This window comes from Cydia pomonella, chromosome 11 (assembly GCF_033807575.1).
Source record: "Cydia pomonella isolate Wapato2018A chromosome 11, ilCydPomo1, whole genome shotgun sequence".
Lineage (NCBI taxonomy): Eukaryota > Metazoa > Arthropoda > Insecta > Lepidoptera > Tortricidae > Cydia > Cydia pomonella.
In genome coordinates this window covers 7776850-7848938 of record NC_084713.1, presented here as the reverse complement: position 1 = coordinate 7848938, position 72089 = coordinate 7776850, and the positions used below count along the sequence as shown (strand labels likewise).

Below are 72089 nucleotides of genomic sequence, written 5' to 3'. Positions count from 1 at the left end.
AATTTCCTATTTTCTGCACTTGTATCGTAAATAACTATTTTACTCAATGTCTAATTTTATTGTAAGGTATCCAAACATTCGGCATGTGTAGGCGTTATTAATGTCGACAATGGCTAATAGATTGTATTGTAACAAACGTTCTAAGTCGGGAACTAAACGAGGTTAAAAGCTAGCGAGGAGCGATGTTTTGTGAGCAAATCTATCATTGTGTCAATCACGCCACGGAGCTACGATAAAAAGAGTTTGCTGCATTGGATATAAATACCTCCTATTTACAAGTAAAATAAAATTTTAAAAATCAAAACTACTGGCGATAAAATACCAAGTTACCTAACTTATAACATGTTCAATGACCACTACAATCTTTTAGCAGGCTTTTTTTGTTGGATGCGGTCTAAGTAAATAGGTAATTAAAGTGGGAGGTAAAACATGGAGATATTGACACTGAACATTTCTTTGTTTGTATTATTTCAAATAGCTAGTAATTATACTAATTATAGATCGTGTCATTCACGACGACGCGTGCCTTGACTCGTAATGTCATGTTATTAAAGGTTAGATTTGACAAATCTGGGCGTCATCGTGGATGACACGATCTATACTTCCAGGGTGCTGAGTGTAAGTCTTAAAAGGGAGCGTAAAGCCAGGAAATTAGAAGGAAACATAAGATGTGGCCCGCCGCGCTAAACTTGCGATGGAAGATCTGGGCACCACGCCGCTTTTTACAAGCTCTTATTTATCTTGCCCTGTCAGTATGAAAGTTTGTTAGTTAGTTTAGATTCTAAGATTTGACCTACCTACTTCCCGATTTCCGATTGAGCTGAAAATTGTCATACGCATGTAAGTCGGGTGACAATGCAATATTATGGTACCATGGAGCTGATCTGATGATCGAGACAGGAGGTGGCCATAGGAACTCTTTGATGAAACAACGCCACCTAGATTAGTATCAGTTGCTTGTGGTAAGAAAGTGTCAGCTATAAAACCTTGTACCAAAAATGAAATTTATGCCAAAAACATATTACCTTTTATCTCAATTACTCTGAAAGTCTGAAAATATACTTTTGTTTTAAATTTTGCTTGTCAGATCTCTCAGCCATAACACTAGCAATTTTATTCTAAAATTATAGGTTCTGCTATGGTATACAGGGTAACGACGTACAATTGAGAATAAATGAAAATTAGACATGTTTTTGTTATTTTTTTACTATCAAGCCGACTTTAACCGTTTCAGGTTTTAGTTATGGTAGACACCCTTGCAAATACAAGGTGTAACAAAAATAGTGGGGATCCGTTTTGTTTCCGTGTGAATTATTTAATGGTATTTGCCCTTGGTTAAAATGTGTAGAAAATCAATATAAAAACTACAATTTTCAATTTACTCGCTAAAGTATTTTTTAAATGCAATTCAAAAATCTGTAAATCTATTTCTAGCTCCATGGAAAATTTTCACTGTAATTTAACGTTCGTTTCTACGTCAGTTGCCTGGAAAGATTTAACGAGAAACGTTACGTGAACTTTTAAAATTTATGTTGTTTGAAGTAAATTCGTAATCAAATATCTTCAAAAGTAACCTACATTCTGGATCGGGGTTTAAAAACCAAGGTCGTTATGTTATAACGCGTAAGACACATGTATTTATTACTCGTTGTTAATGTCTCCTATAAAACAGATCTACGTTTCTACTATATTACACGCCCGAGAAAGACTGAAATATTTTACATTTATTTAATCATACCAAAGCTCTGACCCTTTATTACCTACATCGCAGCATTAATTCGATATATACGTCACAGCTAGGTATCCACTACTTTTGCTTGTCCGGCAGAAATAAATGGGCCTGTATACGCGACCCCGGCCTACTCAAGCTGCTGTCGTTGTTTGCGCCTTTCCTCTCCATGACGACAGTATCCTTAATCTCTTTTCTCCCCTCCACCTGTCCTATTTCCCTATCTTCGCTTGGTGGGCTTCCCAGCTTCGGCCCTTAAAATATCACCTAGAAGAAGGCAAACTTCGAACATAAAACCGTAACGACATCTCCGTAGATGTCTGCATCCGAGCCTCTCTCTGATCCTAGTGGTTTCCCGTTCCACCAGAGACTTCCATTAGAGGGGCAAGGATGAGAGAGTGCATTTGTGGAAGCGCGAAAATTTATGCACCTTAATATGTCCTGCGCAATCTGACTCTGCTTTCTTATAAAGAACTCCGATTTACCAATTACGTCGGAGGGGTGCTAAGATTAGCAACGTCAGTCACCTGAGAGCACTCCAGCTACACTCTGAGCGGTAGGAACCAGTCGCTGTGGCCGATAACGGCTAGGAGACGATGAACCATCTTATAGCGAAATTCTGAAATTCAATACTCAATATTTTATTGCAAATTCACAAAGTGGTTGTACAGGTGGTAAACTTATAAGCTAGGTATTTGTGAACCCTGTTAGGCACTGCAATATTATTATTTACAATTCCAAGGAGAGGAGAATTTGTGATTAATTGTCGTATAAACAATAATTATTGGCAAATATAAAATTAAAAATTAAATTTATGTCAATAAAACGAATAATCTATAGATATTATTGAATTATAATCAGTCATTTAAAAAATCGCTTAGAGTATAATATGTCTTATCTAACAACATCTGTTTAAATTTATATATATATATTTATATATATATATATATATATATATATATGTATATATGTAAGGGTAAGAGAGATGTGAAATTTAAAATTAAAATAATATATTCTTTTCAATTTAAATTTCAAAGGGCATGTAAGGGTAAAGTCGATTATTAGGTCGAACCATAGTAGTCTCATTCGATATTTAATAACACCGTTAGAGTAACAAGAATAGAGATATCTATAAACAGTAAGGTAAGAGTGAGACAGCGCTTTACAAATAAAAGACACTTCCAATACTCTATAAAAGAAGAAGAATATTATAATTTTCTTCTTCTTTTATAGAGTCCGGGAGTTTATTATATATTTTAATGCACATTACTAGAATAAGAAGAATAGCTTTGCGATCCTAACCTAATAACGGTACTTTTTTTATTGAATTCCATTTCGGGAGAAAACGGTTTCCACTAACTTACTCGTAATCTTAACAAATCACTTTGATGTTGATATCTATCGCTTCAGCATAATATATTCTGGATTTATAGGTTTCGCTTTTTGAAGAAAAAAAAATGTTTGGAAAATTTGAAAAGAACGAAAACCTGGTTTTGCATTGGAGTACTAACATCCTAAAAATCATGGAGAATGGAAAATATTTAAAAGTAGAGAGTTACTCTTTTTATATGGATTACTTCCCTTTTAAATAAAGAATTAGTATCAGATTGGAAACTTATTAGTTCGAGAGCGTCGGATGGATTTACTGCTTTGAAAAACCACTACACGATAAAACGCTGCAACACTGAAAAACCTGCATATCCTTTCAGGGACATCAGTTCCTTTACAGCAGTGGCGATGTTGTGGTGAGAGCTTATTAGCCTTAAAAACATTTTTTGAAATAAGTAATAGGTACTCGCTAACTCAAGAAATAAGAAAACCTAACCTAACCTAACCAGATCACTGCGCTACCTTGCGTCATCAAGGAAACCAAAACTTAAAAAGCTTACTCAATGTATAGTAACAGTAAATCGAATGATCCGATAACTGTTAAGTCGATATGGCGTCAAAATCAATGGTTTTACCCTATCACGTAGGGACCATTACACTTTCGTCATGAGCAGAGGGCGAGGCATTTTGAAGTTCGCCGGATAAACACGGCGTCGTGAGCGAATGTGGCTGTTAACACGTAACGAGGTGTGGAATATAAGCCCACCAGTCATGATCATGTCTTAGCGAGTTATTCCTCGACCACTGACCCCGCGGCGAAAGCAAAAAGCCTCTATACACCATCTCACCTTTCTTACTTTATAATCTATCGCTCTCACAATAAGGTTGATTTTGAAAAACGTGCGAATTAAAATTTGGTATTTCTGATTTAAAACACCCAGACGGCGGTGCAAGCGATAATTTGTACGTCTCATTGTAGTAGGTATTATTTGTACGTGAGTAACGTACAAGTGTAAAAGTAGGTATGAAAAAGGAAATAAATGATTTTGAATTACAAAATTGAGAATGGAAGGAATCAAATGTCAGTAATTTGTAAGTTTTAAAGTAACGTAGTACCGGAAAAAAATACTGATTACCAGGTACATTGTTAGTAATTCTCACACGACGTACTATCCTCGTAAGGCCTAAGGTCCTACCTATAGGACTTATTCAGTTCGATGAAATTTAAATCATATTCAATTAGGACAGAGTTGCATTTGTTTTGTTTCGTGCAATTATCAAACAAAATAAAATCTACTGTATTCCGTGCACTATAGGTTCAAATTCCAGTGGCAAATTTTGGATTTTTCATTTCTATGGCTGGGCCTTAAGAGGCTATTAACAGCTCATACTTGTTTTTATGAAGTTATAACAAATATAATAAGAAGCAAGTTTTTAAAAATAAACTCGATTGTGAAATATTTAAGAAAATAAAATTGAGACAAAAAGCTATACAAGCTATCGCGTACGTTACTTTGTTTACCTAAATATAACCGCTGCTGTAATATGTCATTGTGATAGATAGTGGATTAGTTTACATAGGCCAGCGGTGTACATATTGTCTGAGAAAGGTACCATGTGACGCCGTGACGTTACTTCTGGGCGTCTATTCAGTGTAGTTTGTTATTGTTTTGATAAAGCTATATAAGCTTTTGTCTTTACATACGGAGAAGAATTTTTTTTTTATGGCCGCGATTATTTTTACAAGCTTTTTAATTATTATTATTATATTATATTATATTTAACTTGCCCTTTTAGTATGTATGGGACAAATCTTGCAAGTTAAATTTGACCCACTTCCCGGTTTCCGATGAAGCTGAAAATTTGCATGCATATGTAAGTCGGGTGACAATGCAATATTATGGTACCATCAAGCTGATCTGATGATGGAGACAGGAGCTAGCCATAGGAACTCTGCGATAAAACAACGCAACCTGATTGAGTTTCCGGTTTTTAGAATTATACCAAAAATGAAATTTTTGCCAAAAACATATTTTCAAATAATTTCCTCGTCCTCGGATCCGCGTTCCGGATACGAGCGCTTAAAAGGGAAATATCGTCCATACAAAAAGAGAAAAAGTTTTTCCACCTCTAAATATTTTACATTCTCCATTGTTTTTTAGTATGTTATTGACACAATTAAAACTAGGTTTAAAGGTTTTCCTTTTTTTTCAATATTTGCAACACTTTTTTTTTTTAAGCGAAACATTTAAACGTAGAATATATTATGATGAAGCAATCTACGTGAAAATCAACGTGATTTGTTAAGATTTAGTTAGTGGAAAACATTTTCTCCCAAAATGGAATTTCATAGAAATACCTGCCGTTATATTCTGTCCTCTTAAAAGGAATTTACATTCGGTACCTACAATTTGTAAATTTTATATTATTGTTGTCCTCTGTATAAAGCTTCGCTTAACACTACCTTTTAATGGTTAAAAAAAAGACTATTTTTGTTCTATTTACAAAAAGTTTATAGTACAAAAACAGTTCTTAAAATAAAATTATATATGACGACTAACATCTCGGCAAAGGCCTTTAAAAACTAATTTCAGGTATCCGAAATATTGAAGCGGTTAGCAGGCGAGTGATTTTCAGGCGGTGCTTAAACAGTCTTAAAGTATCTACAGCCAGAGGCTTAACTATTTTCTTAGGCAAAATATAAACAGCTGCAAAAGCCAGTAAGAACATTTAAAATGAACATAGTAATTCAAAAGCTTCTAAAACAAGTCCATTGCAAACACGGTGTAAAGTCGACAAAGCGTATTCTAACGCTCGGCGTATCCTCTAACATAGCCTTTGTCGAGAAGCTCCGAGTGTTGATAGAACATTTCGCCGTTGGCTGGGGACTTAAGTAACAACAGCTGGACCATTGTCTGATTTAGCTGTACATAATCAAAATCAATTATTAAGAACTTAAAGTAAATTTAGCTTGATTTTTTACTGGAAAACTTCGACGTGAGCAAAGCTTTAATGAAACTTAATCGTTTTAAAGACCCGAGTTTATTTATTTAGGCTATCGAAATGTATTTCCACAATATAAAGCCACGGATTTTTTGATACTACGTGGGTGGCAAACAAGCACACGGCCCGCCTGATGGTAAGCAGTCTCCTCAGCCTATGTATGCCGGCAACTCCAGAGGAGTTACATGCGCGTTGCCGACCCTAAACCCTCCCCTCCCCCTCGTTGAGCTCTGGCAACCTTACTCACCGGCAGGAACACAACATTATGAGTAGGGTCTAGTGTTATTTGGCTGCTGTTTTCTGTAAGGTGGAAGTACTTCCTCGGTTGGGCTCTGCTCTAGATCTGGAATGACATCCACTGGCTGTGCCCTACCACACAAAGCGAGATGACAATCACAATACCCATACCTCTCTTGTGGACGTAGTTTAAGGACGTACCCGGGTCCAAAGCCACGGATAGACTAAGGACAATTTTCTCACGACACGTGTCGCCAGTGACGTCAGGTATGAAGTGCTGCGACGTTGCCGGACTTCAACACGTGTCGTGGAACAGTTGTCCCTAGTCTAGCCGTGGCTTAAGGATGATTTTGCTTCTCAGGCACCCGCACGTCTTGTGATGGCACAGGGTAGACAGATTTACCTAAGTCGTGCAATTCCTGTGAACTTATCTATTTCATTATCAATCGACAAGCGATCCGACGTGTTCATAAATCAGTTATTTTAACTGTTGCATAAGACTAAGGTTAAATCCCAATTAGAGGTAAACAAGAAATGTCATTATTTTTAATAAGAAATGCTGCTGTTGTTTGTGTCCGTGATCCACGAGCATATGTAGGTCGTCATCCCAATGTAACCTTTATTTTGTAAACAACAATTATGATAACGCCGTCGCTTGTGAATTTACCCGCATCTTGTCGGTTTACATAACATAAGGCCGCTTGTGTCCTTTCATAGTGGAGTGATGCTTTTCATAAAACGACTTAATTTAAATCTGTACGAATTATGCAACAGGGTTATCATTACTATGGCCTTATACCTAGATTTCATGGTCTTCTGCTTCTCTAGAAGAACACAGTCATCTAATTCATTAAATATCCAATTTCATCTTCAAATCAAAAAACGTCTATTGCTGATTCTGGAACCTTCAATGTTTGCGACAATTTAAAACGGACCGTCCCCACCCTTACGAGATTTTCAGTTACCCTTGTAGGAGACTTAGCATGCGGTCCAGAAGCTTTTAATTATTTTGCATTAGTAAGGAAGCTTTTATTCCATCCATCTTTAGACAGTGATAAACCTTTTCTTCGTTCCTTCGCTCCAGAGGGCCTACCGAGACAACCGAAATTCGTAAATAGCGGAGATCTTTCTCTTTTACTCCATTGAATTCGTAATAAGAGTTACAGAGGAAGATGATCGCAATTTGCGAACTTGGATTTTCGTGGTTCTAGCCCCGATAACAAGCCACATACGCTCTTCTCACCGACCGAGCCAGCGGAGTCGTGTGGCTTTAATCTCGCCAATTATATTGGGCATCGCAACCAACTTCTCTAGCTCCCTATTATTCCTACTAAGGCTCCAAGTTCCATCTTTATCTCTGATAGGTCCCAGAATCTTCCTCCAGGTTTTCCTCTCCGCCACTAAAAGCTTGTTCTCTTCTTTCTGAGTCAGAGTCTAAGCTTCACATCCATACATCAAAATTGGCCTAGTTACAGTCTTGTAGACACGAATCTTGGTTGTCTATGTTACTTTGGTAAAAACTAGCCAAGTCAAATCCTTTAAATTTCAGGATTTTCTACAAGGCACAGAACTTGGTACCCATATATATCTATTTTATTTGGCGAGTCAACAACGACACATATTCTTAATATTGTACTTGGCTCTCAGTTCACATTTATGTTTTGTCGAGATATAACTATATATATATATATATATATATATAGTGTATCCGAATGATTCCATTATCTACTACTACTACTATCTAGGTAATTAAATTTAAATAGCATGGCTAATTAACTTTTTAAGTCACGGTTATAATGCTTGCTTTTTCTTCTTCTTCTTCCAGTGCCATCTCCTACCGGAGGCCGGCTATCATGAGGGCTATACGGACTTTAGACACAGCCGCGCGGAATAATGAACGTGTGCTCTGTTTAAACCATGTTCGAAGATTTTTGAGCCATGAGTTACGTCTTCGTCCGGATGATCTTTTCCCTTGGATCTTTCCTTGGATAATTAGTTGAAGGAGTTCATACTTTTCGTTTCGCATGATATGACCAAGGTACTGTAGCTTGCATTGATTTTTCTGAAAACTTTTTATTTATTTTACTAATTATTTATTCCCTACACAACTTCCACAGTCATTTGCAGCCTTTCATTATGTCGTAATCATAGTTTGCTATTTCGCTCGTACTTAACATTTATTACTGAATGCACAGGTAAAGCAGTTAATTTTTACGATAATCTTCTCATGCAGAAGGAGGCAAGAACAAACCAACTTACACAGCTACTTTAAGCTTTAGTATAGTAGCAGTATCGCAATCAGTCCCTCGACTCCAGTATAACAGCCAGTTCAAAAATAACTACCAGGGAAAAGATTACAGTTACTGTATGGAGTATCACTGGTTTTATCCACAACCTTCACAATAAGACATTAGCATCGAATTTGCTTCGTGTATTTTGACATTTTACACAATTCGTCCGTCTATATTATGAATATTTAAATAAACAATTTAGTCACAATATTCGCTATTGGATTAAATTTAAACTGTGCCTTCAGTTAGTTTTGAAAAGGTTGTGGAACAATAAATACCCTTAATATCTAAACGTACAACTTACATTTGTTTTCTTAAAGAAAGAAAAGATTTTTTCACGTCAGCAGCTCGAACAAGGGTAATTTGCTGCTTAAAAACAGTAAGCAAAATCGCATTTTGCTCACCGAGTGAGACAAAATAACATTCAAGTGACCTTTAGATTCGAATGTCATTTCAACGTGCGGAGCCTAATACAAGTTCGAAATATTTGGATTCTATTGTCTTTATCCCTTTCACGTCATTAGCAAAAAGAAAGAGACAAAAAAGTGCATACTTAATTCAACGGTATATTGACGGTTTATAATAGACCCCCGAAATAAGTCAGACCGCATCGTTCCAAAACACCCTACGAGTCTTCATTCGTAATAATTAATTAATGAAATAAAAGTTTAAAATTTAATAAAAACACCATATTTTACGTATTTTATTATACAATAAAAACAATGACCTTATACAAATTTACGCAATTGTTACGCAGTAAATAATTCGACTTAACTACTTTTAACGATCTCTACTATAGTTGACAAATAGTAGTATCCGCAATTCGGACCGTATTTTACAAAGTTCTTTTTTTACAAAAAAAAAGTTGTCGATTGAACTGTCAATTGATGTTCGTTAATTCATTATTTTCGTATTATTTTATTGAAATTTCTTTTATTTTGTTTTATTGCGGTAATTAAAGTTAATTGTTAGAATACCTTCAGAAAACATGAGTGAAATAGTGATCCGTCCGTCTGGAATACATTTTTTCAGGTTGTATTTTTTGATGGATGACTGACGTGAAAAATTTTGTGTACTACACGAGATCAAAGTTATTTACATCTCGTGCGCTTTTGAGTCCCTTACTACGCTAAAGATTCTAAATTAGATTCTATATTATAGAATCTTTCGCTTGCACGGGACTCAAAACAAGCACTCGAAGAAATATCAAACTTTGCTCTCTTGTTGTACAAATAACTATTGGACAATCCAGCGGGAACCATAGGTCAGGAGTCTTACTCATTTTTGTGTTGACCTAATGGTTAATCCCATGAGTTGAGAAATACATTTCCCACACACATTCTTTAGCGATTTTTTCAGTAACGAATTCTTACCTACATAGCTTTTAAGTATTTAATATATTGACAGTCATTATTCTGTATTGTTATTTTTTCTGCGCTTCTGTTCTAAGCTTGTAATATTCCGCACTATAATGAAATCGCCTGTTAGCACGCGGCCGGCCTGCTTGTGAATATGAAGGCTCAGATTAAGGCTCTGATAACACCGTAAACAAGGCTCAGTTGTGATTTATGTTGCTCACTGAACAGGTTTACTGTACTATGTATTTAGTTTTAAAGTGAAAATAATGTTGTTATGCATTTTTTACATTTCATTAGTTAAAAGGGGGCTAACGCGAAATTAGAGTTTTAACCATAAAAAACCACACGGTAACTAAACTATATTTACAAGGCAGATTTCAACCAAAACGTTAAAAGGTTAATGTTGACTCGATAGAAAAAAAAAACACGAAAACATGTAATGATTTGTATATCGTTACCCTGCATACGATAACAGTAAATTTAAGTAATAAACAATTAGTGATATAGCCGAGGGATCTGACGAGCAAAATTTTATACAGTAGTAAATATTCAGAGTAATTAAGATAAAAGGCGCGATGTCTAAATCTTACGTCGCAGGTTTTTTTTGTTTCCTTCTAATTTCCTGGCTTAAGTACTTACAATAGAAAACCGCCTAGGTGGTTAGTCTGTTACCTACTAACAAAGTTGTGAATTCGGTACTTGTACCTTGTTGGTTGTGAGAAGAGACGCTGTCCAGACAGATTTTCGTACATTGGTGCCTGTTGCTATCTCTATTGCACGCGCATGATTATATTGCTGTCATACTCGCATAGTGACATTGACAACCGGCATCATGGCGCGTGCAATAGATATAGCAACAGGCGGGTCAATGTACGAAAATCTATCAGAAAGCGTCTTTGCTAGTATGTAAGTACTATAATAATATTAATAATTTAGAATGGGCTAGCTAAATGGAAAAAATACAATACCCAATTGATAATAAGTGCGGGTAATCCGATAAACTCGCGCCAGAAGATGTTTGTCTACTTTATTCTAGTCTTTCTCCGGTATCACTGCACAGGCGCAATGTTGTGCTCGAGACATTGGAGAGAAACTTAATTTTCAAGTTTATTTTACTTGTGAGAAGTCCTGTTTTAGTTTAGAAACCAGTACAAATTCTTCGAAGATCTTGAATCATAGAGATTCTTTTAACTAACCAGACGATAATGATATGTGAATTTTAAGAGTTATTTGAACACTAGATTTAAGGTAACGTAAGGTAATAAAAATATTACCTTACGTTACTTATTATCTTATTAAGTTATTACCTTAATTATATAACTATATAATCGTGGTATAACAGAGAGCTTTCAGTCCAGTAACGTGTTTTGGTTACGAACCTTGCTGAGTGGCCTAAATAGGTACGGTATTGAAAAACTTGAATGAGGTAAGTATCTCACTACTTAAAATAAAAGGATAAGTACAAAAGACATCAACGCAACTGTTTATGCTGTAAACAGCAGCGCGTTGATGTATTTTCCTCTTGGCCGCGGCGACAAGTGACCTTTCGAATTCATTACAATTGACTAAAGCGTTTTGTAAGAAGTCATTAAAGTGGAGTCGGGAGCACATAGTGAAAAGTGTGCGATTTCAGCTTGCTATTATACGAAGTCTTAATTCAACTATTAAAGCCGACGCGACGTGTAGAAAAGATGTACAGAGAATATGTATGTGTCGTAAAATGTGAAAGTTGGCAATCAGAACTGTACACATTATAACGCAATGCTATTACCCACTAATGCCTATTTTCGGAACTGCAAATGATTATGCAAAACAAAATCAATCAATTCGGTTAACCTTTTCATTAATTAATCCGTAACGCATGCAGCTGATGCGAGCGTCAATCGAATGGCAGCAGATGTTTGGCACGGATTCCAGCGATGCAGCAAAACGTTGTTTTACTCGTATACGAAATTTAGTATTAATTTCATTTCATTTATTCAGCAGATATAAGCATTACAGTGTTATACCAAAGCGCTTACATACTAGTCACATTATATACCTACAACATTAAAAATTCAGAATTCAATAAATATTATAAAAATTATAAATAACACACAAAAATAATTAATTCAATAGCAATTCCATAATAAATTCAATAATAATGTCTAATCATAAATATACAAATTATAATCTAACATTAAATAATATAATTTGCAATAATATTCAAAACCATTAACAATATCTATTAATAAATTTCTGATTAGGTACTTAAGTACTTGTAAGTACCTAGTAAGTACTAAAAGAATTTGTAGGAGTATGTATGTTATTAAAAGAGGAAACTAGATTATCTTAGTAAATTTTAAAGACGCGGCTAGACTGATATCTTTATGGACTAAGTAGTAGACGGGTATCTTTATAGACTTTTAATATACACTGTGGGCCCGACAGATTTTAACCACGCATTTCTGGGGTCATAAGGAGCAAAAAGATTTATATGACTTTTGGTCAAATTCAACAAAACTAAATATTATTTGTGTATGTGTGTGTGTGTGTGTGTGTGTGTGTGTGTGTGTGATTTCTGCACACGACATGTTATGTTTTTTTACATCTTGGCGAAGAAAAAACATTCCAACGCTTAAGTAAAGTTAAATAAGATTATTTACAGAGAATTTTTGCGGGTTTCCTTTAAAACTTTTATATATGTCAGTAGGTATGTCTAAAGCAAGTCGCATAGTGGCAGTATCGCAGCCAAAATGGCGATTTTCACTGAGTTACAGAAACAAGTTTTAACAAGAATAGTGATTATCTCTAAAACAAGACCGATTTCAGAAAACTTTGTATGACATTTAAGTTTCTAAACGCAGTCAAGAATATACTTTTAAAATCTATCGGACTATATGGGCCCATGGTGTATACATTTATGCATCCCTTGTAGATGCTAACCTATATAGGCGATAAACGAGGGAAATTAGCTTTAAGGCCCGTTTCACAATGTCCTAGTAAAGTAGTACTGGATAGCTAATTGACAAATAAATTAACTGCCAGATAAAACTTCCTGCAAAACTTAGCACTTTATTTACCTGGCCGCGTAGCCAACGTTACAATCGTTCACGCTCCGTAGCGTATCGTAGCTATCTCTCTCTATCACTCTTCCATATTAGTGTGACTGTGACAGTTGCCTTTCGTTCGCCACGGAGCGTGAACGATATGCACGTTGGCTACGGGGCCGTTAAGCTTATTTGAAGATTGTGAAACGCCAACGATGACTTTATTCGTCAGATTTGTGGCAAGTAGCTTATTATGGACTTTACTTGGGCATTGTGTGCAGGCCCTTAGTATTCTATTATTATTATTAAGCATACGCAAATCCGACTCTCTGTTTGTTTACACCAGGAATTACGTATAAAGTTTTCGTTCATGGAAATCTATCAGAACTGAAACTTGCAGTAATACAATTGTTTTAGTCTATTAAATTGAATTGATAACACTTCATTAAATAGTTACCTACATAATTACGGCTAAATTGGAGGCAAAGTGGTAATTCGCAACGTGATTTCGGTAAACCATGATTGCTTTGTGGCAAACTTCATAGAGTGGATTTTAATTCATTTTTGTCTGCGGCACAATTGGTGGGTGAACGTGAGGTAACGCTAACGTACATGAAGTTAGAAATTGAGGGAAATTACTGTACAATTTAATATAGGTACTTAGATACATATACATTATTGACTAATAAAATGCGTTAATAACAACTGTCTGGAATAAATGAGTACAAATTATAGTAAGTTTTACTCGTATTTTGTTGAGTCGTAGGAATGAATATGTCACAGCCATCTGGTTAAATTGGCCAGATAATTTATCGCATAGGCTATGTATTAAACGCCGGCATCCAATTTGATACCTAGGCTGATAGTTAATTGAACTAGAATCACTCAACGTTTAACAACTTACACAACAAGCGTATTGAAAGTCAGCCCTTTGAACACGACTGGTTCACTCAGCCAAGTGAATTGAATAAATTAAATAACAAAATAAAATATAAATAATAATATTATAGGACATTATTACACAAATTGACTAAGTCCCACAGTAAGCTCAATAAGGCTTGTGTTAAGGGTACTTAGACAACGATATATATAATATATAAATATAAATAAATACTTAAATACATAGAAAACACCTATGACTCAGGAACAAATATCCATGCTCATCACACGAACAAATGCCCTTACCAGGATTTGAACCCAGGACCATCAGCTTCGTAGGCAGAGTCACTATCCACTAGGCCAAACCTGTCGTCAAAATAAATATTTAATATATAAATATTAAATAAATTTACAATAAAATAAAACCCATCATCAACTTAATTCGTTGTGCAAACATTTCATTAGATGTGGCGTTTAATGAACGGGCTAGGAAATTCATTCACTGGCTAATTTATTCAGCTGGCTGCGACAAATGTATTTCGATGTAATGGAATTTTTTGTTTTACTTATTGCTTGTTGCATTGCACCTAACTATTCAAGGTTTTGTTTACTCCGTGCATTGTACCTAATCATTGACTACCAACAACGTCCCTTGTACGCACTTACAATAATACACAATCAGGACATTTCCGATGTATACAGGATGTAACAAATATACTGGGGATCCGTTTAACCTTTTGAACACCTAAAGTCGTCGTTACTTGTCGTGCCCACAACGCAAAGAGCGCTGACAAAGTAACCTTCACACTGTCGAGTAAGGTTTACATTAGCTCCTTTGCGCGCGGGATCTTGGCGTTTGAGTGATGTTTGTGTTTATGACATAAAGCGTTCAAAGGGTGTTTTTTCTACTTTTTCTTAATCAGAACACGATACCGAATATGCCCTTAAACGGATCCCCACTATTTTTGTTACACCTTGTATTTGTATTATTTGTAACTATCTACAGAAAAGCCGATACACACACGTAGTCGTATATATTACTAATTCAAGCATTTCCCGGAGCTACTGTGACGTCACAGGCACACAAGTATTAAGCATACACTTGAGATAATAGACAATGTATATTGTTCAAGCAGTACGCCACAAATGATTCAATTACAACCTATCACTAATTACATTGTATATATGTAACTAGGGTAGGTATACGTATACAGTCATTAACTGATTGGCAATTCTGTCCGGTTAGCGTGCAGGCCATGTATTCCTACTAACTACCTACATACAGACCGAGCCAGATGAGCGTGAGGCGAACCAGCGTGTATCGGCCCTATTAGAACTTTAAGATACGTCAAAATAGGTGTATGTCACTGTCAAAAGTGACGTTTTTGTTTGAAGAAACGTAATATTTGACGTAACTGAAAATTCGAATAGGGCCGTATGTGAGTCACACGAACCTGGCGCAAAAAAAGTCGCTCCCATTTGTCCCGACTTATTGCCACGTCTCTTGGGAGCCTGGGGTCACTATATTATTTTACGATTTATTATACTAATGTATAAATTACTAGTGTATTACAATTTTTAGCAATAAAAATTAGTACCAGATATACGAATATATGTAACTTGAATATTCATGTAAATCTTCATGTTCTTTCAAAATGTCGTTTTAAAGTAAGAGCGTAATGTCGATTGTATGTCGAAGGGGATAACCGCGGTTTTCATCGATTTTGACAAGTTTTGACTCGTTACTCCTACATTTGCACTACAAATAAAATTTAAAGCCAAACGGCTAACGGTTCTTTAATCTTTTATCTCCATTCTGGTCTGCCAGGTTTTGAAAGAAATGAATACTTATTTTTATATGATTTATTTAAACATTGTCTAAAAAAAAACACTTTTTTCGTAACTCGATTGCTGTGAAGGATTTTACATATACGAAATGTACTTTTTTAGGTTAGTCTTTGAAGTCTCTAAAAACTGACCAGAGATTTTATATTTTAACTAATTAACACTAAAGTTATGGCCAGAAAACCAGGTTTTTGGCCTAAAATTACTCAACGTTGATGCCAAATATCTCAAGATAATGAATTTTGAAGTAAATACGGAATAAATAGTACACTGCTTAAAACAGTTGCTGTTAATTTGATAAGCTACAAAAAACATTAGAAAACCTAATCCTAAGTCCTACATGACTTTACCCATTTAGAAACTGATTATGAGTGAAATGCACTATTAAAAAAACCGGACAAGTGCGAGTCGGACTCGCCTACCGAGGAACCTTCGGTACTTTTTAATAAGTATTTGTTGTTATAGCGGCAACAGAAATACATCATCTGTGAAAATTTCAACTGGACGGACGGACAGCAGAGTCTTACTAATTGGGTCCCGTTTTACCCTTTGGGTACGGAACCCTAAAAATTACACTCATTATAGAGATTTATAGGTAATTTCGAATGCGGTACCTCGTTTTTCCGCACTACGCATATTATAGGCCTATTATAATCATAAGGGGCCCATGTATGAGATTATTAAAATAGGTGAAAGCGAGATTCACTATACTGCAAACCGACCGGGGTGGTAAAACTTCTCATTCACGCTTACGTGTTCATGACATCGGTCCTCGGTGTGTTTTGCGGATAGTATAGTGTTGGATATCTTTACAAGTGCAGTCTACTTGTAATTATACGTTTTACTAACACACCTAATCTAAGTGGTAGCACTAACATAATATGAATGTATTTTTGTCCGAAATAAATGCTTTCATTCATTCATACTTTGTCCGAGCGTTCAGCTCTCTTGCATTCATTCAGTGATTGGAATAGTACGCTTTGGGACATTTTCTATGGGAGAGTAATTTTTTTTTCACAATTTCGGGGTTGGTTCCATAGTAAAAGTTGCTCAGTATGACGTATAGATTCAGCACGTAAATTATTGCAGCATCATCTCACACAGATGAAAAGGCCTATTATATTGTAACTAGATTTAGCATAATTGTTACTAGGTATACACAAGCTCACAGTCACAATGGCTCTCATGAGGCAAGTACGCCTCCACAATGAGAGTATTGATACCACTGTTAATTGCATGGGTCCAATCTAAGACAATTAGTAAGGCAGTCTGTGATCATCGGTCTAACAAACCAATTGAAACGGTCATTTTGGAAGTACCTTAAAATAATGCTGAATTAATACAGACTTCACGTGTCAGATGCCAGCGTTTCAATTGGTGGAGAGTCTGGTTTGTCATAGAACAATTTTATCTCGTCAGAAACAACTATCACCGCGTAAGAAGGGGCCATGGACACAACAACACATATTATAATGTACTACCAGTGCAAGTTTTCAATTTAATTGTTCGTGTGTTAATATGTCGCTGGCACAATATTACAGGGTTCTATGTTACATTTTCAAGATAGTTAAAATTCGAGTCAATATCACTATGACAATGTTCAAATTTCAGTTTGATAAAAGTGAAAATATAGAGCCCTGTAATATTGGGCCAGCGATATGATATTTTCGTTACTTATCTGTAACATACAGGGCGACTGGTAAATCGACCTATTCCTTGAAAGGGGTTATTCTAGAGCTCATTTACAATATTTTTGGCCCATCAACTAGGGGTCCAAAATTAATGGTTTTCGAGTTATACGAGTTTTAAGTTTTTTCCGGAAAAACGCCACCTTGCGACCTAAAAATGCCAATTTAAAAAAAAGTACATTCGTTAGGATGATTACTTTTTATTTATCTTGTAGCCAGTGAACACAGCAATACTTTTAATTAAAAAAACTGACAAAAAATTTAGTCAGTCTTGAAAAATAAAAGGTTAGAAATTAAATGTTTAAGATTTTTTAATGGTTCTTTTCACATCAAGGACGATTCCTCAAAAAAATGTTTATGACAGTTCACGTAAAAATTACAAAAATAAATTTCGTAACTCATAAGCTTTCTGAAAAGGTAAAAATGTTGGCATGTTTTAATAAATTATTAAAAATAATAACCTTAATAACAGAGCAGGTAGCTGGCGTGCTGGGAGCGTATGACCCGAAATCGGTTTGTTTGTGCAAAGTCAAACTTTAATCCTTTGTTATCTTTTGAGTTTCAAGGTCAGGATTGTTCGTATATTATGATGCAATTAATAAATGAAAGTAATAATAATAAAGGAAAGTATTCGGAAGTGTTCGCGATTAACCGAGGCTTCATTATCAGTATCCATTTAGTAATCTGTCAGTAACTTTCAACTATCCTTCCAATTCGGACCTTTTGTTTGTTTCTTTATCAAATGGCGGCTTACCAGTTGAAGAGGAATAAATACTGGAGTTGTTCCGGGCCGACGGGACTACATCAACCAGAGTTGTGGCTAACCAGCTTGGTATGTCACAGTGGAGGGTTTGGTTCACGCTGCACTCAGCACGGCTGTATCCGTACCATTACACTCCGGTACACGCCATCCAGGAGGGAGATCCTGCTAGGAGGATGGATTTCTGCAGATTTTTACTTAATACTGACATTGACGATTCGGAGTACCTGAAGAATATCCTGTGGACAGACGTATCCAACTTCGACCGCGATGGTATCACAAACTACCACAACCTACATTTTTGGGCCCCTAAAGGTGAAAACCCAAGAAAATCGAAGGAAGGAGCTCACCAACAGAGATTTTCTTTAAATGTGTGGATGGGCATTGTGCACGACATGTTGATCGGGCCATTCTTTCTGCCGGCACGCTTAACCGGCATCGCCTACGAACATTTTTTAAATGAAGAATTACCCATACTGCTGGAGGATGTGCCGCTTGGAACGAGGATGGCCATGATCTACCAACACGATGGCTGCCCAGCTCACTACTACCGGGGTGTGCGACAGTGGTTAGACGTTAACTATCCAGAGAAATGGATTGGGCGAGGTGGCCCGATCCCTTGGCCAGCTCGGAGTCCAGATTTGACTCCATGTGACTTTCACATTTGGGGTCACATGGAGGCATTAGTGTACGACAGACCAATACGAAATGTAGAACATTTGAGAGAAAAAATTGTAGAGGCTGCCGAAACCATGAGACAAAACATGTCGAGGCGAGTAACAGTCACTGAAGTTCGCAAAAGGCTTTATGCTTGTATTCGCAACCAGGGCAAGCAGTTCGAACAAGATTTGTAAATTTTATTTAGTTATTATTATTTATTTTATGGTTAATTTCGTACTTGTAATTGCTTAAATTATGTTCCTGTTGAAAGCAACACTAAAAGCATAAAAGTAGTAAGATAAATTTAAGTAAGTATCTGTTATTAATGTTATTATTAAGATTACAATTTGTTATTTTTAAGGATAAATTTGACTCTAAAACGGTTGTTTTATTTTTTCAATGTTTATTGCCAACATCAAATCCATTTCTTGACATAAAAACGCACAAACAAACCAAGTTTTGGTTAGGCATTCTTAATTATTATTACTTTCATTAATTAATTACATGTCCGAACTTGTCCGAATACCTACCGAAGTGAACCTGTCCTGACCTTAAACCTCAACAGATAACAAAGGATTAAGATAAGATAAGTCACAAGTAGCACAAACAAACCGTTTTCGGATCATACGCTCCCAGCACGCCAGCTACCTGCTCTGTTATTAAGGTTATTATTTTTAATAATTTATTAAAACATGCCAACATTTTTACCTTTTCAGAAAGCTTATGAGTTACCAAATTCATTTTTGTAATTTTTACGTGAACTGTCATAAACATTTTTTTGAGGAATCGTCCTTGATGTGAAAAGAACCATTAAAAAATCTTAAACTTTTAATTTCTAACCTTTTATTTTTCAAGACTGACTTAATTGTTAGTCAGTTTTTTTAATTCAAAGTATTGCTGTGTTCACTGGCTACAAGATAAATAAAAAGTAATCATCCTAACGCATGTACTTTTTTTTTAATTGGCATTTTTAGGTCGCAAGGTGGAGTTTTTCCGGAAAAAACTTAAAACTCGTATAACTCGAAAACCATTAATTTTGGACCCCTAGTTGATAGGGCTAAAAACATTGTAAATGAGCTCTAGAATAACCCCTTTCAAGGAATAGGTCGATTTACCAGTCGCCCTGTATATCGTATAATTATCTATGATAGCTTCGTAATTTCAGTTAATTCATTCATAATTATATCTATTCCGCTCGTAGTCTGATATATAAGACATACAATATCCAGCTCATTTCGCTGCAGTTTGATAAATAAGACAAAACTTCGTATAACTTCGTACCGGCGGCGACACGAGCACGGTTGATAAAAAAATTCTAACCCCCTTATTCATATACGCACATAGGTCGAAAATGACGATTTAGGCGGCCAAAAATATTTTATTACATTTTTGCATTTTAAACACGATTTTGATGTAAGAAAATGTAGTTTTATATAATTAATATTATTATTATTTATATTATGGCCATTTTTCAGTTATTTCAGTTTTTTTCACATTGCAGGGTTCCTCTTAGCTTAAATATTTTATATATTTATGAATAATACAATGTTAAGTTGGGTATTGATATATTTTATTATCTTCCATTATATGTAAATAATATGTGACGTTCCACGGGAAAAGGTACCTTATGGCGGCTGGCGCTTACGCTATTATTCACGACGCTCCTATATGAACAAGCTGCTACGCGTCGTAAGCGCCAACCGCCATAAGGTACCTTTACCCGTGGGACGTCACATATAATATCTACTATATATATTTAGGTATACAAGTAACACATTACAGAAAGTCATAGAAGTACACATAGGTTCGCATCTAATACTATTACGTTTATGTGTATACAAAGGTTCATACAAAACAATATTAATCATCATCGTATCTTAAAGAAAAATCATCTTTATTGCTTTGGAAGCATTCCTCGCTCTGCGCTGCGGCAGCTCTCGCTATATGTGGCTCAGCAGAAATCAATAGCTGCATAGTTTCTTGCAGAAATGATTTAACGCGAATTTTCTTTCTCGTACTGCTAAGTCAGTGCTTGTTGCGGAGTAAGGCGATCTGTTTCATTCGAATCCGCTTTATTAACTTTAGATCTATAACTTCTTTATTTACAGTGGAGCAAGTTATCAGTTTTCCTGTGTTTTGTTCTTTCACTAGACTCACTGAACGATTTGGACGGCCGACCGCGCCTGCAATGAGTTTTAATCGATATTTCAAATGTTCCTTCCAACCAAGATCCATTAGTTGTCAGAAATTTTTCCACTATACGACGTGATTTAGTCCATTTCTTTTTAAATTCTGATTTAAAATGTGAAAATTTATGCTTCATAGCCTGTTTATCTTTGTCTGCGTCACTTGAGCATATAAGGAGATAATTTTCCAAGAAGTCAAATTTTTCTGCTATTGACTGGAGTTTTGGTTCATTCATCTTGTCAAACTGATATTTTCGAGTCACAACTTTTACACCCGAGGTATTTGCTGAACCTATAACAACAGAAAAGCCGTTTTAACAGTATTGAAAAAAACAACGTAATAATTTATTATATCGTGATTTTTTTTTGAAACTCGGTATTTTAAAAAGTGCTCAAAAGTGCTCCCCAATTTTTTCAGGATATATAAATAAAGACTTGTTTTATAGAATGCCATAAAAAAAAATACTCGGACGAGCTCGGAAGTATAGTATATTCACTATTGAATACAAAAAATACTCAAAATTTTAATTACGAAAAGGGTAATGTTTAGTGGGTTATATATGTATCATTAAATAAATATTTATAATTCAAAATATATTAAAATAAAAGAAACTTACCTGTATTTTTGATATCCATCACTTTCACTCACAAAAAAATTCCACAAAAATAAATAATGACTTAGAAATGTTTGCTTCGGATAAGAGTGCTATGAACTGCGTGTGCAACGAGTGTGATGACCGAGTTTCGAGAACCTCGTATATGACCTGCGAAACTGATAGGGGTAGTAATGGGGTGGGATTAAATCCGTGATAGTGTGGTGTTTTTCGAGAGCCAATTAGTTTTGCGATAAGCCTACTTTTAGAAAATTGACTTTTGGCCGCCTAAATCGGAATTTCCGACGTATGTGATACGTCTACTAAAGTTGACAAGCCGCTAATAATCGTTTGTCCCTTTCCGACGTATTGGTATGATGGAAAGGGACAAACGATTATTAGCGGCTTGTCAACTTTAGTAGACGTTTATGAATAAGGGGGTAAGTGGTCAAAAGGTTAAAAAAGCTATGAGCTTCCGCGGTAAAAAGGTTTACCAATAAGTACACTTATCATCATCATCATGGTGGCCTTTTGGTAATCCAATCTTGAATGTAAGCCTCTTCCCTCTTCTTCCACTCCTGTCGATCTTGTACCAGATTCATCCAGTACCGACCTCTCTTCTGTGTCGTCGGATGTTGTCCAGTCAGCGCTGCGGTGGTCTACCGCTCCCTCGGGTGTCCGCTCTGGGCCTCCATTCAAGGACTTTTCTTGTCCAGCGACTCTTATCCATTCTTGCCATGTGCTCCGCCCATGTCCAAACTCTGTGCGCTATGACGTCTCTAACTTTGATCTTGCTTCGGATCCAATAGTTACGTTTCCGGTACAGTTTACAATATACAGAAAAAAATACCTAAAATTCGCTAAGCCATTAAAATCTTATCATTAAATTCTTTAAAAAATCGCACTTTTGAAATGGATCTAAATACAAAAAGTTGTTTAAAACTTACCTACTTCATACGAGTTTTAAAAATCCCTTATTTTGTCTTCAATGATGTGTATTTTGTGCAAGTACCTAGAGAGCCTGGGAAACACCGAGCGAGCACTGGACTGTGGAGGCTGACCACGGCGGTATCACGTTACGGCAGCCAATTGTGGTAAAAAAAAACATCACTGTACGGACGCAAGACATTTCAGTGTCAATAAATCTTAACGAGATTGATGATTCGTGGATGGGGCGCTATTGCTTAGTACAATGTTTAAGACGAATTTGCTGATACGGTATTTACATTTGGAAATGAGGGGGATTCCGTTTGATTTTAGTCGAAAGGTATATTTTTCGATGAGCAAGTAATTATAACATTGTAAATTAGGTAAAAATAAAGTACTAACCTGACATAGTGGGTATGAATTTTCTAGGTTTGAGTACAATTATATGTTTCAAAAACTATGAAACTAATAGCTGTTTTTGACTTCATACTTGCCGCAAAATACGAGTAAGTATACGTTATTAACGATGAAACATAATAGTACAAGTAGGTACTTGCAACCTCATTAAAGTAGATATGCGCTAAACAATGCATTTAAGAAGTCTCAAGATGCAAGTTTCTACTTAGTACCTTTTAGATTTTTCACCCATCATATGATTTCGATTGACCGCAAAACCAATTCATGTCACAGTAAAAGGGCATATGTAACCTTGTTTTTCTTAATCATATGAGACTTTTTATGATAGGAGGGTTGAATGAAACCCTATCAGGCAAGAGACCGGTGGCCGGTGTAGGATGACGTAACCCATCGGAATGCGTTGACGCAAGAGCCTAATCACATAATTAATAGACGATATTAGTTACATATATCAGGGGTTGTTATACAAGTTTTTGTATTATAAGTAAGATTTTTTTAACTGACAGCAAAAAGATAGTTATACTTTTGATTCTGCTGCGTTATGACGCATCATAAGTAGACTGCATAAAAGTTATTCAGATTATTAATAATTTTATGTTTTGGTATATTTTTTCAAGAACCTTTTCTACTCACAAATAACGGCGTTTAATTTCATGCCATTGAAGGAGCACTATTAACTCAATAGGCTCTGCCTCATCAAATCGTACTGCTTAAGATCAGGTTGGCAGGTTGTAAAAAATACCATTCTAGCTGCCAAAGATTGTAACCATGTTACTTTGATATACTAATAATTTAGCAATATGTCACTAGATTGAGTTTTGAACTTCTAAACGACAATTCCACAAAATAGCTTTTCCTTATAAACTGATACTTACATATTTAAGTAGGTATAGGTTTCACTTTCATGAGTTGTCTGGCTTATATTCGTCTACTACAATATTTTAATTGAGTTTATGAGGCCAATTCGAGTGTTAGTTATTCGATCTTCTTTTAAAATATGGCCTCCATCAAATCTATGATGATTTTGAAAATGTCAAGTGTCGTTGTTCAGTAGTAACTTATATGTGCTCGTAGAGTATGACGTTGTTCGGTAGTTGCTTTTAGTAACGAGATAGTTGGACTTTACTAAAAGCCACGATGGATTGCCGGGCGTTGATTAAAACATGGTAAAACACGTTTCAAGATTCGTTTTTCATTGACTACACACTTCTACGATAGTTTACTGCATAATAAGCTAACTAATCTGTTAAGTGACGTATTTGGTTGAAGAAATGTCACTTTTGACACTGACAGGTCAGTATCATATCAGAAACAGATTGAATAACTAAAACTCGCATTGGCCTAAATGACACTTCAACCACCATACATGTTATCTTCCCGAAATAAATCAATTAGTTAAAGCCCTATTAATAAGTCAAGTTAGACAATTATAATGCACATTCAATTCTCGATATAATTGAACTGTGAACTACAAGTGCCTGTAATCATAGCATCATTAGACTAACTAATAACATGAGCATGTATGGGTATATCTTTTCAGTTCAATCTTAAGAAAATGATATCAAGTGAACTACATGCATCTGAGTTTTACGATAAGGATATCAGGATATCACATACGAATCCTTACATTTTTTTCTTTAAATTATTTCCTTCTGCAGAGTACATCATCCAAGACCCTGCAATTATGATGTTATAACCAATAATAAAATGTCCCACTTTGTTGCTTGGCATAAGGATGAGAATTGCTTGTATCTTTATACGAATAACCTGATAAGGCATCCTTATAGCAAGCGACAAAGTGGGACGTTTTGCCGGCCGCGGTCACATATGAGTATGATTCTGTTGGTAATAGGATACTTTTTAACATTTTATATAACTTTTTGATGATTACATAAAATACACAATTAACCAATGGAAGGATACAGGAATAAAATAATATCATCAAAAGTATTTCATTTCATTTCATTTATTCAACATTAAAAGTCATGTGCATTACAGAAGATGTTAGTTGGATGTAGTCAGTACATGACACCCGGATAGGGCGCATAATGTTAGTACTTATGAGGTACCTAATTACCTACTTATATACTATAGTACTTATAAATTCGTGCATATTCGCTTATCAACATTATTTATAATATTATACAAACGCATATCTACCTAGGTTAATTCATCAATGTCAAAGTTAATACTAATGGTTATGCTTTATGCCAATCCGAAACTCAATCAACAACAACAATCAACAACAAGCACAAGACTATCTAAAGAGACAATATAATTTTCATCACACTTGCTCGAAAAAGATCTTATTTCATGCAGGTGTACTGAAGGACAAAGGCCTATTTTGTTCCCGCGGGAGTTAGGGATTGTAAAAAAAAGCTGTAACTCCCTAGGGAGTTGTTTCATACAAATCAAGTAGCAAAAACGAGTTTTACTTTTAAAATACTGACGTTTGTTATTTAAATTTTTTTTTATGTTTAAAATTATTTAATTTGATTATTTAAAATGTCGTTTAAAATATTTTGACATAATTTTCAATAATGGCTGAATGCCAAATATGTCTGTGTCTTCGATGCCTAACCTGTCGAGAAATTACAAAATGGCGGACAAAAGTTTGACATCACACTGTATTTAAGAGTTATTTCGCTTAAAATTTAGTTTTTTTCCTCGCAAGTGAGATGAAAAATATTGTGTGTAACTTCGAGGGTAACAATATTGCAAACTCGGGCCTTTAATTCCCACCCTAGTATCCAAATTTTCAGTTACCCCCCTCGTTGCACAATGTACTATTTTCACTTGTAACTACACTATGGTAGAATCATTAAACCACAGCAGTTTGGCAAAACCCTCAGCACTCATCTAGCGACAGAAGTGTGACTGCATCCAATCATTTCGACACGTTGCCATTGCCACTCCTAGGCAGTAGATAAATCATAATAGTTAGAATTATCCTTGCTTGTCACTCCCACCTAGTGCTTCTTAATAACTAACCCGCTGGTTTTAGTGATTGGAAAAGCTTAGCATTATGTAATTAAAAAAAATCGCTGAATAAGTGAGGTTCTAATCAAGATTTTTTCTTTATATTAAACCATAAATGTGCATGGAGTGTGCATGAAGGACTATTAAGATAACAAAAAAAAATCGGAAATGGTATTCCTTATACATATTTCTAAGTAAAAAACTTATGTACTTTTCTGTAAACCTCGTTATCAGTAAGGTAAATATTATGTAGAGACAGTCAAGGTTTACGATGCGACCAATCATTTCTTCTACAGAAAACAGGATTATTTTGTGACTTATAGTAAAAAGACAAAAGATACTAACCTATTTTCTATTCCCGGGACATATGTTGCGACAAATGCCACGGAGGTACATGTATGCGAATGTACTTATTTTTACGTTTTTCACTATACCCCAAAGGTATTCAATTATAGTCCATACTTGTAATTGTTACTATAATAAAACTAGAAAAGTAACGATTATTTTATGCAAAAGCTCAACTACAGCGTGCTCTTAAATACTGTATTTTGCTTCCCTAGAGTAACCTACATTTGTATATCCCATATTTTTTGCTCGTTGAACGCCTCCCGAGAGAGGAGATAGCGACTGGATGTTTTCTAGAGTTTGCGCCAGCCATGTATAAAGATATAAGGAAATGATTTGTTGTAGCTGTGGTACGTCTTTGTTACAATTAATTTTATTTTTCAATGTGTTATATGATTTCGAGTTCCAGTTCAGTGTATAAATTACCTGTGTTATACATATTAGCGTCATAAAAAGCGCTGGTGGCCTAGCGGTAAGAGCGTGCGACTTTCAATCCGGAGGTCGCGGGTTCTAAACCCCGGCTCGTACCAATGAGTTTTTCGGAACTTATGTACTAAATATCACTTGATAGGGAGTTACCAGTCACTTTTCGGTGAAGGAAAACATCGTGAGGAAACCGGACTAATTCCAATAAGGCCTAGTTTACCCTGTAGTACCTACGTAAATTCTGGGGATTAGTTGTCAAGCGGACCCCAGGATCCTATGAGCCGTGGCAAAATGCCGGGACAACGCGAGGAAGAACAAGATACATATGAGCTTCATAAAGTTCATTCGGTAGATAATTTAATATTGGACATATTGACCTCGGCCCGAGTTACCTTAAAGGCATTGCAATAATAGTACTATTAAGCGACAAACTTGTTGCTATAATACTATCTAATTTCCATGAATTATGATAGGTAATTCGCGACTAATTTGAGGCGTTAGTAACGCTACAATCAAACCGAATTAATTACGTTTGAGCAAGGACTGTTAAATTCTTAGATAATTACACGAATTACTACAATACTATTGCATAATTGTAAGTCAATATTCAAACAGTACAATCATACACACTCAAATAAAATCACATCACTTATTTCTGTTACCTGTTTCCTGTTTTTTACTTCACTGTTACCTGTTTTCTTTTATTGCGGTACATTTTGAGGTTATTTTTAAACTTAATCTACCATATCTTTATAAAATTTCATTGACATTGCTTTATTATATATTGTATTAATGATTGCATGATAACAATAAGTAGATAATATTTAGTGAGTAGATTAAAATAAAAATTTGTAAATATTTTGCATTGTGATGTTATGTAGTCAAGCAAATAATAGTTTTATTCTATTCTATCTTGGCAATAAATGTTATTGTAACAGTAGGGATATGTGTAGTTCACATATATCCTTAATATCGGTCGTACTTCCAAATACATAGATGCATTTATTATTAAGTGTCACTTACTTAACACAATCACGATTTTAGCATTACCAGACAAAAAAATCCCGTGTCCACTAACTCCAAAACATGCAGGAATTTAGTTTTAAAATAAAAACGTGGCTACTTCATTACAGTAGGCTTAATTTCTAAGCCCGCGGCGTGGAAGAGGATTTACATTTTTAACCTCGGGACAAAATGGGGGTTGTTTGTCAAAATGTAGGAAAAATAATGAAAACCAAACATAAATACGCGTGCATTCCACTCGACGACGACTAATTACATATTCATTGTAAATACGAGTTAAAAGATCAATGATAGTAAGTATTATAGCCCGAAAAACACTTAAAACTTCTAGTAAATAAAAAATAAGTATGGCTACCTACCATAAGTTGGCATTTGACATTCATGCCCTAAAGGCCACCCCATACTAGCGTCTCTCGAGCGTCGGCGTCTAGCCAACTCTATGGCAGCTGCTCGACGCAACGTTGGCGCTACTGCACAGCGACGCCATTTTCCATAGCGCTGCCGCTAACTCACAGTGCACAGAAAACCAGGTGGTTGGTCTGTGCTAGACGCCGACGTTCAAATGACGCCAGTGGAGTAGCACTTAGCGCACAACTCGAACTTACAAACACATCAGTGCGAACGAGATGGATCGCGATCGAGTTCACGCAGTCGCTAACCTAAACCGACAAATGTCAACTCATGGTAGCCGTAACGGAACAGTTAATCAGCTCAACACATGTCCTTAAATATGAACTTAATTTGAACTTTATTCTGCTGTTTTAAAAATAAAAAACCTATCTTCAATTTGCCCAACAGTTATGAGTTACCGCCATTGATAAAATAGATCGTGTCATTGACGAAGACGCGTGCCTTGACTCGTATCATCATGTTGGTATAGGTTCATCGCGTCATCATCATCAGGAGTCATCGTGGATGACTCAACCTATAACTAAGGTAAAAAAATACATAATGAACATCGTTAATCCTATACTTGTTTTATGAGCAGTTGTAAAACTGCGAATAAAGTGTTACTGATATGATATAAAAGTCCCGACACCTCGTAAAGTACACCGAATTACTTAACAATTATATAAATTTAAATTACTTTCACGAATGTTTTAATATGCCTATAAATCCTGTGCCTATCCCTTTAAAATAACATTTCATTGGGATGCAAAACGTACAAATGAAAAAGCACTTTAAACATTCTTTTTTGCACAAAATTAAACCATAAACTGCAGGTATCATACCTACTGTCCATGGTGTTTCAGTTAATATAAAATTACAGGTAATAAAAAGTACCGTGGATGTCAGCCAGTTAAAACAAATTTTGTGAAAAGGGTTCGTCTGTTCAGTAGAACATTTCTTGAATGTGTTTGATTGAATGGGGATTTAGACTATTTGAAATATTTTTTCAAACTATGCATGAAATAAAGCATTAATGTTCTGGATTAATGGAGAAACGTAGACAGCAGTTATTTTTAGACACAATTCCTATTTTCTAAATCGTATATAGGACTATAAAGAGTAGGTGACTTGACTGTAACGTCATTTGCTAATGTTTCATATAAATTCCATGGTGGCAAATCGTTTTCACAGCAACTGATTGGACTAGTAATCAAATTCCCTATAGACAGGTTTATCGAACGAATTAAATCAATAGATTTAATAATAAATATATTTTATACAGCTACTCAGAAGACATAATAAAGACTTGTTGTTAAATAATGTGTTTTAAATTGTGATGATGAAGTTAACAAGACTATGATTTTTTTTAATGAATCCATTAACATTCATTATAACATTAAATACACATAAGTGCAATGAAACTGCGAGTAACAACAGCTTGTCAATTATTTTTCGAATCAAAAACTCGTATAAATTGCTATGCGCTCTGCCGCTTTTCACTACATATCAAGCAAAAAAAGTTGATAAATGACATGCAGTCACTTTGAACGTGCGGGCCCCTAAAAATTAGCGCGATGCCGGCGTGGTAGAGGGATGCACGCTCTCGTGAACTGACCAGTGATTTTATGCGACATTAAATTACGGATGAGGATTTATGCAAAGCCTTACTTGGCATACCCAACGGCACATGAAGGGTAAAATTTTGAAAAATACTCTCTTTAAAAACCATATCATTTTACGTGCTTCCATCGGTCGCTTTAGATAACATTGAAGCAAAATTGTTAATCATTCTCTGTTTTCGATACTGATGGTCATTTACATGCACCCCTTCTCCAATGTTTGGAAACATAATACCCGAGCTTAAAGTCAAAGTGAGCGAAATTACTTTCATAACGAACTTCAGAGAATTTACTGCACAAAAATGTTAAAAGCTTTCTGTGCTCGTAGCTGAAACATAATGAAATTTACCTGTTAACTAATTAATATTTTGTGTACCTAATTAATTAACAAAACGTTTGCTTCGAACACTTTACATTGCAGATTTTCAAATTATACTAAATTGTACCTTCGAAGACAGATTTCAGTGAACTTTCTGCTCCTCGGGTAGCAATAAATCGTTCAAAAGGAACAAATAACTTGACTTAAGAAATTAGCTCCGACCTAATTGTTGAGTAGGGACCGGAGTTACTAACTAAGTAAAGATGAGAGGAACGCACCCTGTATACAGATTAGAGTTTCTAAAGGGCTCAAAATGTGATGCTAATAAAGTAAAAACAGGCTCATGAAATTCGAGCTTCAGGATCGTGACAGGCATAAATTAAAATTGTTTATAGAACTCATTAGTGATAAGTTTGTTTTTGAACATTTGCTTTGATCAATTATCAAAATAAATTTAAGAGGGAAGAATAGCTTTGCGATCCTAACGAAATAACGGTACTTTTTGTATGAAATTCCATTTCGGGTGAAAACGAGAAACGAGAAAACGGTTTCCACTGAATCTTAACAAATCACTTTGATTTTGATGTCAATTGCTTCAGCATTATATATTCTAAGTTAATAGGTTTCGCTTTTTTGAAAAAAAAATTGTTTTGCAAATTTTAAAGAAAAAAAAGGAAAACCTATAAACCTAGTTGTTCATTGTGTCAATAACATACTAAAAAAACATTGAGAATGGAAAATATTTAGAAGTGGAAAAACGTTTTCTCTTTTTGTATGAACGAGTACGTTAGCTTGTGAAGCGATGATATTTATATGATAACATTGAGAGTTTTGAGTAAGTAGTTATGAATTGAAATGAGGGCTGTTTTATTTATTTTTATTTAGTACAGTCTACACTCGCATATTGTCTATTCATTCGTTACCCGTATATGTTCCATTTTTTGTTAATTACTTAGGTTAGATATGTTTTGTGAAATGAATTATTTTTATTTATACTAAACATATGTGGTCGCTTGTACTATTTTAATTGCTTAAAGACAAAGAAGTGCGTAGTACATGGCTCAAGACAAATGGATGAATTGTTTTCTAGGTCCACACTGACTGTAGAACATCGTGATGAAAGCTGATCAATCCCAGGCCTAATTAGCTGCCTTTTTTGGTTGGAAGGTCGAACGCCTTGAAAAAAAATCTTAAGCCAATTATTAAGGTGCTGAGCATACGCAGGTGTTTTCAGTGAGGTGTGGGAAAAAGCCAGGTTAACGCTAGGTGGTAGGTAAAAAATTCTATTACAGATTGAACACATCAAAGCACTTCATTTTAAACATCTTGCAAGATTGTAAAGCAATATATAAAATAAACTTTGTAACAATATCGCCATAGTACCTTTAGATACCTGTACTTATGTTAGATTAGATTTTTAGATCAATAAATAATACCTACGTGTCGTACCATTGAGTAATTATTTCCAATGTAAATATAATTTCAAGTAAGTAAGTAAACAGTTTATTGTACGAATAAGAAATATTTTACAAATTTGCTTTCAAAGGACAATGAGAGACCTTTTAAAAACGTCTCGCAATAAAAACAAGTGAACCTACCGCCCACCAATTACGATCCGTATCGCTAGTTCCACTTGACAGATACCCTGCTGATAGTGTTTAAGCCTATTTTTGCTTTATCGTAACTACCTGCAATTACCCGACGATGGCGAGTAATGCTTCAATAAACCCGAACTTAATCATGGTGATAAAAACTGAATGACACGCGTTAGTAGAGCGGGGAAAAGTGTGAAATATTATTTGTAAATATTTCTGTGGGGCTATGATGGTTGGTTTTTTATCATCTGTCATCATGCCTGTCACGTTCTAACAAGTATGTAAGTGCGAAAGTGACGCATGGCATGATAAGTGATAAAATTGCGACCATGATACCGCCGCTGAACCAGAATTTCTTGTGGTTATTTTGCAGTAAGTTCAAGAAGAATACATGAATAATGTCATCACACTGTTTTTCTTGCCCGTGGCAACTTCAATATGTTCCTCTTATATATTTATTAGAAACGACCATACTTTTAAAATTATAATTAAACTATTTAATATCCCAGTAAGCGGAGAAGATTTTTAAATTTGCAGCGGTACTGGTCCTGAGAAAAAGCAGACTAGGTAACAAAATTTTCTTCTACACTGGTTCCTCGCACGCTATTAGAATTATATAATCGTAACAACAATCTATGTATATCTATGTATTATGGCATACTAGCTTCTATTCAATATCGGTTCCCTAGAGTATTCCTAATAACATAACATAAAAATTTACGTATCGATACATTTTCGGTATCATTTTAATACAACACTAAACTCTGCCCGCGGTCCTCTTGCAAATTATTCAAGTACATCGCTCACTCGCACAGTTTGCACCTCTCGCTCGTTTTGCAAATTTATATGAATCATTATTGGGTTGAATTATAGTACCGGCCATCGGCTCAAAGGCCGATGCATAAGTTTATTCTGCGTACGTAAAAGGACATAACCGCATAATACTGAAATTATGCACACGAGCAACTTTGTCAAAACAATATAGTTTAGAAAGTCTTCAATGAGCAATTCATATGGAAATTTGGAAGAACGCTGAATGCATATGAGTGAGATAGTCTGAATAGGTTACAAAGATATATGATTTTCTGATTTTCAGTTGCCTCGTAATTTTCCAGTACCTAAATAGATTCGAATTTATAATTGCATGTAAGATGTATTTAAAATCAGTATATTTAAAAATAAGACACATCGGAAATGCAGTAATTGTTAAAACTTACTTTTTAACATTTGGGTATTTTGGAGCGATTTAAAAGATAGCCATTATGACATTTGGCCATTTCGGAATAAAACAGATTGATGATATTTTGGGAATAAGTTGTTTTGAAATTTAGTAAAAAAAAAGACAATGGCATTATGATATTTAGGTGCAATGAAGGCAAAGCGCAAAGTCTTATATACTCTCGGAAATAATCTTAGTTGAACAATAAGGACGGTGGCTACCTGTGCATCTGATATTTAAAGTGTTTACATAACATCTAGTTAAATTTGGTGGATTACGGAAACAGGAGAATTAGTAGATAACTATAATCGAAAAGTAGTCACGTGATTTGTCATAAATAACAGTACTTACATTTAATTGAGAGTAAAGTATTATGGAGTATCAAATGTAGGTAACTACAAAAAACAGCTCGCTTGTAATATTTATTAAATCGTATCTCACTTTCCTACAACGTTGTTCATAATTTAAAGAAAAACTTACGCTCGACTAACAAAGCAACTAATATGCAATAGCCATTGCCGTCTTCCATATTTCATAGCTTCGCCTTTCTCAGCGCATCAATAACGTACGGATAGATGTTATCAAGTCTCGTTTAGCTCTGGTTCGGCCGTTTTTTACTCTCAGCGGTGTTTAATAGGCGAGCTAGGCTAGTTATTTATACACAGAGTTTATGATTACGATTTAGACACAGTCAGTAGGTGTCGACTTGTAATTGATTTAACACGCGCTATAACGCCTTTTAAGCTGGCGTTTTGCTATTGCATGCATATTTTAATCTTATTTATTGCAAGGGTTTGCACGTCTGCCTGGTGGCTTGTTTGTGGTTTTACAGTTGTCTAATTATCGATGCTATTGATCAATGTAAACATTACGTTTAACTCCCCAACACAAAGAGGTTTTAATATTTGACTCCAACGTCTGTGTGTCTGTCTCATGGCATCATAGCTCACAAATGGTTGGACCGATTTCGAAGCGATTTTTTTACTTGAAAGTTTCCTTGCGGTCTTAGCTATTTTGATAAAAATCAATCTACCTAGCAGTCAGTATAAAGAGTATCAGGTCATTTCTAAAATGATGTAGGGAATTTTTGGCATGAAATGGTTTAAAATCTTATGAAACACTTAGGTTTTTTATTTTTTTATTTTAATAGTTATGTATATAAATACCTACCATTTTATGCTTGTGATAAATATTTTTAATCTTTTTAACTACATAATACACATCTAAAAAATATTGGTTTCACGGTTCCTGAAGGGCAGTTGTTTTTTATTCAAAGGATACGCGGCACGCCCTTCGGCCGCGTACGCAACCAGAGCTTCGTAACCAGATGTGATCGAAAACTATTTCTGCCTTGTACGAAACCGGTTGCGATCAAAAACTAATTTCGTCTTACCCGTAACCAGTTACGATCGAACACTTCTCGTTCTTACACGAAACCAATGTCTGGGCCATCTAGCTATAGGTTTTTTTTTTTCAAATATTTTGTCATGATACTCATGATAATTTCTTATCCTGTGCATTTTTTGGAAACTATTGATTTAACAAAACTCAATATAACATATTTAGATCTTACATGAAACCTTTACAGTGGGTAATATAACAAATCACTGGCCACTTAAACATTACTTCAAGTGAGTTCTAATCTGAGTACACTAGATAATGTCATTATATTGTTAGCTGTCATTAGTTATTATTCGCATGTCTGCAAATAATCTATGTACTCTGTAATAAAAATGAATGATATAAACGCTGAAATTGATTTTATTACGACAAGAAGAGGAGAACTGTTACAATTTTTGTGTTCTAATTTTTGACTAGATATATAACGTGTACAGTACTTATACTGTATAACAAGGTGTATAAATATAATCTTAGCTGACTTTATCAACGGTCGAAAGGTTTCGTACAACAAAGAAAAGTGTTCGATCGTAACTGATAACTAGTAAGACAGAATTAGTTTTTGATCGCAACCGGTTTCGTACAAGGCAGAAATAGTTTTCGATCGCATCTGGTTACGAAGCCCTGGTTGCGTACGCGGCCGAAGGGGCGGCACGTGCACAGTGTGACATTAGCATCTCTATCTATTGAATATTATTATGTTAGGATTCAATCGACCATTGTTTCGAGTTTAGACGAACATATTAAACGGTTACCTACTTACTTACTTTTCGACAATTTGATGAATCCGTATATCCGTTGTGTTTATAAGAGCTATCTATTATCAGGGTGCGATTGGCACGGTGCTATATAGTTTCGGTTCTTCTGTACGATGCTGAGTCATGGACACTCACTAAAGCTATAACTAAACGTCCAGAACTATCTATATAATAGTTAGCCTTAAGTCGGCATTCCACCAGTGTACGGCACTGTGTGACACAAGCGTTTTTGTCCTGAATATGCTTGTGCCGCATAGTGCCGCAAGCTTGTGGAATCCCGCATTTCAGCTGGCTCAAAATGACAAATACTTACACATCTTCTTACTCACTCGGAAACACATGGTCAGATGTTAAGCCGAATAAACGTCCACAGTCGCACATCAAACATAACAAAATACAAAATAGTATTATCGCAACAAACTCGCAATCACAATTTTACGCACTGACACTGACATAATAATCAGGCATTATACTTACTTTACTCTTTGATGGAATTGTTTGTTCATGTTAGCAAAGAGTTTTTTACTCCCTGCTCTACTCTTCTTACTTTTTCTCTCTTTTCTTATTGTTTTCTTTCTCTGTACAATATTTTACACTTGATTGTAATTAAAGCCTGACAACAGTTTATTAGATAGTGTCGCTGCAAACAGCTTTGCGACGACCGGTTTGGCCCAGTGGGTAGTGACCCTGCCTACGAAGCTGATGGTCCCGGGTTCAAATCCTGGTAAGGGCATTTATGCGTGTGATGAGCATGGATATTTGTTCTTGAGTCATGGGTGTTTTCTATGTATTTAAGTATTTATAAATATTTATATACTATGTATATAGTTGTCTAAGTACCCTCACCACAAGCCTTATTGAGCTTACTGTGGGACTTAGTCAATTTGTGTAATAATGTCCTATAATATTTAAAAAAAAAAAAAAGGAAAAAAAAAAAAAAAAAAAAAAGCTTACACCGTATGGCAATAATGTGCGTACGTCATGTATAGTCGGGGTAGTGGGCATTGGCTTCATGTTGATACTCGTATAATGTTAAAACATTGCTTACAGAGAATTCGGTTCTTTCAATTTACCTATTCGTCAAAATCTGATTCTAAATATTCAATATTTATATATACTTCGTTTTCTGACTCTGACGAATTCTGATTTTCATCAGATGTTGTGTCGCTTTCAGGACCACCAACCTCGATTATAAAACGTTGTCTCCAATTTGATTATAGGACCTTTATTCCTATAATCGTCTACAATTTTTTTAACATGCTCCAATTTTCTTGAGTTACTTCCTATACGATAATAATTTATTAAAAATTTCAATCATTAATGATATAGACTGAATTAAAAATAATTTACATAACTAAATTCTCAACATTAAAATAAGTTTCATACCTGAAAACTATCTTCAACAAGCTTTAGAGAAGCCCTATTATCGATAGACACATTTTTAGTTGCCACTTTAGCTTTTACAATGCCCCAAATCATCTCAATAGGATTTAAATCACAGTGCTATTGCGGTAATCTTATCACTTTGTGTCCGTATGTGGAGAGAGTCGTGTCTATTTCATATATTGGTTCAGGTTTGTGACGTCTCAAAATCTCCACCAATCTAGCTTTGGATGTTTTTTGTGGTTTGTACGTAAATAAGTGTTATAAACAATGTACTGACATCAAGATATTTTCATGTACCTACTACTATCGGTAAGTAATGTATATTATATAAAAATACTGGGAAAAGTTTTTCACTTAAGTCAGAACAAGCAATTTTACATATTTTCTTTGTCGGTATTTTTTGTGCAAATTTAATTTCAACGCTGTAGGTAAAATTTAGTAATTTAGTTAATAGTCCACTCCTGTTTATTGTTTTATGGGCCTGAACATACAACGTGTAATTTACCTCTTGCAATTTTAGGACTCATTCATTTCAAAAAAGTGTTTCCTTGTAACACCGTTTTATTACTTCCTTTTTGGATATTAGCATTATTTTCGTGTGAATAAATTCATATAATCTGAATAATTTTGTACGTTAGACATGTATGAATAGGTAAGTGTGTATTGAGGGAGTTTGTGATCATTACATTTTGTGTATTTTTCATCGGCTAAAAAATCGACTAATGTTTTTTGTGTTAAACTAAATGGTAAGGCAAAAACCAGGTAAAACGCCGGTAATACTGGCACTTTATTATTATATTCGCCTTGCAAGTTGTCGCATTTGTAGATAGAAATAAGTGCTTATTCATTTCTGTTAAAAATTTCGACATTACGATACAAGTGCGAAAAGTAGGAAATTCGATTTTCCAATTTTGCACGCGTATCGTACCTACATATGGCCCTTGAACTGTGCTAATTGTGCGGTAAAATGGCACCTTAATATGTACTGTAAATATGTATACGATACGCTGTTAATTTGCCTATTTGCAGATAAAGTATCGATACTTCTTAATACAATAGGGAAACAACTTAATTTTTGATTGGTCGATGGTCGATAGTGTTACATTGTGTAAAAAGTGGGTACCTAAAAATATATTACTGGTCATTTAAAAACTAGCAACATTTAGTTGAAATAATATCGCCATTCAGCTCGAATCACAAAAACGCCGACAGTATTACACATTTGGTTAATGGGAAATTTCATTAATTTACTAGTATTTAAACTTCGCTTTTTCAATCTACGAGACGCAACTATGCGGTAATACAAGGCGGGCAAAAATGATCCTTTTGGGTATGGAAGGTAGAGGCAAAGGAACAGCAACCCCTTAGGCAGAATTGTTGCAAAAGTGTCCAGCTGCCAGCTATAAATAATAGTTTCAAATCTCTCCAGAGTAGCGCTAGAGTAGCTAAGAAACTAGGCGTTATTGACGAAGTGAAGTGCGCTGTCCATAATTAGATTTTTTTCTCAAGTATTCTAGGTATTGTAGCGCCACCTATTTATGGTTTTTTGTCGGACACTTTTTGGTTTATGGAGATTCTGTTCCTTGCCTCTACCTTTTGGGCATGATACGTCCCCGAATCGCTGTCAAAGTTCGGTTTCATAGGAAGTTTCTTTTCATTACGGTAGTAACACTACTTATTTTGTGGTAAAACGAGATTTCAATTAATCTTGCAGTCTAGTTAGAGCGATCTAACCTCGGAGGATTTAACAACTGGAGTCGCCTTTAAGAGCTTACCCCTCCGTCGAAACGAAATAACTGTGCCAGTGGTCATATGTATAGACTGACGTTTATCCGCCGTTTATACATTTGATGTGCCCCTCCCTCGCAAAAATTGGCAGTGTGTTTTACAGATAATTACAGATAAGGCCTCTCCAGTTGTTAAATCCTCCAAGGATGTAACTGTTAACTACACCCATATAATATTGGCCAAGGTTGGCCAATAATCTAAGTGACTATAATGTTGGTAGCATTGTTGCTTACACTAAAGAGAGCGCGGCGACCTCACCGAGACTATTTAACAATGACAGACGTCATTTTATATTCAACCTTCAAAATATTTTATTACATCTATTTACAAAAGAATAATGAACGCAAATATGCAAAATCTTGTCTGTTGTCTTATTTTCTTTTCAGAGTTCCGAGGGATCAAGGGAGACTTTGTTAATAATGGAGAAGAGGAAAATATTGCATCAGTATCACGGTCATTTTGGGATGAACACAATTTTGGAGACAGTGTAATTACAGTACCGGATGGGTCTGAGGACGATGAAGATTTTGATGATTATAGACTAAGGAAAAGTTCAGTGGAAAATTTAAAATTATATAAAGAATTTTTAGAGGGAAAAAAGAAAGTAAATAAGTCCAATGAGATGGTATTGCAGATCAAATCAAGAGAAAGGAGAGATGATTCATTGGATATACTCGAGTGTCTACAGTGTCACGGCTCAAACTCAGGAATTAATATAAGTATTGATTATGAAAACTGCTACAAAGGTATCAAGTAAGTTTTTTTTTTAATTGATAAAGCGAACTAATTATTAAATGAAGGTAAAAACATAAACCGCATTTAGCTATCGAAAATATGCACTGATAAGAGTATATTTTAAATAATACATGTTAAAATACCACAGACCATAGTATGAAATAGATATAACAAACATCCGCAATAGCATCGTACCACAACTAAACGCGTATAATTTTTTATATAAGTACATACTACGATGTCGCGGGAAAAATGTACACCAATACTTATTTATTAGTTTTATAAGGCGGCAAAGTTGTTGTTTAATCCCTCGTGCTAATATCCGAGCAAGCGAAAAATTCGAAGTGGAATCTTGAGCGTTGCGATTTATAAATGTTACAATAAGTAGATCAAAAATTTTGACTATTTTATACGGGCGTAATTTTTCCTATCTTGGGCGTCATATTCCTGGTACAGATTATTTTAAATTTATAATATATTAATAAATTTTAGCTGATGCCTTTCATACCTTTAAATTTCTATTTATTTTTCTTTCGCAATACGTGATTATTGTCTCCAAACAAATTTAAAAAAAACAAAGCTGACATCATTTTCCTGCTACTTGCTCCATATTCCTGAACCGATTTATTTTCATATTTTATTATTCCTAAACTATATACTTAAGACCGGTGCATTGTATATTATTAAAATTCTATGTGGAAGGTGTTTCTTACGTCAGAGTAACAACACTTTGGAATTCTGTGTTATATTAGTATATAAGTGTTTTTGTTTGTTGTTTTTATGTCATTATTTGACATTTTCCCCTGGATTGGTAACTGTCGTGCATGTAGAGCATATCACATATAACAAATTAGGACTATATGCTATGTCTAGTACAATATAAAATCTGAGGTATTCACTAGTACTTTTTTTTTTCAGTGTGTCATCGGTCGAATGCGGTACAGATTTTACTCGGGATCATCAAGAATGTTTTATAGAACTTCATCCTTTTTATATAAAGCGAGGTTGTTATAATCCTCTTAAACTTAATGTAACATTTTATTGTAAATGCACACTTTGTAACGACAAACCAGGTGAAAAACGCGAGTACTTCGTATATCAAAATATAAAGGATTGGGCCTTTGACAACAGAAGACTGCAACAACCAAACTTGCCAGGTACTCTTCATTTTTAGCGTTCTGCGCTGAAGAATAACATTTAATTTGCTAACATCTTAACATACGGTTTTATAAAATGGATATAAAAGCAAAAGAAAAGCGAACCGCTCTGGTGGCCTAGCGGTAAGAGCGTGCGACTTGCAATCCAGAGGTCGCGGGTTCAAACCCGGCTCCAATGAGTTTTTCGGAACTAATGTACGAAATATCATTTGATCAGTCAGTCGCTTTTCGGTGAAGGAAAACATCGTGAGGAAACCGGACTAATCCCAACCAGGCCTAGTTTACCCTCTGGGTTGGAAGGTCAGATGGCAGTCGCTTTCGTAAAAACGAGTTCCTACGCCAAATCTTGGGATTAGTTGTCAAGCGGACCCCAGGCTTCCATGAGCCATGGCAAAATGCCGGGACAACGCGAGGAAGAAGTAAGAAGATATAAAAGCAAAAATCTGTAGTAAACAACATATTACAAACCAATACAAACACCCTAACCATAGAGCAATAAGTAAGCATAGAGTGATCACTCCATACATCAGTCTTCTCACTAAAACACTTATTTTTTTCGTAGTCGACATCTAGAGTCCTAACACATCATTCATTTATAGGTGTTATTGCAGCGTGTAAATATTGCAACACGACTGGTGCTGGTTACTTTCAAACTTGCCTGGACGGCACCAGGTAAGTATTAAGAGGAAACATGCTCTTTTTTAATTATACATATTCAGCCAATAAATTAAATTTCAGTAGCATTTCGTACCTTGTAAAAGTGACAATATAGTATGAGGTCCCTAGCGATTTTTATATTGATTGTTACTGTGACAGGGTACGAAATGGTACGGAGATTACATTCTGTGACTGTATAAGAAAATGAAGTTTTAACCATATTTCCGCATAATTTTTAACCATTTTAATTTTTTTTTGTAACCTTTATCAGTTCCAATTTCATTTTAAATTTTACTCTAAAGCCTGACTTAAGTCATGTTTAAGCCACGTATGATTGTCACTTTCCTGGCAAAATAAGTGCCAATGACTGGTAGGTATTATTCTTTGTCTGGTTTTATGCCTTTAATATCCTTTGTTGCCTTCGATGACCACTGATTGATTAACTATCTGAAATCATTTTCCACATTAAATAGGTGTAAATGTACCTAACAAGTTTTTAAATATGTACGTTGTTTTTTTAGTGTAGAGTATACAATTTGCGATGAAGGACAAATGTGTTTTACTCAAATAGAAAAAGCTAAAGGGTCAATAAGCCGTGGATGTGCTAATAAACCAGCCTACAACTCTTTCTTCGCATTTTGCAATCAAAGCTATTGCAACGACAAAAACTATTGGGATTCTGATGTAGCATTTCAATTTGCGAAACGAAGAAACAGGACGCGCATGATTTCAGTAATTTCAGTTTCTTTAACAGGATCTAATACAGGACGTAAAATGAACGAAATACTGCTTCTCATTCCTTTGATAAACCTATATAATATGTTAATACTCTTTGAAACATCTTCGAAATAATTACTTTTGACAGTCAGGAATGTCAAGATTATATTCTTGTCAGAGTTGAGTGTCATGTCGAAAATAAGCACTCGTTATACAATTTTGAACATATTTATTTTAATTATATGCGTGAATTGCAATACAACAATTTCAAATGTAAACGACGACATTATTCTAGCTTATGAAATAATGAAAGATGAGGATGACACCACTACGTTGAAATCAATTGTTGAAGAATCGCAAAGTGATTTGGTATCGGATTTTTTTGGCCATCTTAAAGAAATATTTGAACCTGACGCACTGAATACGAGTTATGAGTTGAATTCAAATAAAATACCTGGAAATAATAAAGAATTAACTGCAACAAAATCCCCAGCAAAGGAGTTGTTTCAGAGATTTAGACACATTACAAAAACGAAAAACAAAATAATTGCAATGTTTGAAAACAGTACATTACCTTCTACAAAATATTATACTTTTCAAATTACCGATCCCGATATAATAAAGAAATACAAGTTACTAAAAAGTACTAAACTTACTTCAATAGAAACAACGTCCACACTAAAACAAAACCGAAAGAATTTTGAACAACAAGCGATATCAACACGTAAATCTGTAGAACAAGATGAGCTGGAAGACGAGACAAGCCTTGGGCCACTCGCTATCGAATCTGACCGAGACATTGATTTGATGGATCTAGAGATGAGAAAATTATCTTGCATATTTTGTGATAATGTTAATAACAAGGATTGCAATAGTCCGGGAAACAAATTGTGAGTAACACTTTTTGGCAACTGTACAAAGTTTATACGGATAATTTTACACAAATTTAATTTATATATACACCGTGTTTTTATTGAATTCCGTTAACTTCGGGGTATGGGTTAGTAAGCTTTAGGAAACTAAATGGCATAGTTAATTGAAAAAAAAGTTTTATATATATTTTATTTTTATAAAAAGTACCAAATTAAATGTTACATATAGCGTTGTTGTAACACGGACATTACATTTAATTCAACCAAACAATTCAAAACTGTGACATATAGATGTCGTTTCAAACATCAATCTTCCGGGAAAGTACTTCCATTTAGTAGCAAATGTATACACTCGTACTAAAGACTAATCAATATGTAAACAGCCCCTCAGACAAGTGTATACGCTCGGAGAGGCCTTATAAGATAAAAATAAATTATTGATTATCTCGGAAATGGAGTTAATTAGAATACCGGTGTCTTTGAGAAAGTTACTTAATTTAAGCTCAGGAATGCACCCTTGAAATTAGGTAACGGAAAAAAACACGGTGTATATAAACCGGGATTTTTCATTTCCGTTAATTTCAAAGGTGCATTCCTGAGCTTAAATGAAGTACTCGTAACTTTCTCACAGATTTCTTTATTCTAATTAACTCCCTTTCGGAGATAATCAATAAATATTTTATCCCATTTATCTGTTAAGGCCCTTACGAGCATGTGCACTTGCTTTAGGGCTTGTTTACATATAATCAATATGTTTAGTACTAATGTGTTTAGTACGAGTTTATACATTTGCTACTACGTACTATTTTGGACGATCGATGTTCGAAATGACATTGATATATCACAGACTCAATTTTTTTAATTATTTGGTTGGGTTCAATGTAATGCCCGTGTTACAATAACGCTATATGCAACATTAAAATATTTTTTTACAAAAAGAAAACATTTTTTTGAAAATTAATTATACCATTTAGTTTTCTTAAACGTAAGTACCCCAAAGTTAACGGAATTTAAAAAAAAAGCACGGTGTATGGTTCACGAAAATACTGGTCTAAGGAAGCGGAACGGCGTACGGTGAGGTTAGATAAGTGACGCATTCGGGGTACAACCGTTTTCGGAGTCCGTCGGTCTGGTTAGGGACGATGACAAGAGGCCCGACGGTATGACGTTGGTGCCATGGAAGATGGGACGGCCGCTAGTCTGGGATGCCACATGCGTTGACACCCTCGCGGCCTCTCACCTTCCGGGCACCAAAAGTGACGCTGGTCATGCTGCGTCCATGGCAGAAGGCCTCACACGCCGCAAATATGCCACCCTCGGCAGTAGTTATACATATTTTTGAGGCGTTTGGGTTCAAACGCTGGAGACGCGGGGGGCAAGCGTGCGCCGGCTGTACAAGGACTTTGCGGCACGCCTCATAGACGCCACAGGTGACCAGGGGGCCTACCGCGAAAACCGAAATTCGCAAATTGCGGGATCTTTCTCTTTTACTCTCACTAAGACGTAATTAGAGTGACAGAGAAAAATGCCCGCAATTGACGAACTTCAATTTTCGCGGTTATAGCTCAGAAGGCTGGCCAGTATTATGCTCAATGCATTAGCATTGCCATTCAACGTGGCAATGCGGCCACCTGTCTAGACACACTGCCCATCGGCAGTTTATTTATAATTTATTGTTCCATTATTATTAAAAAGTAATAAATAAAGAAGATACATATAAAATAAAATGATGGTTACATAGTTTAAAATTTTCAGAATTGAACATATGTACTATGAATTTGACGGTGATGTAGATCTCAGTTGCCCTGTATGTGTTAATCCCTAATCGAGCTGAGAATTCAAAAAATACAGGCTTACTAATATACAGAGATCGGACAAATTTGCGTCATTGCTCGCAATAATGTGGACATGACTCCAAAATTAATCAAATATGTAATCATTTAATTAATTTCTTACTTGACTTAAATTTTAATTCCTAGTCAATAAATACAAAAGTTTGTTAAAGTACAGATTTATTAAAGAAAATAATCAGTATTTTTTCCAAATTTTCTGCAGTCAGTCTATTTCTTTTTACATCAAAAATATTAATTATATTTGAATTATACTGGAATAATAATATTCCTTTAAAACTACTTAAGTTTGCCCCATTAACATCAGTGGAGTGCGAGCGGAGTTTTTCAGCACTTAAGTATATTTTTGATGTAAAAAGAAATAGACTGACTGCAGAAAATTTGGAAAAAATACTAATTATTTTCTTTAATAAATCTGTAATTTAACAAACTTTTGTATTTATTGACTAGGAATTAAAATTTAAGTCAAGTAAGAAATTAATTAAATGATTACATATTTGATTAATTTTGGAGTCATGTCCACATTATTGCGAGCAATGACGCAAATTTGTCCGATCTCTGAATATAATAAATATAACATTCTTAATGTGGCACCACATAGCTGCTAAATCGCCTCTGTAAAGGTTAAACATGGAACGTTTGGACAAAATACCACCGGATTTTCAAACACACGACTTCAATGATTCGTATAGGTAGTTTGATGAGTTTTTTTTTTCAGACTCCCTTTGTTACGCTGCGGTAATGGCGGTGATAGATGCTATTCGATGCAAACACCTTTCGGCGTAGTGGTACGTGGATGTTACAATCGTCTTTTAAATCACACAACGTACGTGTGTTCGTGCAATCTCTGCAACTCAATACCGATTCACGACTTACCGTATACATTCACCAATAAGACCGAATGGCTGAATAACATTCAGGAGTTAACTCATGGGAGAAGATTAAGAAATTCCGTGTATAATCAGATGGCTTGCATACGATGCGAAGTTAATCAAACGGTTCATGAGGTACCAGATATTAACTGTCTTGAAGGGAAATAGTAAGTTTTGGTCTCTTTATTTAATAAACAGCCTTCATTTTAAGCAAGAATTACTAATGATCTGTTCCTGAGCAATGAGTAATGGATGTTGCCTATGTGCTCGTATTTAAGAGATTACCTTAAGAAATGAATTTATTGATTAAAAGTATTTTACGACTGTACGTGTATGTACATACACTATGTATATATAGTCTATACATAGTTAAGCCATTTTCGTTTTCATTAACACTTAATTATAAAAACCTAAGGTCTGTGTGGGGAAAAGGCATATAAAATGTATTGCAAGAAAGACCGTCATAGGACAATAACTCTCGTATTTGTATAGGTGCGTATGTCGCTTAGATATAAACAAAGAAGAAGAGTTTCACTGCTGCTGCTTTACCGATCTTCTATGAGAGGAGTATGAGTACAAACATTTAAAAGCTTAAAGAGCAGTCGGTCTTCGCCACATCGACCTTAGAATAATCATATTTTTATTACCAGACTATTTCGTTTTTAGCAGAATTGAGTTTGGTACTTTGCTAAGTTGTAATGAATATTTATCATCGTTTACATTAATTTTCAGTCGGGTTCTGCCAAGCCAGTACTGTAACGTCGATGAGATATGTGGCATTCGGTCTATCAAGAGCGAAGGCTACATTTGGCGCGGGTGTATCAAATTCCCTCGTTTCAATTACTTATGGAGTTTCTGCGATAATGATTTATGTAATTTCGATCCGCCTACGTCAATTTTTGATATCCAATGAAAATGTTGCTTTTAATTATCGTTTGTGGTTGTGTGATTAGTGTTATCCAGTCATTACTCTTGGTACGTATATGTATTGGGTAAATAAATAATTAAATATTTTAACTGATTGGCAGTGCACCTCTTTAATGTTCTTATTTATTTAATCATTATTGCACAAATCTTGATAGTTCAAATGGTGGACTTAATGTCGTAAATCATTCTCTACCAGCCAACCAATGGGATAAACGAGAAACATTAAGTATTTCTTTTTGATAATACAAAAGATACGCAGCGTTATAGTTTCTTAAGTAGCTTCCCAATTAAATATGTAATCATCCTTAAATTTCAGTTAGACATACTAGAAAACAAAACAAATGATTTTATTAAAATATTGTGTTATTTTACGTAGACACACTACTATATTAATTATGAAGAAAATGTGACCGAGGCTTCAGGTGCCCAGGGCTAGGATGGAACCCAGCGTCCTTGGTTTTAGCTGTACACTGCCGCAAACAGTTACTAAACAGTACGAGTAGATACGAGAATATTGTAGGTACAATATTTATTAGTCGATCAAAACGCACAAGGCTACGTTAGAGTAGATAGCGTTTATTCGTGGCAAAATAAAAGAAAAAAACAACAGGTAACCAAACATAACATATAAAGCACGAAATGGTCCCGACTCAGCATGGTGCTAGCCTGGCTGGGCTAGCGTTGGTCTGCCTTCGGGGCCATGACCGTGTGCAGCACGAAGCGTAACACAATATTTAAAAAAAATATTAGTATTAACAAACAAATTGGAAAGTAAAGAAGTAACTTTTCACCACGAATTTATAAAATTATACATAAAAATAATCGTAGCGATAAATCTAAAAACCGTGAACGTGACCAACTTTGACATAAGTGACAGCTGGCATATAATTAGGTACATGATTAACATCAACATCAGCTGTAAGGAAATAAACCTACATCATGATTTCATGATGTATCTACATCATGATAGCTCAAAAACGCTTGCATCTATCGCAGCTAGTCACTTAAAAATTCTCTCCCTATAATATCTTTTCACAGATTTTCTTATCAGAGCTAAAAGCATATGCTGGTTATCTCGCAAACACGTAGTTGAAAGTGGTCGGGTTCAACCATGCGAAACTTAGACTTGCCCGTAATCTAAATGAATTTTACGGTTATGGATACTTTGAAGGATTTCATCTGGTGGAAACGAGATGAAGTGAACTGAGTGAACCGTTGATCTGGAATATAAGATCTATCGGTTGAGTTAAAAGTCAGAATAAGGCAGATGTTATTAATACATCTGCACATAGAAATCGTTGCATAATCGAGTATGGTGAAGTAAGTTATGCATTTAAACCAGCTTGAACTGAATTTTCATGTTATGGTTAAGGTATCTTTATAATCACATAACCTTCAAAAATAACTCTCCGGGTGAGAAATCTGATATTAATATACTCAACTTGTCATCGGAAAATTTACCTGCACGCGTGTTTCACGACATTACTTCAATTTAACTTTTATATAATTTACCAGTGCAAAGATAAAAATTCCTAAATCTAGAAAATCCTTTTGGAATACGTTGCAGTAACGCAGCGCGAAATCTCGAGTGGCGCTCGGTTTGTTCCATGTTATAAACTTGCAGAAGAAATTTCCATTTACTTCGTTGAAAAAATAACCTTATTTTTAACGGGACTAAGGCTATATCTTAAGAGAATTGAAGCAGATGTTACGAGTATGAGAAAATTGACAGTAGATTCTCGTTGCAGACATTGCGAGTCTGCTTTAGGGTAGGGCCCGCAGTGCTAATATTTTATAATGTGAGTTTAAAATTCCATAGACTTGTGTGAGTTTTATTTTCTGTTAAATGTTACAAGACTTTCAAATTCGACAGGAGTGCTGATCTGCGAGTGGCTGAGAGCCCCGACATTCGTCACGAAATTGGTCAGTCACCTTGCAACTCTCTGGCTCATTGCCGATCAACAATAATTTTTGAGTCCTATATATTTTTCGCCAATTAACCCGATGGGTGAGTAAAATAGCATATAATATGTGACATTGACGTGTTAGACATGAATGTGAAAGCGTTTTACGTAATTAGGGTTTTACAGTGACATTATGTATGTATAATACGTACTGGACATATTGAAAACACTTCACATTTTACAAGTAAGTATAACGTTTTTAATATTGCCTCATTATTTTACTTTTTTATTTTAAAATAGGCAATATAGCGGGACCGCTGATGTCAAAAAAATTCCATTACCTGGCGGGCTGCCCAGACTCAAGATTTTGGCTGGGTGCCACGAGAAATATTTAGTTACCCTAACTTTGACCCTTGACCCGAGGCAATTTTTGTCTGGAGTCTTTGAAACGATAAATGAAGATAAATACATGACATATTTTTTCATCGTTATTCAAAAAATTATGAAAGAGCGATCATTACATATAAATATAATGACAAGTTTGTAAACTGTAGGTCATGTAAATTCAGTGGTTTTAAATGTTAAATATACTTATAAAAGAAAAGCAAATGAAATATAAGGTCGAGTTGGAATGAGACGAATCGACGGGTAAAATGTTATTTATGAAATAATTGAGGTATTGAATGATGGTTTTAATATTGATAAGAATAAAATTGAAAATGGATTGCTCTGATTTTTTTTATTACCAATACTAAGTTAATAAAACAATATTTACTCTTGGAATGGCCTTCCATTCCATTAGTAATTATAAACTGATATTTAGGTAACAATATGTTGTGTGCTCGTGTGCCACAGTCGTGGTATAAAAACATACATATAAAAAAATACTCTAAAGTATATGTATGTAATGTATTATTTATGTAATTTAACAAATAAATCGTTATTGTTGTACCTATTATAAGTAAACATAGCATAAACCTATAATACCCTGTCTTTATCTCAATGATCTATAAAACAATATCGGAAATTAGACGCTCATTATATAAATCCACTAAAAGTTAACATGTAGTAATGTTGGCTTACCAATAACACAGGCCAATAACTTATGGCAATGTTGCCATTAGTGTAATACTGTAACTGTAGAAATGTCCACGTAATGACCACATATATCTTAATGAACTACCACTATTTTGCCTGTGCTATGCGAAAACCGGCTCTGGTGACACTTTCCTGGATAATATCTTTTCAAAATAGATTCTTTAATGTTCCTATTCCTAAGTGTAATTGAATATCATTATTAAAGTGAATAGTTGCCTGAACCTAATCTGTATAATAGCTTTGGCGATAAAGCGAAATCCTATGAGTGTGTTATTTATTACTTATTAGTTATGTGTTAATGTAAGTTTTCATGTTATAATAATGATCTAATTTTAATGAAATGTGTTATTTTCATATGTCAAACTAAATTCGATTCCGACAAATTTGGAATTCAAAGACATACTTATTTCAATTTTTTTTTTTGGTTTCGATTGCCTTACAGTTTTGTCCGTCTGACTATGTCTGTCCGCAGGCTTAGATAACATTAGTAGGTCCTGTTTTTATTTTTTTATTTTATTTCATAATATGTAAAGGTGGAGATTATGTTTCGATCCATCCCATACCGGCTTAACTGATTATTATCGCTATAGTTTTCATTGAAAGTATTTATTAAACTTTTTTTCACAATATATTTTTTCATATTTTTGGATGTATGGTTCATAAGTAATGTACGATTCCCACCGACCGGCTGGAGTCGGGGCGCGCCGGAGCGCATTTTAAATGTGCCTATACATTATGCATGACAGAAGCGATGGAGTCCGTCCGGAGCCGGTCGCGTCTGCGAGGAGCCGACTGACTTGCGGCCGTACAAATGTGAAATGTGCGCCGATTCCGCCCGTTTGGTGGGAATCGTACTTTGGAGGGGAAGGGCCGCGTTTTTCTTTCGGAGCGGTTATTTCCCAAAAAAAATGGTTGTGAGACATCTCTATTCATTTTGAAAGTCCTAACCAACGACACCCCACACCATATTAGTGTTAAAGTGAATAAAAATTAAGGGTAAACCCCTACACTAGGCATGATTGATTTATATATCCTTGCCAAATTGCAGCTTTCTAGCACTACAGAACACAACACGGAGCAAAGCCGCGGACGCTAACTAAGGGTTCCTAGTTAACTATGGAAGCCTAGAAAGAAAAAAAAGTAAGTCTAAATACACTACAAACTGTGTTACAAAATGTGTATTATTCAAACTTAATAACATATTTGTGGCGACATATAAGCAGTACAATATAAATTCCTCAAAAATAAAAAGTGTCTGTCACTCTCATGTTCTAAATTACATCGGGTAATGACAGTCGTAATCCTTCTTAGGTTTATCTCATCGAAACGTTCGGTCAACACTACTCAAACTTAAAATATAACAAAAAAGTCGACACAATAATCACATCTCGACGCCAAAGCGATCATTGCGCGCCCTTACCGGGTTATAATAACAGTATTTTGAAGTCGAACGGATAAAATGGTAATGAGTGGTGTAGCGAACGCAGAAGGCACGCTAGTTTGAGATGCCTCGAGGCTCTCCCGGGTTTCTTTCAACACGTAGTATACTGTGTGTTTAATGATCATCTAACGCTTGGTATCAAACGTGTCTGAATGCGCCTGAAAGTATTTAAGATTTTCAATCGTGTTGCCGCAAACGAGATACCATTTGGCCAAGGGCGAATACACGGCTTGCCTGTTTTGTCTGGTTATAAAGCGCTTTTGGTTGAAACGAGAAAATTATAGGACAGATAGACTGAGGTTTAGTAAAGACTTATCTCTTGAGTTTGCAACGTTTTAGACAGATAACAGCCCCGAGACATACACAAAAGCCTTCCATTGGTCGTAATACTGAGACCATTTACCGCCTGACTAAGCATAAATATAGATAAAAGTACCTTCGTGTTTATTTGTACTTTACTTACTAAATGGTGACAAGTTAAAAATGAGAAAAACAGTTTAAATTCGTTTTACAAAGTCGATTGTAGACCCCAGTTGCAATGAGCGTTGTATTTTTCGTTGCGAATTGAAAAGACCGGGTAAGCACGTGCAACTGTGAAACGCACGCATTTAAAAAAGCAAGCCACTAACGAGCGGCACCCGCGCAGCGTTGCCCATCGATAAATGTTCACTGGACGATTTAACTTTAGCGCTGAAAAATTAAACGATATATCGCTGCAATTAGACCATATTTATATCAAGCCTTCCGATTTAAACAAATAGGCAGTTCGGCTTACGACGGTTTATAAGTCTGGCAACACACCATAAGTGGAGAGAATTACGATTCGAATTTCGCGGTTTTTATACGATTGATTTATGCTTTTGCAGTCTCCAATTTGCGAATGTTTGTGCTTCAATTAAATGGAGTTATGAAGTCTTGAAAGGCGTGTAATTTGTTTGCATTATTTGGGAAGATACGGTTAATCTTCCACCATGTGGTTGTTGTAAACATTGTGTCGATGAGATTTGTCTTGTGTATATTAGGATCATGTTTGTTTTTGCTAAATGAAAATTATGGGCTTCCTTTGACTCGGACAAATAATACAGTTGAGAGTTTATTCCAAACATTTCAACACAAGACCTACAAGATGAAGGAATGAGTAAACGGATGCCGATCAATATCAGGGTTAATTATGGTAATATTTATAAAATCTCGTCGTATTATCTAGAATGTGGCCCATGTGTCAGCGACGACAGTAATATATTGCTGACATAAAGCCTCTAGATTCGGGTTGATAATTTCTTGAATAGTTAGTTTCCGCCCAACGCCCGATCCTTCTTCTAACTAGAGGCCATAAAAATGTAGAAAATTCACCCAGATAACGCCTGCCGCAGATCGATCAACGTCGAGTGTCTGGAGGCCTTCTATTATTCTAAAATGTGTTCAATTTTTGGAAAGACTTTTTATTTATTTGCTCCACCGAAAAAAAACGCTATTGTATATTTCGCATCTTAACCTTTTGAACGCCAAGAGCACCTAAACTCGTCGTTACTGTTAGTCGTGCCCATAGCACAAAAGACAACTATAGGTGTTATGGCGAACGGTGCCAAAGTAACCTTCACACTTTCGAGTAAGGTTTACATTAGCTCCCTTGCGCCCGGGACCTTGGTGTTTGAGTGATGTTTATGATATAAAGCGTTCAAAGGGTTAAAATATCTGTGAATAACTATTAATAAGGTTGAATCTCTAACTTGAATCTTACAACAGTATTTTACGAATTTCGTAATACACCGTGTTTTTTTTAACTGCGTTAATTGCAAGGGTGCATTTCCGAGCTTAAATTAAATGAATTTCTGAAAGACACCGGTATTATAAGAAATTCCATTTTGAAGATAGTCAATAATTTATTTTTATCTAATAAGGCCCTTACGAGCATGTACTTGCCTAAAGGCCTGATTACATATTAATTAGTGTTTAGTATGAGTTCATACTTTTGCTACTAAACTCTAGTACAAACAATGTTCGAAATGACATTGATATGTCATATTACTTTTCAATTGTTTGGTTGAATTAAATAAATGTCAGTGTTGCAACAACGCTATATGCAGCATTTAACTATTTTGAATGAAAAACAAAGAAAATAAAAATCAGGAAATAAATTACTTAGTCATATACGGAAGTTAATGGAGTTTTATAAAATCGCCGTGTACCAACTTCAAATTATACGTAGGTACGGAATGTCGTATATCATCTTTTGAACAATTTATATACACCGTGTTTTTTTTAACTCCGTTAACTTCGGGATATGACTAAGTTTATTTGAGAAAACTAAATGTCATGTAATTTTTTTTTTCATAAAATGTACTAATGTTGCGTAATAGGGGACTTATAGGAAAAAAAAATAATTATCTCCAAAATTCAGTTACTTAATTAGAATACCGGTGGTTAGAGAAAGTTACTTAATTTAAACTTCGAAACGCATCCTTAACATTAACGAAGTTTAAATAAAAACACTGCGTATAATCATTTTTCCTTAAAAACAGTGATGTCGTATCATAATGGTTCCCTAATCTGATACTATTGGTCCCTACATTTTCAGTAACTTTCTATCGAAAAATCAATAAAACAAGGGAGCCATTTGTAAAAGGCGAGAGCCACTTTGACATTAAGAACCCATAAAATTTTCCTTCACACTTAAAGATACTACTTGCTGACTACTAACGTCATCAAAATAATGCTTACCTTGGTTGAGGCATATTTTAGCTAAAATACATTCAAGCGAGATAGGATCGTCGCGTTTTATGACCGCATCACAGAAAATAACATGTGTCAATAAGTTCTCGCCTGTAGAATTCTGTGGTAGTAGTATTTTATGTTCTACAGTACGTATTGCCAGGCATTCCATCAAAATTTTATTAGTATCTTCGGTTTATTTGGAATAATATTTTGGTGACAATGTTTGCTTTGCTTTATTTGCCTTATTGAATAAGTATTTATAAGGTTCTCTTTTGATTCAAATAGCCAAAACTTCTTTAAATAATAAATAAATGAATATTATAATAGGACATTCTTACACAGATTGACTAAGTTCTACAGTAAGCCCAAGAAGGCTCGTGTTTTGGGCACTCAGACAATGAACATATAATATACAAATACACAAATACATAGAGAACACCCAAGACTCAGGAAGAAATATCTGTGCTCATCCCACAAACAAATGCTCTAACCGGGATTCGAACCCAGGACCATCGGCTTCATAGGCAGGATCACTACCCTCTAGGCCAGACCGGTCGTCAATTAATTTATTAAAATAAAAGTCATTCGTGTATTATTTGGTTTATAAATTTTAAAATGGAATTTAACAAATTTAAACAACGCCGTCCACTTAGGGTTATATGTTCATGTTACCAGGAAATATTCGTAGTTAAATCTGAAGTAAAATTTACTAATTAAATTAATGAAGGCTTGAATAACACGGTACGCCAGTATCTTTACACAACGAGCAACTCGACGCTGTAGTATCATGCTACTTACAAAAGCTTGTGTATACTCTATCAACAATATTAGCTGTGGAGTTAAGTGCCTCTGGTATTTATTATCTATCTTTTTAATTCGGTGCATTTGCACGTAAAAGAATTGCGAGTATTCAGAGAGTTTATGAATGAATGAATGAATGTTTTCTTTATTCAGGCAATAGACCCATTACATAATTTTAAAATACAAATACAATAAATTTAAAAGTAAGAAATAAATACAGTAAAATAAAATAAATAACCACTAAAAACTATTTACGGTTCGGTTGCTGATGCGTGGACAACCAATGCCGGAAAACACATTTTGGTAAATGTTCTCATTTATAGTCATAATTAGCCTAATATAAGAAATGCGTACCCTGTTCCAGAACGACGCTATTCGGTTTCTAATAATGGCAAAGAAGTCAGGTACCCTGGATACAACAAACATCGCTGACGCACTGCAAAACCGTGGTTGTTTGGTGAGAATTCGCAAAGCGTCATTGTACTGTACTCTAAGGACCTTGTAGGCTTTTCGTGTATATTTTGCCCATAGTTCGCAAGTATATACTTTATTTTACATAAAATTTGATCGGACGGGATGCTAATTATAAGTAGCTTTTGTTAACTGGCGTGAACCATATAGTTTGTTTAAGTTGGAATACAATAGACAAAATATTTTTCCTCAAACTTGCAATGAAATTGTAACATGATTTACTTTAAATTAGGTCCGGAAATACTACGTGTCCGGTGCGATGAGTGACGATGATATGTAAAGGATTTCATACGGCCTTAGACACCTAGGCCTAGACTCGTAAAGTAACCATTTTATTGTTTTTAACCTTCAAATTGTAACACAACATCTTGGCCTACAACTTTCAAATAGTAGTATTTTCGTAGTTTGTTTTTAGCTGTGTAAACCTACGAATAAAACAAACTGACAACTTTTTTTCATTGCATGTTTGAGAAAAGCACTATACAAATCTCGGCGAGAAACGGGGTTGCGGGCCTCGTATCCCTATCAGGCTTCGCTACGCACGGCCGCCTACATATAACTACTTGGCCTGCAAGCCTTCGTTTCCCGACCTCTATTGTAATGTACTATTCATTTTCATAAGCTCATATGTCGAATGTGTTTAAAACGTCATAGCCAGTCTTTTCATTTGAAGTAAACGTAGGTATAGTTACAAAAAGTAATCATATAACTGTGTTTGCAACTACAATTAGTAGTGAGAAATTAAAATTCTTAACTACTTTATACGATGATTATTTCATGTAATCTAATATTATGATTACTAACTACAAAATGTAGTCGTAGTTAGTAATTAGTAGTTATGATAGATTACATTTTGCCCACACACTGATCATGACGTAGGTACGTTTTTGTGCGACTATTTATAAATTATTACAAAATCGCTCTAAATAATCTAACCAAACATTAAACAAATTACGCGTATGAATAGTCTGTAAGATAGTCTACCTATAATCTTATAAATCGTAATGAAACTAGACGCCACAAATCAAGCAATTCTAAATTACTAAATTGTAGCTTGTTAAGATCGCCTTCTAAGGTACTCGTAAAACAAGTAGGTGTTAATTGATTACCTTACCACACTTGCTAGATACTTTGTAACGCTAAAACGGCTATCTTAAAATCCTTTACTAGCCATGGAAGATTACGACTTAAAACCATGACGCTTTGTATTAGCAAATGAGCAAGTCGGCACGGTACATAGTATTTACAAAATTCTTAACTTAAATTTATTTACAGAGTTGTATAAAAACTGGATACATTACGCAGATACAGATAGTATTTTCAATTATGCGATTAATTAATTAAATTAAATTAACGTTTATTTCAAGCTCGTGGCTCAGTTATGGACAATAAAAATGTTAGTAACAATAGATATCTTAAATAAAATCACCGTTATGAAGCCCACAACAGTGCATAATGTACGGGCAGTCAATCCTGTCCGCAATCATAGTTAGGATGGTGTTGGGGCTGGCGCGTATGCGCCGCACTAGCGATGCGGTTCGCAGGCGCATCATTGCTGCTTTGAAACAGGTTACGCGCGCGTCAGCGAACATCTGTAACGAACTGCAAAAGCGCGGCAGCCCCATCAAACTCGGAACGCATTATTATATTGAACTTGTAGGGCCTTGTACGACTTTTTTGTAAATTTGCTCCACAGGCTGCACGTGTAAAACTGTGCGTGTGTACTCGTATTTTACTGTCATTAGAGCACCGTGCAAACCTGCAGGCAATCATATTAGCTCTTATCGACAAGGCCCTACGTTCACGTTCAATGTCAGCATTGTCCTTGAGGTCGGTGGTAAGTATATGCCCGAGGTATTTATATTTGAACACTCATATACTCGTATTGACTTTTGCTGACATTACATCTCAGCCCGTGCGCTTACGCATAGTCCTGACAAACCTGAAGCAGTTTTCTCGTACCGGAGACTGACGCGCTCAGCAGCACCATATCATCGGCATAACTCAGAGTTAACGCCATCTACGTGACATCCTATATGCATGCTGCTGAGCGCGATTAATACCTAGATGAGATTATAAAAGTGGTTGCTGCATTTATAACGAGTGATCATCTAACTGATCTACTCACAATCTTAACTTGGTAAGGTCATCGAGATCGAAGTATTGATGTTTTGTGCGCATTGTCTTGAATGTCAAGAGATTCATCAATCAATGCCTGTGGTTAGGGTTGTTATTTATCAACTTTCAATGAACTTTACTAATATGAAATAAAATTACCATAATATCAGTATTCAATATTCTAAATATAACTATTTAATTAAAATTCTATGCTACTTCATTAATTAACATTAAACGTAGTAAGTAGATAAATATTCATTATATCTAAGCGCTTTTCCCAGAAACACCTTATCCCATTTATTTTTAATTCCCGCCTGTAAACGGTATATGAAAGCTTTTTTGAGGCGAAGTCTTTTCTTGAACAACGCAACGCTTGTTGTTTGGTAGGGACATCAAGTTGATAAAGACTGATCGAAAGATTTAACTATCGAGAGTCACAACCATTCATTAGATGTTAATTTTAAGGGTTCCGTACCCAAAGGGTAAAGCGGGACCCTACTACTAAAACTCCGCTGTCCGTCCGTCTGTCACTTGGCTGTATCTCATGAACCGTGATAGTTAGACAGTTGAAATTTTCACAGCTGATGTATTGCTGTTGCCGCTATAACAACAAATACTAAAAAACAGAATAAAATAAATATTTAAGGAGGCTACCGTTAAACAAACTTGATTTTTTGCCGTTTTTATGGATAAATATGTCTAAAAAACGCATTAGAGCGTTTCTTTTTTTTTGGCCAGATTTTTAAGTGAACTTTTTTGCCACTTTTGTGTTATTAGTGGGGATCGTGAGCCCTTTACATCCTTATGGGAGAAAAACAGTGTCCCAACATTTCTATATATTTTTCACACTTTCCTTTTTGATACCGCCATACAAAGTATTTAAGGAAATAGTAAGACAATAGAAATCCCATTAGGATCGATAGAGCTCGTTTTTCAGAATGGAAATAACACAGAATTTATGAAAAAGTACAAATTCAATGAGTGGCATTTTTTAAGAAACTCTCATTAAGTGAATGAAACAAAAAATTATGACTCATTTTTATAAATAAGCTAGAACTGAGTATGTATTTATATTTACTAAGGTTACTTATTTATTACAAGACTTGAATTTATTTTATTTAATATAGGTAGGTACTTGTCATTTTTACACGATTGTAAAATGATAGTAACTCAAATTTTGCGGCTCTTTATGTAAGCAAGTTAGTAAAGAATACCATAAGTGGCAACCCTAGATGCATAGTTAACCAAAAAACGGTTGCTGATTCAAACGGATTGGCGAAATGTAATCTTGTTAAGCCTATTAGAAGATTTGGGTTGTTGTATTGTACATGAGTATTATTGTTCGATGATAGCTTCATAGTTACACACGTCGCTGATGTAATGTGATTGTTATGTAGGTATTCAATATATATTCTCACGCACAATAATAGTCAGCAAAAAGTTCCTCATAATTCGAAGTAATAGTGCGTGAATGCTCACCGTTTAAATGTAAGTATTTTAAATTTATTTCGTACGTTTTTATTTTTGGTAGACAATGTTTTTTTTTTGTATAAATAATATTATTTACAATACTGGCAGTCCTAGTCTAATCCATTCGAATCTTTCGTTATCATAAAATCTTACTTTACATATTTTCTCCCATATGCTCGGGAATGGTCGCCTTATTGTATCAAAACGAGTATATGTTCATTATGTCAAAATGAAATAAAATAAAAACCGGGCAAGTGCGAGTCGGACTCGCGCACGAAGGGTTCCGTACCATTATTTATAAAAACGGCAAAAAAATATGTTTGTTGTATGGGGGCCACCCTTAAATATTTATTTTATTCTGTTTTTAGTATTTGTTGTTATAGCGGCAACAGAAATACATCATCTGTGAAAATTTCAACTGTCTAGCTATCACGGTTCATGAGATACAGCCTGGTGACAGACGGACGGCGAACAGACAGCGTTTGACCCTTTGGGTACGGAACCCTAAAAATAAAATAAAATCATTACTGTATAGTTTTAGCGGACGGGAAGTTGTTACTGTATCGTTTTTTACCTTTTAAAAACATGTTTGGACTAAGAAATCAATGTATACAGCCAATATAACTTTTAAAAAAAAGATAACGCACGGCATTTTTCGAAGTGTCTTAAATAACCTAGATTTTTTAAAAAACTTCGCTCGCGATGCGGTCAGAAACAAGTACCTATATTCTCGAATTATGCAATAATCAATATTAAATGTTAAAAACAATCTTATTTGTTTAAAGCTATTGAAGAATTATTTGTACGTTTGGTATTTTCATTCATGTTTTACAAAATAATACGATATTTTAATAATATGTATTGGCATTTTTAACAAGATTGTAAACTTAAAAAAAAAGGTATGTTTGGAACGTGATTGTTTTTGATGTGAATGTTCGATTTGAGTGATGCTTGATGCTTAAATAATGATTATTTTACCTTATTTTCTCGCATGTTTGGAGAAAAACACTATATATTATGCCTCGGCAGTAACATCAACTCGTGGATTCGTCGTTTTAGTCAAAGAAAAATCGAAACACATCCACGAATTGCTTTTTCCCGAATTATAGGTAAAAAACTTAAGTAAGTCACCTGTTGTATGTAGTTGTGACGTGGACGTGAATGTCTATTCGAACACGTCACAACTACATACATCAGGTGACTTACTCAAGTATTTTACCTATAATATTATTTATTTCACAGTAAAATATTTTTGGTTTATTTTTTATGAAAAATTCTTTTTGGTTAGACTGTACTTTTGAATAACACAAATCGGCTTTGCACCAAAAATAAAGTTAATATTCGATACAATTCGAAACTGATTTCTTTCGCAATATTTATGTCCAAAGTGTACTTTTACTGGTGGCAAAATAATCGATGTCCCATTGTGAACTGGAAGGACTGGCTTGTTTCTTGGCGCATTGAATCTTTCAAGGGAAGGCGGCGATCGGCTGCAGAGTTGTTAATGTTCCCGACCACTTGTCACTTGTGACTGCAAAGGCATAAGAGTACTGCATCTGTGGAAGGAAAAGTATACTGCTTTAGTTTATTGAGGATTAACAACATCTCCCTACTTCCCTACTCAATATTATACACGCGAAAGCAAATCTGTCGGTTTATCTGTTTATCTTTCATGTCATGTATACACCTCTGAAACGTTTTAGATCAAATTTAGTGTGGAGATAGTCTGTGTCCCGGGATAGTTTTCATCACCGAAATCATCATTATATGTTGAATAAGATGCGGACATAAGCGATTACACTGCCGAATTGTATCCTTAAACACGATAGAATGAGAGATCATTCTACTTCTAACTTTCGGGAACTATATGAGTATATTCCTGAAAGTTGTAACTTATTATGGAGCCTAAATTATGTTTGTAACTATATCATTAATAGTTATTGTAACAAAAAACGACAAATACTATCTCAATGGATGCAGGACTCCGGTCAGCGTCCATAGGGAAACAACAATCATTCCGACACTTCGCGCGCAAAATGAGCAAAACGCGAGACAATTATGGACGCCGCCGTCTCCCGGCGCCCTTTTTACTTCCTTTGCCCACCGAACACCAAAATGTGTATTTTTGTAACTAATTTAGAACCGGACACCGGAATCTGCTTGTCTATAGGTTTAAAGACGTGTGTAAAGGGTGAAGAGATTTTTACTGTTTTTTCTAATGCTGGAGATTTGTCTGCCTTAAGATAGGATAAAGAGTATGGTTCCCATCAACATTTCGATTTCGCGAGATAATAAATTCCTATAAAATAAATACTGTTGAAAAATGGCCTACATGGTACCCAAATCTGTTTAGTTATGTTTGGAACAGGACAATGGCGCGGTAACAAAAAGTGGTTAACAAGATAAATGATGATAAAGCTGTACGTATCAGCTTTTCAATCATAAAAACAATGCACTGACAGCATTTCGTTCCCAATTGAATGTTGAATTCAGAGAGCATTCGACAGCTTTTTCATAAATTCCGTATTGAACAAAATCTTATTCACATTGACGAGCCCGCCACCCTGAAAACAGCTGGTGTTTCATTTACAACCTGTATAGAAGCAAGCTATTGTTCTCGAGATGTTTATCGTTCTGTCGCCTTAACAATGAAATTCGAAGTGTGATTGTTTCGATTCGCATCAGCGGGTTTTATTAAAATTCCCCTTATTTGTTGGCGAACGTTTTTGCGGCACGCGGAGTTGGCTAACGAAACTCGCTACACGTTCCAGACACGAATCTTGCGGCTTTTTTATGTATATTTCGTCGACATTTTAAAACCTCCCGTTGCCGACTCGTTAGAGATCCCCGCATGTCTGGAGTGGTGCGATGCAGATACGCTCAGGAAATATTCCCAGACATCTTTGCGGAGCCACTAGAATGCTGTTAGAGCTTTTTATTCGCATCAGAGACAAGCCGCGGTGGTGTTAACAAATGCTTTTAGTATCTAAATGGTTTGGAGAAGCCTGGCAAAAATTAATCAGTGAGAAAAGATTAAATACCGGACATATGTCGGACACGTATTTGCCGATTGTTATTGCGGTCAGTGCAGTTGTTTTTAGCGGATGATTTCGGGTATTCAATTATGGGAGAACGTGTTTTCGACTCTGAGGACGGTAATGTGTTGACTCCATAATGACAATCATACATACATTAGGATTCAGTGCCGGTTTGTTCTCGACACGAATAATTTCGATTCAAAAGTTAGATATTTCACTTTGTTTTTTTATGGAGCAACGAAATTACAACAAAATCTAGTCAAGATATTTCATTGTTATGAAGAAAGCATTAATCGGCTCTCAGTTCTGTTTATAATTAACGCAATAATGAACTAATGCTTTTAGGTTTAGACATACAGTAGCTGTAATTTTGCCCTCAATTTCACGCCCAAAACAAACATTGAACAGTACCGCGCAATGTCGTAAAATACGTTTGTTTGAGATAACGCCCGTACAGTGTCTTCTACAACTCCAAACTCGGAGCACGAAACATACGAATAACGCCAAAAGTTTAATCCATCATTGCGCACCCGGGAGCGATTTTTCACGTTAACGGCTTAATAAATAGCCCTTCTATAGCAACGCACCGACACGCAATATGCGATAAGCCGGGTGATTCTCAATGACCAGTGTAAACGCTGCATGTAAAATTTTATCAACTTCGACCCCTTATTATTTTTATTGTAATTAAAATCAGTTAATATGTAACACATTTAATGAGGTACTAACAACTGAGCCTGATTTAATTGTTAGATCTCACTTATCCAGTAAATATTTCAGCTATTAGGGGATGGGTATAGAATAGAATGGTACATTTTCGTCACGATCTCCTGACCTATTTTTTATGTATTTAAACCTAGTTTCGGGAACACTAAAAAGTATAACGCAATGTTTACTTTTGGTTGTTTTCTATTCACATCCAAGTCGGATTAATGGTGAATTTCGAAGCGCTAAATCACCGAGCGCCGTAAAAAACACCTGTCGCTGTTGTGAATACCGGGTATCACAAGTTTTATGCGAGCTAGTTTATGCATGCCACTTGTGTTTGAGACATTGTTGCGCTTAGAGTAAAAATTAACTGTTGACATCGTATCTCTTAATTTTTTATGTGAAATAGCTTAAAGTTAATTAACTAGAATACAGGAAAATACACTCTACGTTTGTAATTCAAAAGGCAAGGACATTGTTGAAGAGGCTAGAAAATGACCAAAAAACGGACAAGTTAGTTTGAGAGTTACACTACTGTTAGGAAATTTATTATCGTAGTACTATTTCTAAAAAAAATACCTACAGTCGTTTTTTTACTTACAAGCGCTTTACATGAGAAGTTGGACATATTTAAATAAACTTTTTTTAAGGATTAAAAGCACTAACATAATGAAATTGGTAAGCTGAAATTAATTGAGTGGCTTAGTCAACTAATCGTGAATGAAAAGTAAAAGTGCAATTAAAACATTGTTGGACTGCAGGTTCAGTTCAGTCCAACTAAGCGCGTGAAAAAGTACTTATACTTATATTTATTTATATTAACGCTATTATATTCAAAATAAGATATGGTTGTTTGGAAGAGATCGCTCTTTAGCGACTAGACCGCCTGTTGTTTGCCTCTACATTTAATAAATTGTTTCTTTTTTTTGTATCTTTTTACTGAGGTGTACCAATAAAGAGTATTCTATATATCTATCTATATTACTTATACTTCGTTTTTTAGCATTAGTAAAAGGGTAAAAAATCTCTATGGACCTTTTTATTGGAAAATACTTTTGAAAAAAATTAACATTATGATCGTTTACATTCTTTTGGTTTCATAAGTTACTATTTTTACAAGCTTTTTTCAATAAAATGACACGTCAAGATTTTTTTGTAATGCTAAAAAAACGAAGTATAGTGGGTAAGTAGGTTTGTTTTAACACGTTGGCTGCCATGACATGAGCATCACCGGTGGCGGCACGTAATATTCTCTGTGGTCATAAGTTGAGCATCATCGGCCGGATCACTAAATTTGTATGGGGCGTGGAAATTAACTTTAGATGCAGTATGGTGGGCAGCCAACAAGTTAAATAAGTTAAAAACTGTGCATACTGCGTGATGTACCTCGCAACTTCCTGAGCGACTGAATTACAGACATTATGAAATGATATAAGTTAAAATCTATGTTAACGTTTAAAAGCTTTAAGGTTAAGGTTAAGCCTTAACATAGGTAGGTTTGAATTGAGCCTCAACGCATTGTTTGAACTAGATGCTTTAATGTACATAATTTACAATGTTTATATAGTAAGTTACATTATATGTGTTCCATGCCAAGTAGCGTTAAATGTGTGACTTCGATTGCCGAAGGAAACTGTTTATTTAGTGCGTAGTTCATGGCAAGAACAGCGCGGCCGCTTGCCAAAGCCGTTAACATTGTACAGGCACTTCGTATAAAACTTTGACTTGTGCTCGTTTCTGTGAAAGTACAAATATAATTTGACAATTTTATGGTTTTTATGATAAACAACTATTTAAAACGACACAGCAAAAAATTAGGTAACTATTAAAACAATATGTGTAAGATATGTTGTTATTCAGTTCACAGACGGGTGATATTTTTTAATGGAATCGATTTAAAGGATTATATTGGATCTTTTTTGTTTGTTTTGACAGCAACAGTCAGTCATAATAATCAATTAATTTTATCGTAAATTGGAGTATAGGTGGTGACTGATTTAATAGACCTTAGTTTGATCATAGCTCGTTTTAGGGATAAGTAAACTGATTTCTGTTAAAGGTTTACAGAGGTACACTGAAGGTACAATACTCGTAAAACTGCATACGTTCAAGTTTGCTGAGGTCCACCCGCCATCCTGAGATCCTGACGCTCACTACAATAGGGTTCTTGATACTTGTGACATATACACATACATCACAAGTATCAAGAACATATTTAAAAAAGAAAACCGGCCAAGTGCGAGTCGGACTCGCACAGGAACGGTTCCGTACCATTATCTATAAAACGGTCACCCATCCAAGTGCTGACCCCGCCCGACGTTGCTTAACTTCGGTGATTGGATGATAACCTTGAGATTGGAAAGATATATTTATTTTATTCTGTTTTTAGTATTTGTTGTTATAGCGGCAACAGAAATTATACATAATCTGTAGAAATTTCAACTGGCTAACTGTCAAGGTTCATGAGCTACAGCCTAGTGACAGACGGACGGACGGACAGCGGAGTCTCAATAATAGGGTCCCGTTTGACCCTTTGGGTACGGAACCCTAAAAACTAATTACAGTCATATTTTGAAAACGACAAACTTAATACATAATTTGATTGCTGGTATCCCTATGTAGGTAGGTACAACATTAAGTGTGTTTTATTTTAAAGCCAAGAAAGACGAAAAAACAATAAATTTACTCTCCAAAAATCGTAAGGTAATTCTGAAAATTACAGCTACCCGTACCATCCCAACTATGCCCCGAGATAATCATTTTAACGCAATGCAATTTCATATGCAATTAAGCACACACGGGACACTTAACATCAGGTTGTCATTACGGCCCCACATTTATTTAGAGGGCGATATAAATTAAATGCGTGCACCATCGCGAGCCTCCGAATACAAGACGTTGGAACCGAGCCCGGCCTTAATATCGGCCTACGGGTTGTGACGATAGTGGAGTTTGGTAGCGATTTGGTACTAAATGCTTAAACACTCCTCGGAAAACTTAAAGAAAAAAACCTTTAAGGTTGTGTAAGTAGGTTTTTAAAGTTATAAAAGTATGGGGTATGATAAATAATATTTAATTTACCTTACTTTAATAACCCCTAAATAAATGATAGGCATTCATCATCATCATCATCATTTTAGCCTCCAGTCCTGGTCCTGGGCTAGTCTCATCCAGAAGTGTCCCACGATTTTTTGAATATGATTTTTCGATTTTTCGTGTATGGTAGGTATTATGCACTGGAAACTTTACTCGTAAAGGTGCAGTGCTAGATGCGCAGGTTGTTTTGAGAAGTCATTAAACTTCAGTAAAAGTAATATAAATAATCTGACAATTACACCCCATAGAGTAACTTATACCTACATACTATGCCTTGAACAGTTTTTTGAAAAGTTTTCACTATGACCTTGATGCATCAAGGCGGCTTGTTTACAGAGGCCTACCGCGAAACACGAAAATAGAAATTTCGTTATCTGGCATCTTTATTGATCGAATATGCAAGAATGATAGAGAGGCAGATAACGAAATTTCGATCTTTGTGTTCCGTGGTAAGCACTCAGTATGTGGTAGAGGCGCCCCATACGTGGAGTTTTGCGTAATATCCCCTATTGCTAAAATATTGTAAAGCGTATACTCACCGCTCTTACTGAACCCAAGTCGCTCCCTTATTCTTGTTATGGAGTTCGGTGCCAGAGTCGCAGAATAATGGTAGTTAAGTTCCAGCCACGCTCTAATTCACGCTTGTTCGCCTAGAGCCGTCACTTGTGTTATTAATTAAAGTAGTGGCAGCGTGCTGAAAGTTCATTATATCCTACCTCGAAAGTGACTCCCTTTTTGAGGTTGTTGGGGAGTATCTAACTGTATCATCACAAAAAATATCATGGTTATTTTTATTATTTGTATAATAACATTTAGGGCCACTTGCCCCATCCGGAGTTAGCCTGGATTAACCGGGATTAACCGGTTAAAAAAAAACATTTAATTCAGAATATATCAGGTTCCATATTATGGTTAGTAACGCTTAAGAACTATGTTAGGGTTATTTTAAAAAGAAAGCAAACAAAATACAGAAAATTAAACCCGGGGTTGCCAGTACAATTTAACCCTGTGTTAACGGTAAGCTATTTGACAAAAACATATTTTAGTGTCTATATCCAAATGTGTATATTTTCGGGTAAACATAGACATAGAGTCCGTCCAAGCTAACTTTGCATCGATTTAAATATAACAGAGGGAGTATCATTATAAACGTCATGTTTTCATAGAAATTTGACATCAATGATGACATTTTTACACTTTTGTTATTGCAAATGCTATGTAGAATTAACTTGATCCGACTCTGGACATTCATTTATAATAATAATTGTAAATATTACATGACTAGTTATTTATAAATATAATATGCGACCGAAGGTAGTGTCGATGTATCGAACAACGTTTAACAGTACATAATTATGGGCCTTTAAATTTACTAATTATCGCACTAGTGTGGTAATGTAGCCCCATCTGTACTGTAAATTAATGTTAAAGCCCTTTTTTGCAGTAGCTTTTTATTTGGAATCGTGTGTCATGTCATATTAATATACATATATAAACATACTCGTAAATTGGGATATTTATAAAGAAAATCTGTCCGCAATAATATTGTAAACTTGATACATAATATTACAAGATTGATGATGGCGGCCTACATCAATCAAATTTTATTCCAGATATATTCGAGTAAGTACTGTAAAAATATAAGATAAGAAAATTGATCAGTACCTAATGCTATATAAAATTACCTACTCTCACTATAAACATGATTTGGGCTCTATTTAAACTAGCAAACTAATATAAGGACTCCTAAATGCATCCTAATTGGTTATCTGTAGGTACGAGTATGACGGGGGGAAGTTTAGCCTAAAGAACTATTGTTTGTCTCAATAATAATAATGAGTCATTATCTGTTTTTAGCCTTTTCTTTATTAAGGTAAATAATCCTAAATGCGTCCTAGTTGGTTATTTGTATGATGGGGCCGAGTTTAGCTCTGCAAGGACCCGGGTACGTCCTTAAACTACGTCCAAAAGAGAGGTATGGGTATTGTGAATGTCATCTCGCTTTGTGTGGTAGGGCACAGCACAGCGGATGTCATTCCAGATCTAGAGCAGAGCTCCACCTGACAGAAAACCGCGGTTAAATCCTACTCATAGTGTTGTGTTCCTGCCGGTGAGTAAGGTTGCCAGAGCACAAGGGTGCGGAGTGTTAAGGTCGGCAACGCGCATGTAACTCCTCTGGAGTTGCAGGCGTACATAGGCTACGGAGACTTCTTACCATCCGGCGGGCCGTATGCTTGTTTGCCACTGATGTAGTGTATAAAAAAATCGAGGTAAAAAATTTCGTAAGTGGAACACCGTCAACGCTCGACGGTAGAATCACCATCAAATATATATGAGCAGCCAAGGTGCTCACAAATATCTGAACACGCCTCTATTGTCAAGGCGTTAGAGTGCGTGTTCAGAAGTTTTTGAGCACCTTGGCCGCTCCGATATATCTGATGTCGACTGTACATGGGTATAAATAAAACAAGCCAGCCGACCACCAACCTACATAAACACACTTGTTAATTTTATAAAAAAAAAATCCTTCTAAAACCACGTAAAACCTTCCTCCGCTTCATAATCTCGTACAAGCAAATCTATGATAGAAAAAGTTTCGCCTTGAGAAACACTTAGCGTTCTCACGGGCACTTTGTTAGTCTTCCGTCAACGAAGCATGCAAGAGTACTAAAAGAGAATTTTTCAGGTAGATAAGCGCTGGATAATGACACCTGAGATGCCATAGCTTAAGTACTCTCTGATAAAGTGCTAAGTCGAAACGTTTATTTTTTTCTATGTATTTTTCTGTCCGATCTCTATTACTACTCGAGTGCCCCATGAAATTACATTATATATGTACACACAGTTACAAAAATGCACAGTATTTTATGAATGAAATATGAGTATGCGTATTCACTAAATATTAAATATGAACTTTTGAAACTCGCTGTAGGGAGCCCGGGCAATACGCATAATGTGGGTAAGAAGAATAATCGATTTTTCTAAATATCGGTAATATATGGCGCTTTGACACTCGCTGCCATGATTCGGCATATAGTCAGCGATGCCATGACAGTTTGACCAAAACATTGTAAGCGCTCGTTTGTCGTGAAAAGAAAAAAAAAATGAGCTGTTTCGTTACGATTTTCGCAAAGGTTTGTTCATCAACCTTTAAACTATGTATGAAGTGTATAAGTATATGTTTTATTTGTTCAATGACATATTTATTTAAATAAACTTTGTGATAGCAGTTTTTTTCATAATCTACAAATAACATGTGAAATTTGTTCATTGATCTAATATACAAGGTGCCCGACAGTATAGTTACGCTTTGGTTTACGATAGGAGCTTCGGTGCTAGTGCTGCACTCTGGCGGCAAAATATTGTAGTAATACTCTCTATTTGAAAAGTTCGAATGGTGCTCGACATACCAGTAAGCATACCCTAAACCAACCGATTTCATCATTCCTCAACTGAAACCTAATATAATAAAATAAATGTCACGGGCAAGGCTAAGTCTCCTTTAAAAGCTTTTCAAGTAAATGAGCTGTAATGGCAAGACCACTTCCTATCTGAATGTTTCCTTGCTCAATGCGGTAAATGCTGAAGTTAAAAATCTGAAGAAAATTGTTTGAGAGTGATTTTAAGACGCTTTTTGAGCATATTATTAAAAGTGCTCTCTGTATCTAAGAAAATATTCTTTCTAATAATTCTACATTTACTGAAACGTTTTCAATCTTTGCTGACAGTTTGTAATTTATTACTGTACAGAATTTAATCAATGTATTTAAATAAAATTACAGCTTTAAAGTTTGTAATGTCCTTTTTAATAACGAAAGATTTTGAAATGTGCAATTATCATCAGAACATAAACTTTGGACTTGTAACAGTTTAGTCTAGATTAGATATTAACGAACCTTCATGAAGTAAATTGAGTTTGTGACTTTCCATTTTTTTACTATAAACGTTATAAAAAAAATATGTGTGAGAATAGGTGTCTTGGGCATCTAACCTATACCTCCTATATAGGTTAGATGCCCAAGACATATTTTGGCCCGGTAGATAAACTAAGGATTTTTATAATTTTTCATATTCACTTCAAGGTTATCTGAATAATACAACCAATAAAATAAACTATGATGAAAATATCACTTTCAATATACTTACTATACTGTTAGATTATTTTAATTATACATCATATATGCGAAAATACTCCTCACTCGTCGCCGTTTGGGACCGTGATCTTACATTTAACACGTAATACTCCAGAAAATAAGTGCAGGTATCCTTTAGCGATAGGATAAATGCCCTCTAATTTTATTTAAAAAATCTCACTAAGCATATGTACCTAGGAACTTGCTAAGGAGGATATATATATTTTTTTTTTCATTAAATTCATGTCAAGCGTGAAATATGATGTGAATAGGCGCGTAAACGTGTAAATAAAATTTTAATAAGCTATTGGTAGTTATTAATATTTATAGTCGAATGACTAGTAAAGGGCTATAAAACATAACTATTTCCCTTCACGTTTCCACCCTGTGCACGCCAAAACGCTGCAATAATATTATTCTTATTCCATACTTCAAACTTCGGTTTCTTAATGATCCAACCGGAAATCTGCAAAAATGTTAAAAGACGCCATTTCATAACATTAAAGGGCAAGTAAACGCAGGAAATCGGGACCTAAAAAGATCTCCGAAGTGCTCATTACTGGCTTCTAGGACGACATCTTGGGGCAGTCATAAAGGCAATTACCTCGCGTTTTCTTTCCGTTTCACTTTGAAATTTTTATTTGTGTCTTTCTTTACTGCTTTCGCAAAAATACGATTTCTGTTGTCATTTATGATCTTAGCTTTAAGATAGGCAGACAATCTTTTCTACTTCTTTGTTCAGTATGTTTTGTTAGACAAATAATCATTATTTTGCACTCGGCGAACGACGTGATAATGTCAAGAAACTTCAATAGAAGTAGGTATATTCGGCTACTTTGTCCCACTTAGCTATTTAGCAGCGTAGAAACATCTTTACTTAAAGTCCTTTATGTAACCACAGCATTAAAAAGTTATAAGAGAAAATATCTCACAAAGCACGTTTTATCACAGTTTGGAGTTGTCGGTATCACATGAGCTTGTGGCCGTCGCTAATGACGTAAAAGACTTCGCTAATATTTGTTGTAACAAAAATGGCGTTCTTTTTTTATGACAATACTTTTCTGGTGTACGAAAAGAAACTTTTTGGGATTCTGTATTTTGTACCTAACTAAACCTACCTTTTTTATTTGCTTTAACACTATGGTGGTAGTTCTTTAAAAAAATGTTCCATAATGATTTTGCTATTGAATGATTTGCAATTGATTGAAATTTTTATCACACTTTTAAGCACTAGGTATTTTTTTTTATGAAAGTCTAGTTTTATGAAACCCAGACCACCTTCATGAAATGGTAATTAATATGCATAATGGATATATGATGAAAATTTTAACTATAATATAAATTATATTCCTACAGCGGCTATAGCACGGTCCCATTTTTATCACTTGTCAGTATGCCTGTCACTTTCGCACTTACATACTTGTTCGAACGTGACAGGCATAGTGACAAGTGATAAAAATGCGACCGTGCTACAGCCACAGGAATATAAAACTATCGTTTGTATAATTTAAGACTTTATTCGTTTTCGAGTAACAAGCAACTATATTAGTTTTATGTATATATACTCAAATAAATCTTCAACGAATCATGCTTTCGGAAATTTCAGCATATATAAGGCTATCAGAAGTTTTATGCAGAACCATATATTTCACATAACCTGACATGGTCTCAGCTCGCATTTTAGTAAGTAAACAATTAGTTTTACCTTCAGTTGCTGTTAAGAGCCAGTGTTTAATTCGTGTAGATGCGCATCTAGAAAACTGGAATTGACTAAAATGAAATAAAGCAATAAAAACGTTGCTGCATTGTTTCTATCTAAATAATTTGATGAAAAACTTAATACTCTATTTCTTTGATTAAAACGATTTGAAAGCGTTGTCCACGATTCATCCAAAGCAACTACACAATATTAAAAAAGATCCCTGGGGTGAAAATACCTCGACGAAATAGAGGAAAGTAAACAGATCCGTTGTTAATTAAAAAAGTCGGACGGCGGTGGCGGGTATTACGATTCCCTCTTTACCTGATTACCGGACTACATTGATGAGATGAGGGAACTAACTTCCGATCTAATGGAATCTTTTATTGTTCTTCAGGTGATAAAGGTTTCATTAAATTCAATTGATGTTTTATTCATTTCGGAAAATGCGTGTAGCTTGAATAAAACGATCAAACATATGTACGTAATAATTACATTTAAAGAATATTAAAATGAGATAACGACATTTTGGCAATGTTTGCAATGCTAAGTATTTTTTATTTGTATCTTATTTAATCTGCATAACAAATCGAATATTTAATGTTATGAAGTATTGCTATATAAACTAAAGTGATGGTTAACAATAAACTTATTGAAGTAATCCAAAAAAAAAACAATTTCAAGTCTTGTAAAATTTACATAACCATCAAAAAGTTTACCTGCAAGTAAATTTGAATTACGAAAACATTTTATCACGACAAAGTTAACACCTCACCGTTCGTCTACGGACGCTTCAGTACTTTGTAAAGTACAAATTAAAAGTACCTATTAAAACCCACTGTTAGAAGGCGTTTCATTACAAATGTACAGACGGACAGATACTGACGTGGAAATAAGTTTTCCTCGAGTTAAGTCTCATGAATATTAATCTCTCTTCCTGCGGGAAGTATAAACTTTGAACGTTTCCCACTTGATCAAACTTTACTGTTAGGACAGCTAGGGGAGACGTTGTGATCAATTTAATTTTTTTATCAATATTTAATATTTTTTCTCACATTTACTACCTTTAAAATGACAAATAACATTTTCTGCACAGAAAAGTAAAATATTATTGTACCATATTAAATTAAGTCCCTAACAGCATTTGCATCAAAAGTAACAAATTTTTTTTTCAGACCAATATTTTAATGTAGTTAGAGTTACCTATTTATTTTTATAAATTTATCCAACAATATACAAATGGTGGATACATAGGGCCAAACAGAAATGCATATAAATGGTGCAAAGAAGAAAGTTTATTGAGTGAATTTAAAATAGCAAACTATAATTATAAATTACTTATACCTACAACAATAAATATATTGTAAGTATATAATCATTATAAATTATAACATATCAAATCAATGCCGACCGATACGACCTTCGAAGTTTACG

At 35.1% G+C, this 72089-nt stretch overlaps 2 protein-coding genes across 2 annotated transcripts; both read left to right on the top strand.

Annotated features, from left to right (window-relative positions):
* The first annotated feature begins 38041 nt into the window (after positions 1-38041).
* On the top strand, positions 38042-41597 carry LOC133522745 (uncharacterized). The gene is made up of 4 exons (XM_061858178.1): positions 38042-38929; positions 39830-40068; positions 40668-40740; positions 41247-41597. The coding sequence occupies exons 1-4, from the start codon at positions 38514-38516 to the stop codon at positions 41575-41577; spliced, it is 1059 nt and encodes a 352-aa protein (XP_061714162.1). The 5' UTR covers positions 38042-38513; the 3' UTR covers positions 41578-41597.
* A 34-nt stretch (positions 41598-41631) lies between these two features.
* On the top strand, positions 41632-46077 carry LOC133522746 (uncharacterized). Its single transcript, XM_061858179.1, has 3 exons — positions 41632-42332; positions 44883-45203; positions 45769-46077. Exons 1-3 carry the CDS (start codon positions 41632-41634, stop codon positions 45947-45949), a joined length of 1203 nt encoding a protein of 400 aa, XP_061714163.1. The 3' UTR covers positions 45950-46077.
* The last annotated feature ends 26012 nt before the right edge of the window (positions 46078-72089 follow it).

Excerpts from the sequence above, each read along its gene's own strand:
- LOC133522745 (XM_061858178.1), top strand. The coding sequence starts at position 38,514 with ATGAACGCAAATATGCAAAATCTTGTCTGTTGTCTTATTTTCTTTTCA. Across the intron at positions 38,930-39,829 it reads AACTGCTACAAAGGTATCAA|TGTGTCATCGGTCGAATGCG; the intron begins GTAAGTTTTTTT and ends TTTTTTTTTCAG. Across the intron at positions 40,069-40,667 it reads GCAACAACCAAACTTGCCAG|GTGTTATTGCAGCGTGTAAA; the intron begins GTACTCTTCATT and ends ATTCATTTATAG.
- LOC133522746 (XM_061858179.1), top strand. The coding sequence starts at position 41,632 with ATGTCGAAAATAAGCACTCGTTATACAATTTTGAACATATTTATTTTA. Across the intron at positions 42,333-44,882 it reads AATAGTCCGGGAAACAAATT|ACTCCCTTTGTTACGCTGCG; the intron begins GTGAGTAACACT and ends TTTTTTTTTCAG. Across the intron at positions 45,204-45,768 it reads AACTGTCTTGAAGGGAAATA|TCGGGTTCTGCCAAGCCAGT; the intron begins GTAAGTTTTGGT and ends ATTAATTTTCAG.